At 38.0% G+C, this 63,838-nt stretch overlaps 3 protein-coding genes and 2 pseudogenes across 3 annotated transcripts; 3 read left to right on the forward strand and 2 right to left on the reverse strand.

Moving 5' to 3' along the window:
• Window positions 1-16,708: 16,708 nt before the first annotated feature.
• Window positions 16,709-17,771, reverse strand: LOC131791278 (uncharacterized). Its single transcript, XM_066160490.1, has 2 exons — window positions 17,067-17,771; window positions 16,709-16,924 (listed from the first exon to the last, which is right to left on the reverse strand). The coding sequence occupies exons 1-2, from the start codon at window positions 17,769-17,771 to the stop codon at window positions 16,709-16,711; spliced, it is 921 nt and encodes a 306-aa protein (XP_066016587.1).
• A 6,237-nt stretch (window positions 17,772-24,008) lies between these two features.
• LOC136277596 (uncharacterized) lies at window positions 24,009-28,493 on the forward strand. The gene is made up of 2 exons (XM_066159970.1): window positions 24,009-24,127; window positions 28,130-28,493. Exons 1-2 carry the CDS (start codon window positions 24,009-24,011, stop codon window positions 28,491-28,493), a joined length of 483 nt encoding a protein of 160 aa, XP_066016067.1.
• A 488-nt stretch (window positions 28,494-28,981) lies between these two features.
• Window positions 28,982-29,533, forward strand: LOC136277797 (uncharacterized; annotated as a pseudogene).
• A 5,942-nt stretch (window positions 29,534-35,475) lies between these two features.
• On the forward strand, window positions 35,476-38,500 carry LOC136277597 (uncharacterized; annotated as a pseudogene).
• Window positions 38,501-56,256: 17,756 nt separating this feature from the next.
• Window positions 56,257-63,656, reverse strand: LOC131784175 (TNF receptor-associated factor 3). The gene is made up of 5 exons (XM_059100977.2): window positions 63,359-63,656; window positions 61,747-61,894; window positions 61,223-61,387; window positions 59,902-60,057; window positions 56,257-58,337 (listed from the first exon to the last, which is right to left on the reverse strand). Exons 1-5 carry the CDS (start codon window positions 63,502-63,504, stop codon window positions 57,321-57,323), a joined length of 1,632 nt encoding a protein of 543 aa, XP_058956960.2. The 5' UTR covers window positions 63,505-63,656; the 3' UTR covers window positions 56,257-57,320.
• Window positions 63,657-63,838: the final 182 nt, after the last annotated feature.

Below are 63,838 nucleotides of genomic sequence, written 5' to 3' on the forward strand. Positions count from 1 at the left end.
TTAGACTACGATAGTGATTCTTTTTTACAAAATGGAGGGTCTGTAAAAGGGTTTGGGTTTTGTGTCTGGGCTAGAATAGAGTTTATATAATACAAAATACAACTGAACGTGGTCTTGAATATATGGTTGGGGGTTTAGAGTCCCAGCGGCAAATCCTACCAAAGTATTTACAAATGCAATCACCCGGGGTCCCGGCGCGACCTAAAATTCCTTTTTTTTGGTCTGATCCCCCCCATTATGCTTGTCAATTACGGCTGATCCCCCCTAAAGGTCTTCAAAAAAACCATGTGATCCCCCCCTAAATACTCCGACCCCCCCAGGCGATAAATAATGACCGGTCCCTAGCCCACAACAGCAGTTTGAAAATACTATTTCCATTAACTCAGAAATCGAACAGCTCTCAGAAATTGCAGAGTCAGCCTCTAACAGTGCACATTGCCTTCATAAAAGGGTACAAGTCAAAGTTCACCTACTTCATGCATACTATAGATTTCTTTGAGGATCATGTTGATCCAATCCAAAAGGCAATTGACAACCTACTTCTCCCAACTTTGGGAACTAACGAGGTGCATCTACTTGTCACCTTGATGACGTCTTAAGGGGGTCTGGGCATGCCAGATTTGAGAGCTGAGGCGCCACAACAGTTTGCTGCCTCGAAGTCAATATGCACTCGTAGATTCTATCACATCGCAGAGTATATTTATGGTGCCAGGCGAAAGCTCTACCGAGGAGGTTAAGAGACATCATCAGTCACTTAAGAGGGCACGTGACAAAGAGGAAATGGAAAGCATTGACTTAACTTTTTCCCCAGATCTGCTGTGACTAGTTAATCACTCGAGAGACAAGGGCACAAGTTCTTGGTTTAATGCGATGCCTCTCACAGATCAGGGCTTAGCCCTCAACAAGCATGAGTTCAGAGACTCGCTAAGCTTACAGTATAACTTGCCTCTAGTCGATCTACCAAGTCTATGTGTGTGTGGGGATAAGTTTACTGTAGGCCATGCCCTCTCATGTAAAAAGGGGGGCTTTGTAGCACAGAGACATGATGGTGTCTGTGATTTATTAATGGCATTCATCAATAAGGTCTGCAATAATGTGAAAATTGAACCATGCCTTCAACCCCTCAACAACGAATGGCTACATTTGAGAGGTACTGTCACAAGTTCTAAGGCAAGATTAGACATAAAGGTGGGAGGTTTCTGGTCAAGAGGAGTTATGGCATTTTTTGATGTAAGAGTTACACACGTTAACTCCAACAAAAGGACAGCACCTAAAGAAAGGGAAAATGGGACCCAACAGAAGAACGTAAAGAAAAAGAACATCAAAGAAGAAAACAGAGAGAACACGAAATTGAAGAGGTAAGAGGCTCCACGAGAAATGAAAGAGAAAATCTCAATAAAGAAACCTGATGAATTTATCAACAGGTCTGTCTCAATTCTTTGAAAGGTTGAAACAAATGACAGGCAAAGAGAAAGAAAATAAGTTAAATACCTTATTACATGAAATTTTCACGACATGTTAATTTCGCGATTTGGAGAGTCGCATATTTCGCGACACCTTATTTTCGCGATTTTGCGAAAATTTGCATTTTGACTCACTTTAATTTCGCGTTTTTGAGTGAGACACAATTTCTTTCTTTGTCAATGTTATTTTACATGTCCTTGAAAATTTGATCAAACAACTTAATCAAAAATGTCCAAATAAACAGAAACGCAGCTGATTATGTAAACAGTAACAAGAAAGATAATCTCAAAGCGTCTAGAAGGCACGGTATGTACCTGCCCATGCTTGAATGCAAGTCACGTTATTACTGGTCAATTGACCTTAATATCCATTACATTAAATATTCCTTTCTGCTAACTCCGAGGAAAAAAATGTTGCCGTTTAGTTGCACGACTGATGCCGTTTAATCGTTTGCATAAATGTCTTGATACGGATCAACAGGGGGTAGCACTTCTTTTCCATTTAAAACATCCTTTATTCCGGCTTTTTCCCATCCTTTCAAAACATAAACCTTTCCTTCAGTGCTGGTGAAAAAGTTATACAACTCTACCAACCAAGTGGCATGGATTGGTTTAAGGACCGATAGTTTGAGACCAACATCGACATCTTCAAAATTGATTCCACTATCCACTTGTTTCTGGACTTCTGCGGAATACCACGTCGCGAACTTGTTCTTGCAAAACTTCTTGGCCTGTCCATTGACCGTTAGATCCAAGGGTTGAAAAAAATGTGTCATGTTAGCTGGGACAGAAATGACTCCTATATTCAGCGAGGAGAGCTTCGAGCAAACCTTCTGCGTTTTCTGACCTCTGAAGACATCCCAGATAAGAAGCACTTTTTGAGATCGTGGAAGGCCAAGTTCCTTGCGTTTCTTTACCACGTAGGGATTGATTACAGAATCAATAAGGCCTATTGTTTCTGCCTCGTTTGAATAGTGCTTTGGGTTTTGGCTGACACAAAAGCTCTTGGGAAAACTAAAGTTCCAAGGAAGGCTAGCCTTAGTTTTTCCCTGGTATATAATTTGCAACGGGAGAAATTCGCCAGACAAAGAAATCACAAATGTTAGAGTGATGTTACGCTTATCTGTGAAACCCTTGATTGGTACAGACTGAGAGTTTGTTGCTGCCATGGTCATTCGACCCACTGATACGTAAGAACTCTGTGTTTGATCAGCATTAAGAATAAGTTCTGGTGGAATATTGTGTTGCTTGATGCAATTGTCAATGTCCGACAGGTAAGTGAGCTTGCATTCGTCGTAAACTCCTCTTGGAACTGGTGGCTTGGTTGTTGTGCCTGCACGCCGGGTAAAGTTGCAATGCTTGTAAATAGATTGAGTCCATCCTCGTGTGGGTGTAAATGAGAGGTACTTGTCACGCATTGACGGATTGCTGCTAATCAGTGCTTTCGCAGCAGCTGAAACGACGCTGCCATTCACTACACCACCTCTGGACCTGAGGTTTTTTTAAGAATGCGATCAGTTTGCTGTACAGCTCGAGAAGGAACGGTGGTCGCCCACGTTTCTGCGTTTCAAGGGACGTAACCAGTTGAATGTTTCCTTGTCTTGTTTGCGCAGAAAGTTCCTCTCGAAATGCCTTTCTAAAGGCATGCACTGTGCTTTCTTTTAAGCCTGGAAATTCTTCAATAAAGTGTTCTAGGGTTTTTTTGTTTCCATTTTCACTTGCGAACTTCCCAATTTTTACGCGATCCTCACTGCTGTATTGAAAATATTTTCCCCTTTTTCTCTTAGGATGTTGATTTGATTGCGAAATCTTGACGGGTCTTGAAAGGTTTACAACTGCGGCCACGGTTTCCCTGTGTTCAACCACTCCTAAATTTGTATCCTCCTGCCTCGGTATATGTGATTCAAGTATTTCTACCTCCACCGAATCTTCAGGCGAAGGTTCTTCTCTACTGAGAGAGAAGCCGAACTGAAACAAAGACATGTAATGGTAGTAGACGAACGCTCATGTGTAATTTCTACAGAAAACACGTGTAGTTGTAGAATACTGTAAATGCACAATGATTTCACGTGGTCGGCAGGGATATGTGATCGTCAGCTGTCAAAAAACCGGAAATACCTTAGATGTTTAAACCTTGAACCCTGCTAGAGTAAGACACTTTGATTTTGGTGATGGCTTCAGTTTCTTGTACTCTCCAATATTCCTTTCCCTGTGGCCTGAGAGGCTTTCACGTTTATAAAGAGATTTGGAAACCTAAGGTTGGAGACGTTCTTTCCTGCATCCATGAAAGAAACAACCAACACGATCGATACGCAATAGCTGCGACAAAATTGCTTCCTGGACGACTATCGAATGTAACACTCGGTCATTTACCACGTGAGATCAGTCGCTTTACAAGATTTCTTATTTCAAGAGGCGCAGATGTCTTCGTGACAGTAAAAGACGCATACTTTCGACGATCGCCACTCATACAAGGAGGCTTGGAGATTCCAGTAGAGGCGACAGTAAGAATGGAGGCATCTACGAAGAACGTTGAAGCAATTGAAAGGTTCAAACAACTGGTAGAACAGTATTACAAGGAGCCAGTGAATGGACAGTTTGAGGACTGTACAAGATGTGCTGCCTGATCATGAAGAGGAGACGGAAAGCAGTAGTGATGAAGAGGACCAGAACATTACTTCAGAATAGTTATTGTTATGAACGTTTATAGTGTAATAAAGTCACTTTTTAAATTGTCGACATATAGTGAGTCACTTAATTTTCGCGTCATGTTATTTTCGCGACATTTAATTTTCGCGTCACTTAATTTTCGCGATTTTTTTCAAATCGCGAAATTCGCGAAATTAACATGTCGCGAAAATTTCATGTAATAAGATAATATATTACTGGTGTAATGCAACAAACAGGTAGGAAGAGTGAAGAAAAATACACCCAGCAAACACACTGGATAATCCCCAAATGTACATTGACACACAAAGGTAACTCATTGCACATTCATCATATTTTCGGCTGCCACAGAAGACAACAAGAGCTGGGTTACATAGAGGAAAGCCAGAATTCCACTTTGAACTTTGAACTTAAATGTCAAACCATAAAATAAAGCACTACCACTAGCTTACAATGCCCTGTAAAATAAAATGTTGTGACTAGAGGAGATGCTTTTTGAGGGAAACCAAACACCATAACACTTCCCTTTTTCACACTTATTAAAGTAGTCACCTGAGACTATGTACTGTTCAATGCACTCAGTGTTTCCAACCAATGCAAGAACATTAAAGAAAACAGGAAGCCCTGGGTAGCTCAGACTCATGCACAGGAGGTTGCAAGTTGTACAAAATAGGTATGCAATATGTACATAGTTGGAAATGCAGTTTGAAAACTTTAGCCTTCCTACAACTTAAAATGATACAGGAGAAAAGCTAATCTGAAAATGTGCATCATAAATCTCTGGTATCGACAATGAAGATGCAAGAGAGAAGATAAGTATTGTAAACGTCATATGTTGTCTTCATTACAAGGATGTATGTCTTCCATTGAATAAGACAGCACGCAGAGTTAAAAAATAATTGAAGGAGGATAACAAAGGATCAGAATAGTTGCAAGTCTCTAGTTCCCTTAAGGGTGTGTTTAGCAAAGCACATTGCTTATCACTGGGAACTTTTTAAGATTCCCATTTGGGAATTAAATGAGGAATTTCCCCATGAAATTCCTTTTTTGGGATATTTTTGGGAAGTTGTCAACCCTCAAGACCTCATAAATGGGTTTTTCTGAGGGAAAAGGCTTTGCCGTTCTTGGTATCCCAACATTGAAAAAATGTTGTGACTTCTTCCACAATTAAATCCCAAAGTGGGGAATAATATGGGAATATTTTGCAATGTTTCTCCCAAAGTTGTGAATAAAATGGAAAAATTTCCTAAGGTAATTCCCAAAGTTGTGAATGCCATGGGAATATTACTCAAGTAAATTCCAAAATTGTAAATAACGTGGGAACATTTCCCCATGTAATTCCCAACTTTGTGAATATCATGGGAATTTCCCCCAAGTAAATCCCAAAGTTGTGAATAACATAAGAACATACCCCCATGTAATCCCCAAAGTACTCAAGTAAATCCCATAGTTGTGAATGACATAGGAAAATATCCCCATGTATCCTCAAAGTTGTGAATACCACGGGAATATGTACCCAAGTAAATCCCAAAGTTAGGAAGGACATAGGAACATATCCCCAAATTTGCACTTGCACTCAATATGGTAACCTCTAGGCCCTGTACATGTATGTAATTGCTTTTATGTACTGGCACATATTCAAATGCATGTGTATGCATCAAAAACATTGAGAACATGCACTTACTTAACTCTAAGCCTTTACCCAGGTTGAGGCACTGTCCCAATGGCCTTCAGCAATTGAAATCATTGATCTCCGAGCCACAGTATTTCTTGCACCTCTGCCACAAATTTCCCTTGCATAGACATTACCATTAGGAAATCTCAAACTTGGGACATATATGGGAAGCCGATTGTAGCAATATTCAATAATTTTATATATAGTCAGTTTAATATTTATATCTATGTAAATTATTTTTTATTTGTTCAATTTAATATTTATAGATATATGGAATAATTTTTAAATCCATTTTATTTAATATGTTTATATTTATTTAATTTAATCGCTCCAAATCCATTTAATTTAATCCGTATATATTCGTTCAATTCAATCTGGAAAAATATTTATTTCATCTCGGGGACTGGGTCAAGCCATCGGATCAGAAAGATATGGGCTTGGGAACGATAGCAAGGAATACTTGCAGTGCAAAAAGGCAATGAATGACAAAATTGCCGAAGCAGCAGGCCTTTTAAGGCGAGCCTCGGATATGTTGCTAACATTGGATTCCCCATCTACATCAGTATTGTAAGAAGGTTCGACGGAAAGTCAATCAATGCTCTACAGCGTCACGGAAAGCGTTAATTGAGCAAGAAACATGATGGACCAGAGTCAGCATGGAGGAACTTTTAGAAGACTTGGCTCTAACGAAAGACTACGCACTCAGATTCCTCGAGGAGGAACAAAAGGCAAACCCAAGCGAGCTGTGCAGAGGAAAGGTATCAAAGGAAAACCTTTTGAGTTTGGTCTTCTAAATTCCAAGGAAGATGATACAGAAGATGATACAGAAGATGATTTTTTAAGAAAGAAATGGTCGTAGAAAGGGGCATGTTTACACTCAGTAAACAAGACTGCGAGGCGCAGGTCAGAGAAAAGATTGCATCAACCTGAAAGAAAAATACAGTGTTATTGGACCCAACGATTTTGAATTCGTGAAAGTAACTCAAAAAAGAATCAATGTCTTGCATCTAAGCAAACAAACCGAGTATAATTACGATGTAGTGAAGAAATTGGTTGGCCAGGGTCTGTTGTATATCAGGATTAAGGTGGGCTTTGAATTCGTGGTAAACGAAAACCATGCATCCAATTCTGACTCTGAGCTGCTTCAAGTTGGAGCCCAGGAGACTAGCACCATCCCAGCAACTCTAATGGAACTTCTGGCATGGTCCCTAGCACCTCCAATGGAACTTCCGGCATTGTCCCTGGCACCTCCAATGGAACTTCTGGTATTGTCCTTGACACCTCTGATGGCAATTCTGGTATTGTCCCTGGCAACTCTAATGGCAGTTCAGGCATTGTTCCCAATGTCTCTAATGGAACCCCAGCACCTCCAATGGAACTTCTGGTATTTTCCTCAGCACCTCTAATGGTAATTCTGGTATTGTCCCTCACAGCTTAGCAGACAACCCTGGCATCTCTGCTCTCTATAACAACCATGTACAACAAGAGGAGGAGCAGAAAACAGAAAGTCCATATGATTTCTTTAGCCGAGTTGTAAATGAGCTCCCAGAAGACAAAATGGAACCAACTGAGATGCTTAGATATCTGCAGAAGAAAATTGTTTCTGGAAGACCGTTAAAGGTAACCAATTCATCACGAATCCTAGAAGGAGAGACCAATTTTATAACTGTAGATAGACATAATATTCTGGAAACTACATTTGAGGAACTAAAGCATGGAGCTGATCCAAGGGTCACCTTTGAAGTTCAGTTTTATGGTGAGCAAGCTGTTGATAGTGGTGGGCCTCGCAAGGAATGGATCCGACTATGCAATCACAAGATTAAAGACATTTAGTTTGATAATGGCTTCATAGAGCACATGTCTGAAGATTACTATTACATTGGTGAAATGGTCTGTATTGCCCTGCTTCAAAATGGCCGGTTGCCTGTGTACATACCTGAAGAAATACTGCAGGCAATTTTTGTTGAAGATCTGGAACTGCCTTCTTGTGTCAGGGAGCTCAAAGGTGGAATGGATACTTTAGGAATTCCCATGTTTGGAAGGAAATTTCCTATGCTTCTTTATCTTCTGAGGCCATCTAGCATTATCAGTTTATCAGTTCAACATCTTTTGTTCTTGTTGAAACCAGAATTCTCAGAGGAATGTTCATTAATGAAAAAGCTATTTATAGCAAATATGTTAAATATGTTAGAGATGTGTCAAGTGGCCGCAGAGTTGTCACCCTTGGAAACATCCTTGAATTTGTCACTGGAACAAGTGAAGAACCACCCCTTGGTTTTGCAAAGACACCACAAATTCACTTTCCAGTAGCTGAAGTGAAAGAGCCCATGACTACAGATGAGGTAATATATAAGCATTAGGTACAGGTTTGGGTAGTTTTTGAAAAGTTTTTTTATACAGGATTGCAAATATGGCAGGTAAAATGTGCAAAACCAGGTGTGGTGATGAAAGCATTTAACATAATTTAAGTTACACTGACTTGTAAAAGCCAATATTAGCAGTCATTTCCTTCCTGTTGAAAGAAACTTTTATACAGTGTATTTTATCTTATTATACATACAGAACATCTGTGTATGAGTTACTAATAATCATGATTGTTACTTTCCGATTGATCTCTTTGTACTACATACTTGTGCATGGTTACAGTTATCACAAACGATTTTCTTTTTTCACTAGGGAACTGGGGAATCAGAAAAACCACCTCAAAAGAAAAAACCCTTTTGGCATTTCATGCCAACTTGTCATACCTGTTCAAACACATTGGATTTGCCTAGAGGAAATGCAGTTTTACCCCTCCCATCAGATAATGAACTGTTCGAACTGTATGACCTAGCTTTCAAGAAATGTATTTTCTATAGGAGTTTATTACGGAACGTCAGTGCTCACACTTTGTTTTTCTATCTCACCTTCGTGTGCATTACTGTTACGAAATACCTGTCAAGTATGCATGATTTCTGTACCACATAAGTGTAAGGTGTCATAGCATGTACTGCTATATAGTCCAGTAGCCGTATGCTTATTTCACTTCTCGCGTCACCAATATAGCTTTGCTGTATTCTGCTTTCCCGCCCACCCACCCCTCCTTTTCTTTTGTGTTAATGACCAAGTTTTGCTCTTTGGTTGTTATTTGTCGTTACTTAACTATTCATATTTTCGTCCCATCTTGACACCCGCAGGCCATCCAAGCTCTTATGCACATGGGGACTGCTTCAGGTGCGGAAGGCCAGGTCACTGGGCCAAAGATTACAGGGCCTCCAGCTTCTATCCCCGCCCTTTCGGCCAGTACAAGCCAACCGCCTTTGCCCCAGCCTCCACCACCACAAACGCTTCAGGAACCGGACTTAAGGGAATCGGACATTCATGAGGAATTCGACAAGTTTATGGATGTACTTCAGGTACTGAATCGTTTCGAAATTGACGAAGATCTAGGACGGAATTACAATGTAAAGGGCAATTTAAAGAAAAATTTAGAATCTTGGGTATTTATAGGTGCTTCATCCTTCATATTAAACGTAATTAAATTTGGTTATCGTTTGCCTTTCTGGGATGTGCCGCCTGCATATTATTCAAAGAACAACGCTTCTGCCCTGAAAAATATTGATTTCGTAGAGAATTCTATCACTGAGCTACTGGAGTCCAAACGCATAAAGCAATTGTCTTACAAACCCCATGTCGTCAATCCATTGTCGGTTTCCGTTCAGCCTAACGGAAAGAAAAGGTTAATTCTTGATTTAAGATATGTTAATCATTTCATTAAGAAACTGAGGATTAAGTACGATGATTGGAAAATTGCTTCTCTTATGTTTCGCAAGAATGGTTATATGTTTTCTTTTGATCTTAAGAGTGGCTATCATCACGTCGAGATCTTCCAACCACATCAGACATTCTTAGGTTTTTCATGGGATTTTCAAGGGGAGACGCGGTTTTACATTTTCACAGTTCTTCCTCTTGGCCTTTCTGTAGCTCCTTATATCTTTACAAAGATACTCCGCCCTTTGGTTGGATGGTGGAGGGCTAACGGTATTTACATCGCGGTATTTTTAGATGATGGTTGGTCCATAGCTGACGACTATAATTCGGCAAATATTATAGCTAGTAGGGTTCGTTCCGACATACGTTTAGCCGGATTTATAACAAATAGCGAAAAGTCAATTTGGGAACCAACGCAAATTATTACTTGGTTAGGATTGGTCTGGAACTCCACTCTTGGTACTATTAGTATTACACCCAGGAGGGTCCAAGGTATCGTTGATTGTGTGGCTTTTATTGAAGCTCAAAAATGCACAATTGCGGCTAGACAATTGTCATCATTTGTCGGGAAAGTTATGTCTACATGTCCGGTTACTGGAAATTTACCCAGAATTACTACCAGACACTGTCAGATGACAATTGCTATTGCTGAGCATTGGGATACACCTATGATTTTAGACGAGTATTGTAAGGATAAAATCGTTTTCTAGAAGAACAATATCCATCTACGCAATTTTAAAAATTGCTTTGTTTTCCGCAAACCTCAGAAAGTAACTTTTTCAGATGCTAGTAATATTGCCTGCGGAGCTGTTTCTTATATCAATGACGGCGAGCATGTTTGCCACAAAATGTGGACGCAGGACGAAAGGAGTAGAAGTTCTACGTGGTGAGAATTAAGTGCAATTGAATTCTCACTTCTGTCTTGCCTTCCGATTTTAAGTTCATCACATATTAAGTGGTATACCGATAACCAGGCCACTGCCAAAATCGTTGAGGTCGGTAGCATGAAACTCGAGTTACACACGATTGCCTTAAGAATATTCAAGATATGTTACGAACACAGCATTCATTTGGATATTGAATGGGTTCCTAGAGATCGCAATACCAGGGCAGATTTTATTAGCAAACTGGTGGATTTTGACGATTGGCAGGTCACTGAGGACGTCTTCAAAGACTTGGATAGTCTTTGGGGTCCCCACACGGTGGATTGTTTTGCCACGTATTACAACAGAAAAATCACCAAATATTTTTTAGATTTTGGAACCCAGAAACGTCGGGCATTGACGCATTTATGCAGTCGTGGGAAGTTGATAACTGCTGGTTAGTTCCGCCAGTTTATCTTATTCCCAGAACGCTTGCCTATATATATAGTCAAGGAGCCAAGGGCACCCTTATTGTTCCACTGTGGAAGTCAGCCGTGTTTTGGCCCCTGTTAACCAATATTTATTGCAGTTTCATCCAGGATTTAAGAGTTTTGTCTATGCCTCAAGCTTTGACGCACGGGCGAAATCACAATTCTATTCTGGGTTCACCAACTACTCCGGGATATGTAGTGGCTTTAAGATTGAATTTCGTTCCTTCGGGGTAAGAATCTGAAAGGTTGGCCTTTCGGCCACAATCTAGCGAGTGGAATTTGTGCTGACTACGAATAGCACCTTGGCAGTGTTGCGTTATTTATTTCACTTTGATCATTTTATATGAGGTAGATGTGCTGACAACGAATAGCACCTTACCAGTGTTGAGGTATTTATTTCTTTTCGGCCAGTGTCAATGTGCAGAAGTTGTGTCGACAACGAATAGCACTCCAATAGTGCTGTGTTATTTATTGCCCTTTTTTGATCTTCATTTAATGAATGTAGTGGTGTTGAGAACTAATAGCACCCGGGTTGTAGTACTTATTCCCTTTTAGCCATGAATCAGTGAGTAAGATTGTTCCACCTCTACACCCCTTTGTTATGTGTTTTTTCCTTTTGTTTTCCTCAACAGGCCATCTCTGCTCAGTCCTGTTGGGCAAGTCTCTATGGATCTTTAGCTCCCTTCAAGCTGCGCCTCATTACTGATCAGTCTAAGGCCAGACAACCTTCGACGATGAATAGATATTTACTTGAGTGTCAAAAATTTATGCGTTGGTGCAATGATGTTAAGGCTCAATTCGTTTTGCCACAAGAGCCTGTTGTTGTAGCGGCCTATTTGTCTCAACTTCACAGGAAGACTGGTTCTCCCAGCACTGTTAGTATGGCTTATGCTGCATTAGTTTGACTACACGATGTAGTAGACGTAACTTGTAGTAATAATCCTTTGAAAACCGGAGTGTGTAGAAATGTTGTTGAAGCCGCGAAACGTAATGGCACACAACGGAAGAATAGGAAGCTCCCTCTCTCTATTGATATGGTCAAGAGAATAGTTGCTAAACATGGCAAGGTAGACGCTAATCTAAAAGATCTGCGAATTTCAGTCATAGTCCTCTTAGGTTTTGCAGGTTTCTTCAGATTCAATGAGTTAGCAAATATCAAAGCTTCGCATATAACTTTCGCAGATGACCATATGTCCATTGTTATACCAAGTAGTAAAACAGATGTCTACAGGGAAGGTAATAAAGCTATTATTGCTAGAACGGACAATGCCACTTGTCCAGTTCATATGGTCCTTAGGTATATGTCTGCTGCAAGAATGGACCATAATGCAGACGGTCTCCTCATCAGGCAGTTAGTATTTCAGAAAAATTATAATACTTATCTTTTAGGGAACAAAGGAATTTCGTATTCTAAGTGTCGAGAAATCTTTTTGGAAGCTCTCAAGGCTCTAGGTTACGACTCCAAACTTTTTGGGTTACACAGTCTTAGGTCTGGTGGGGCAACCGCTGCCGTAAATTCACCTAGCGGCCCTGTATCAGACAGGTTATTAAAATTACACGGGCGGTGGAAATCCGATTACGCCAAAGACTTGTATATTCAAGAAGATATATCTGCACGGCTTTCAGTTTCATCTAGCCTAGGTATTTAATTGCTATCATTAAGTTTCCACGCGTGATGGGACACACGAACGTTTTTGCTATCTTTTAGTTACAGCCTAGTTTTGTATGATTATAATCAGTGCTTTCACTATAATTTAACCGTATCATATGTATTGTGCAATGTACTAGCTTAATGAGGATATAGCTTCGCGTATCGTATTTCTGTGGGACAAAAAGCAATGTGACCGTTTATACACATAGTGCTCGAATACAGTAATAAAGCTTATATTGGCTCTCCGTGAGTTACCAACCCATTTGACTGTGGTTGTCGTGTTGTGCAAGTTCCTATAACGGTTTAGAAAATAATTTTCATGTGTGCGAACGCAGTGAGTTAAAATGAAATAGCTATTTCGGTGTTATGTAGGTTGTGGAGTCAACACTGAGTTTTGTAACTGATTTTTATTGATGAATAACTTGTTGTAAATAATGTAAATAATAACCCGATACTAACAAATAGAGATCACTGAACTTCTTTTTTGAGTTAAGGGGTGTTTTAACAGGTTATGCTGTTATATTCATTATGTTAACTAGTAGTGTTAAGGAAACAACCACACTTTGGTTCAGTACTGATTAGGATTTTGTTTGATGCCAGTATTGTAACAGTAACTGAGAAATGTTTAGTGCACCATACTATAGGAGCTGGAAACTGCTACTAGCCACCTTAAGATGAAGGTATAAGAAAGGGGAATACTAGTTTTTAAAACTGGCATGAAGTTAGAGAATGTTTAAATTTGATGATTAAGGATCATAACAGTACTCATAGTGCACAGTTCAAGACTATTGTTAGCTGCCTAACAAGCAAATGCTACATTATTCAAAAAGCTATTTGTACAATTTTTTTTCTGCAGCTACTGGTTTAAAAGTTCCATTTCCCAGTAAGGGTTACCTATTATCTATTAAACCTTTCACTCCCATCAGTGATCAAGGTAGAATTTCTCTTTACAGTAATGATACAATATTGAGCAGAAAAGTGATGAGAATAAAGAAAAATATCAATTGGGGGTAATTGGTTGATCCAATACCAAATTCTCCAAACTAACTTTATAAGAATTGTATGACAGACAGTGAGGAGAATTATTAATGAAATCTTGGGAGTGAAAGGATTAAGAGTTGAGTTCTTAAAATATTATTAAAGTCGAAGTTGATAAAGTTGAAGTTAATAAAGCAATGCTCCATTAATAATATTGTGGCATATATATTCCAGAATCAACAAGTTGTTCAAGTCTCTGAAATGCTAGTTCTAAAGCTTCTGTATAGATATCTGCACCCATTTCAGTTGAGGGTCTCAGTGGATCCAGATGTTCGAAAACAAATGACTTCAGTAAATCTCCATGGCTAAGATCCACAGGGTCAATGACAACATGATTATCTCTTTCAGTGGGAGATGGTCCCTAGGGGTCATTTCCATATATTTCTATCTCAGATGGCTCTTCGTCTAGTAACCCATGTGATAGTGGATTGTCAGCATGGAACATGCCATTTGTCCACATTTGGTATGATGACCAGTTTCCTTCTGTACCAACCTTGTGGTGATTAAAGGCTTTAAAAAACTCATCGAGGGCTTTGTTGATTCTTGGAATGAAGATTAAGTGAAGAGCAAACAAATTAATTTGATTATCTGTGTTGAGGATACCAGTGGACTCCATAGCATAGAATAGATAGTAATAAAGGTGGCATACACATCGAAAAACATCTTTTCACAGTCTTTCAATGCGTTGGTTGTGTGTAGAAGGACCAGCAATAAAACTCCCCCTTCCCTCCCCCCTAGCTTGAACCATGGCATCGCACACTAGGACATTTTCAACACCCTTATCAACTCTTATTCTTGATGGCCAAAGGTTTCCATCACGATTTATGGCATCTAAGAACAGGTTAAGTACAGTTTCTGCACGATTGTTTGAGTTACATCTCAGAAACATTAATGAGCTTAAGAACCGACAACGGCAGACATCTGGGACGGCAAGCGGAAGTGAAGTTACCGCCAGAAGTACTTCCGGCTGCCGTTGTTGTGAGGTTTCCCGCCGTAGCGGCCTTGTCTGTAACGTGAAGGAGGCCATTTTGCCGTCGCGGCTAAAACGTGAGTAAACTTTAGCAAAATAACGCCGTTTGAACTTACTTTGAGCGAAAATTGTTGGCAATTTTGACTGTTTATTGTTATGAGAGGATGTCTGTGAGATAGCCAAGCAAAAATAAACTATTTGTTCAAGGAAATTTTAACTTTATTCATTTGCCTTTCTCATAAACAGTTCGTTACTAGTACTGGCTCAATGTCAACAAAGAAAGCAACCCAGTAAGTTTAATAATTTCATTATTTCAATTAAAAATTCGAAGACTTCTTCGTGCATAAATTGATGGCCATGATATTGTTCAATCTGTCTTTTCTCGAGTTCAACAACAAGGATCATCTGAGAACATTTTTATAACCAAAAGTTTCAGTAATGTTTTTTCAGCCATAAAGAAACGTCCTAGATTAAGCGTGAAAATTTTGCTGCCGGAAATTGGTTAAACATTTATCATAATGATAAGTTTATACCTGTATTATGCTGCTTTGCATACATGTCCATGTTGTGATTCAAATTTTTCCAGTGTCAATTTGAAAAGTTTTAAACCAGTTTTCATTCTTTATTCTGTTTTTATTGTTATTATCTTTTTTATTGCATCTATTACCATAACCTGAGACAAAGAGAAACAAAAACTTAACATGGTTTGAGCATTTTTAAACCCGCAAACAAAAATTTTAACCACAACATACATAAACAAGACTGCTCTGATTTACTTTGGAGAGTTCTGGACTGAACTAAGTAGTTGGAATTGAAGCTTAGTTAGCAGACTCACCAGGATTTTTAAATATCCATATTATATTTTCTTAAAATGCAGATCTAACATGGAGTGGACAGATGATCATGACCACTCTCTCTGTCAAGAAATTCCGGCTCGAGCGCTCAGTGAGAGAGCATTACACACTACTCATTGAAAAATTAAACAAAAAGTTACAAGAGAAAAAGGCTAGTGGCATTGAGACTGACATGAATGATGTTGAGAAAGCTTTGGAGGAAATACTGGAAAAGGAGGCTGATGCTGAAAATAGTCTGGAAGTTGACAAGAAAAAAGAGAATATTGCCAAAGCTGTCGAGATGTGGAATAGAGCAAAGGAGAACATGCGTTCAACGCAGAAAAGGAAGGATGGTGATGAAGTCGAGGATGTAGAGAATGCACAACCTAAGCAAAAAGTCACAAGGAAGAGTGGTGGGGACACAGTGGCGTATCTGCGTGAGAAGAATGATATGGTTCAGAAATGGAAAGCTGAAAAGTTGGAATTGCACATGCAGCGCCTGGACATAGAGAGAAGAAAGCAAGATGAGTCTCAAAAGCAACATCAAGAAATGATGCAAATGATGGCCCAGCAAGTCCAGCAACAACAGAATCAAATGCAACAGTTTCAACAGATGTTTGTTGCCGTGCAACAACAGCAGTCGCAAATCATTTTGAGACTTTTAGAAAAACATTGAGTAACTGAATGCGTTAAATGCTGTTGTTTTGTTCAAATTTTAAGGCCTTTTGACTACGTTTTTGTATGATTAGAGAGGATTGATGGGGGGGGGGAAGGGTCTGTTGCAATTTTGGAACATTCTCTGTGCATTTTTTGGGAAGCTCCCCATTCTCCTTTGCTCTCACACTGGTGTTATTATACCTTGTACCCTCTGAAATGGATTCTGAACTCTTCTTACATTAATTATAGTTGTTGTTATACATCAGTTGACCTGACTACAAATACTAAAGAATAAATACCAAAACTTTAAACAGTAGTTTATTGGCAGGTTGCAGACATACATCTTATTGACTAATTGTGTATTTCACATGAATTTATCAATGAAATTCATTCCAGGGTACAATTAGTTTTAATTGTTAGGAAAAATAATCCTGAGGGGTTGGTGGGTCAATGTCAGAGAAATTTGATGTGAAATTGCCATACAAACAAGTCATGGCACTCCTTAAAATTGCACATACAATATACATCTTTCCCAACGCACTCAATGATATCTTTTGAGTTTTCTTAAAATCAACAAATTTAAAATAGTTAACAATATCCCCAAAAAGCCACTCTACTGAAATGCGGACACTGCTCATCGACTTGTTAAACTATTCCATCTGAGGAGTGATACCTGCCGTGCGATATGGCACAACAAGGTGAACTCTTAATGGGTAAGCAGGGTCACCATATAAGGCCATGGGGTTACCAGTTGGCAAAAAAGCATGTTGTTCAAGGACTTGCAGAAGGCCAGAATCAGCTGACATTCCAGCATCATGTTTGTGGCCCTCTGGAAGAAAATGCACATTTTGATTGAAAATTGTGTTCTGTAATTTTAAAAAAATGTATATTTTATTTATACTACTTGATATGTTTCACGCTAAAAACTGCTTTCACCTATTTATCATTCTGTTTGGATTTACCGTGTGATAGATGGTTCTAATGTGACTAGAACCAGGAGCCCATTACTTGGGCTCCTGCTAAAACTTGAAAGGAATAATTTCCATTACCTACTGGCCCATACATGTTGGCTATCATACCACAGGGCAATGCAACAGACTGGTATTTCAATCCGTGGACTCTTTTGTGTCCGTTGTACACAATTCCTTGGTTTTCTTGTGGTCGGCAAATGGGTGTTACTATACGATCTATGAAGTCAAAGCAATTTGGCAGGGCACTTCCTTTCCTTTGTATGGCATCAGCATATCTCTGAAGTAGAGGGGGGCTCATCAAGGTGTGGTTCCATGCTGTCAGATGGTGATGATGTAAGCTGTACACAGTTTCCATTACATAATTAGCGATCATACAAATTTCTGGTACTGGGCGGCCAAAACGATGGATTAGGTCACCGTACCTACAAGGGTACGCTAATCTTCTTAACAAAAGACAAAGGCCTTCAATTCCATCGCATACAGTCCCTTGTTCACATCGATACGAATCAAGCAGCCCCATTACGTCTGCGAGAATTGGTATGTCCCTTTTTTGGAAATGAAATTCTTCCAAGCACTCACTTTCGCCGAGTCCTTCCAGGTCAAAATCTTCATAATTCTGGCAAGGATAATCGAGATTTTTTGAAATGTTGGCATCATACAACAGTAAAAATTCATCTTCTGAAATGTCACCATCATTGAAACTTGTGATCAAAAATTCACGAGCCTTTCTAAAGGTAGCCATCGCTTTTCCTAAACTTCAAAGAGGAATGCCACTACAGCCGCCGTCGCGCGCGCTATCTTAAGGCTACTTTTCGCGCCATTGGAACGGCAACCTTTCCCCAAGCCCCCTTGACCGAGTCTGCCGTCCTAGGTGTCTGCCATCGTCGGATCTTACGCTCATTATTATTCTTCTTGAAAAGCAATCTATGCATCCGTGAACAACAATGTTCCAGCGTATCAAAGCATGATGTCCATATAAGTGCCACAGGGAGTTCGGCCACGGTACTTGATAAGTCCTACGTGAAACAACAACACCCCATCGAAGTGAAGTATTCTGTGGATCTACTCTTGCCATGCTTTCTCTTAACCTTTTTCTTTGAATTCTTAAGCCAATTGCTTTTATGTAACCTCCAACATAGCCCTGTCCAGTAGTTCGTCCATGGTCGGAAATGAAGCCTCTCACGATCTCGTCTAGTTCCTCATCAGGCAGATGATGAAATCCTGTCATATTTTAAAAACCATATTGTTCTACTCTCCTGTGAATCGTCCACCTTGAAACACCCAGCATTTCTCCAATCTTAATCCAACTGAATCCCAATTCACGCAATTCTTCCAACATCTCAGCAGGAATGTCAAAACGTGGTCTGAATCCAGCTCCTCTTTGTCACTAACTCCAATACCACGACAATCTCGTATCTATCTAAGCATTCTGATACTCTGATTAATAACTTCAGCATGCGCATCGGCAGCTCCTTCACCCACATCATTTTGGCAAATATGTTCCGCTTTGTCTAATACTGAGGCTAAAAACGCCGGTAGGTCTCTTCCAACGTCAAAATCTTCCTCGTCCGTCATTATGATCTCGCAATGATTCTTTCCCAGCCCCTTTTCTTTCTGATGTGATGGCTCGACCCAGTCCCCGAGATTAAATATATATTTTTCCAGATTGAATTGAATGAATATATATGGATTAAATTAAATGGATATAGAGCGATTAGATTAAATAAATATAAACATATTAAATTAAATGGATTTAAGAAAATTCCAAATTTTTAAATACTAAATTGAACAAATGAAAAAAATATTTCATAAATATAAATATTGAATTGAATATATATAAAATTATTGAATATTGCTACAATCGGCTTGCCATAGACATAGAAGTAAACATCCACTGTCTTGTTAATAAAGTCAACACTTTGAATGTGTCCATGCCAAATGTCTCCATTAGATTCACCTTGAATAAGTATCATATCCCCTACCTCAGGATATACAGATACAATTAAGGTAAATGGAAGTTGCTTGAACTGTTACGTGTAATCAACTTCTGTCAAGAAATTGTGATCACTTGGATAGAGAACTACTTTCCTGCAAATATCTTCAACTAAAAAGACCATGGAGTTGGCAAGAGGTTGGCATTTAGCCTTAACAAAACCACTCCAAAAGTTTCTGTCAGGTTCATGATTGTCTCTTAGTTGTAATGGATAACAAATTCCTTGGCCCAATAACCTACAAAAAACCTTCACTGTGGACAGACACAAATTCTTGCTGCTGGATGACAGTTCCCTGCCCATTGACTAATGCAATCACATAATCTCCACAAGCAAAGGCAGTTCCATCAAAACCAGTGACTTATTCAAAGCATCTCTTGGTTGAAAATGCAGCCACTGGAACTTCCAAAGGAGAAATTGACAACAGCTCAGCAATTATGTGATGGTCATCACCCACAATAGGTTTGATATTTGACATTGAAGGCTCTTCTTGGTGCAGGTTCCATTTGTGAAAGTACTTTGGCTGTATCATTAGAGCAAGCTATTCCCTTAAAAGAGACACAAGTAAAATAGCATTCAAAATGTGAAGACATAGAGCTAAGTGTGCCATTTTGGAAAGACATGAGAGTGATAAAATATTTTTAACAGTTAGACTACAATCTCAAATTTTCTTTGAGGGAATAGTCAACAAGGTGCTGCCAAGTTAATTATCAGTCCTAGAAAACAAAGGTGGGTACTGTAGTCCAATGGTTTTCATAGATGCTCTAAAGGAATTGAGGGTGATGTAAATCATATGCTAGGTATTGATAAGTGTGCGCGAGCTTCCTGTATACACAGGTGGTGAGGCGGCCATCAGGTTCTCACTCGCTCCAGTTTCCCCCACACTTGAGCATTTCAACAAAATGGTCGAAGCTGTCCCTAAAGACTTTCATGAAAAGTTTTCCAAGGTTGTTCGCAACTATGGAGTCTTATATGACAAGGGGTGTACAGATTTTAAAGACAAAAACAAGAAAACACAAGCCTGGTTTCAAGGTAGTAATACAATGGGCATGACGAAAGGTAATATGAATGATTTGCAATTCTTCCCTTGTGAAATGTAAAGACAAATGGTGGACGAGATTATTTCAATTCAGGATTCCTCACATCTTAAATTGTTTCATTCTCAAATGTTTTTTAAAGTGGCTAGTTAACTTCTAAAGTGAGAAGCGAAGAGAATCATTTAAACTAAAAAAAAAATTTAAAATAAAAAGTATAATAAAAAATAAATAAGTAAATTTTTATTTCTTAACTGGAGTAAAATTTCTCCTCAGACGAGGCACAAGCATATTTCTGAAACTTGGATAACAGGTACAGTAGAGAGAAGAAAAAATTAAAGAAAGTCAAGGTTTCTGGGACAGGTCGCGATAATGTTATGGAGGTGAAATCAAATTTATCAGAAATATATCCTTACTTACAATGGCTGGAGCTATTTATTGCTGAATGAAGAACGAAATCAAATTTTGAAACTGAGAGCAATGACATTTCTGATTCAAATGATGAAGGCAGTGACACAGCCAGAAGTCTAACCCCAGATATTGAGGCTGTCAGTGACACCTCTCAGCCACCAGTGAAACACACTCCAACTAAAGTGACTAAAACCAAGCAGCCTTCCTGGAAGTTCCACAAACAATCCAGCACTGAGTCAAAGAAAACACAAAATGTTGCAGAAAAAGCAGAAATGACATTAATTCAGTCACTTGAAGCAAGTACTGTCAAGGACTACAAAAGTCAGGAAAAGGAAAAGGATGATGATGAAATATTTGATAATTTAATCACACCCCAGCTAAAACAAAAGAATTCTGGTGAAAATGTAAATTTCCAATTTGATGTATGAAAAAACGATTAATTCAATCAGTTGAGGTTCACCATATCAAATGTGCTCTTCAAATTACAGAGCAGAACCACCATGGCAACCTTATTCATAATTTGACTAGAGTCGATTGAATTTTGTATTTATATTTATTTGGGATACTTCTATCATAACAGGTGTTAAAATTAATTTCTTTTAGTTGAAGTTTCAAATTAATGTAATTGAACACAAGATTGTTTATTTTCAACTTAGTGGGTGAACAAAATGCTTATAACTTTGATTTTGTAACTGTATACTAATATTATTACAAGTCATTTTTGAGTGAATATTTCAGCTAGTTGCTGTAATGTTACTTAAACGTAGCATGGACTTGAACGTAACATTGTTTATTTTGCAATTGGGCAAGTAAATAAAAAGTCTCATTATTGCTTCTGTGCTGGTGTATTTGTTGCAGGTATAGTTTTCAGTTTATATGGTGTGTCATGGATCAAATATACCAGGCGTTGAGGTGCTTGGCTGTTAGTCTGTTTTTTCATGGCTTTGGGTCAGCAAAATGTCAGAGATATTTTTTTGGATGTTATATTTAATGATGATACCAGTATGATAAAAGCATAAAGAGAATGCACAGTTTGATGGATGCCGTTGACACTTTTTAGATGTTGACGAGAGATTGTACAAATGCTTTTCACACACTGGACAGGAAGAAAATATCGTCAACTTGCTAAGAAATTTGAAGCTTGGAACAGTTTTTTCTTTTTCAGTACTTTTAAACACTTTTATTAATAAGTTGGTCTTAATGCCAGTCTTACAGGTAAGCAATGTTGTTGCCTCTGAAATTAATGTTGTGATTAACAGAAGTAAAGCATTAATTTATTCATCTACAAACTCAAGCAAATCTATGGAAAACATCAAGCATATATCATAACACAGACATATACAACTATGTAGCAACTGGGCAAGAACTTCTTACATATGCCCACTGTCAAGGCACTTCCCCTTGCTCAGAATTTAAGTAATCAGTCAATGATTCTTGAATCTGTATAACAAAAACCTCTCACTCTATTTAACCCAACCAGGGCACCTGTGTCTGAGTCAGACATCACACTTCTCCATTCCCCAGGCTTTATGTTTCCTGTTTGGTCCATACTGTCTACAAATCCAGATGGACAATACAAAGCTGTCTCAGTTTGCCTCAGGCAGTTGTGGAGACAAACATTTGCTTGAATTATAAGCTCTACAGTATCAAAAGATGCAGAAATTGGACCTTTAAACACCCTCCACCTTGCTCTTAAAATACCAAAGGTATTCTTTATTACCCTCCTTGCCCTAGATAACCTGTAATAAAATATCCACTTGCATTCGGTCAATGACTTCCCAGGATAGGGACGTTCAAGCCACGGCTTTAAGGAAAAGGCCTCATCTCCAACCAAAAAGTAAGGTAACAGGGAAACGTAACACCCTCTAAAGTGTTCAGGTTTGGGGAAATTTATTGAGTCATCTTCAATAGCTTTTCCCATATCTGAAATGTGATAAAACACCACTGTCATTACTGCTCCCATAGTCACCAATATCTACCAAAGTAAAATTGTAGTGAGAATCGCAAATTGCCATTAATACAAGGCTAAAAAAGCTTTTATAATTGTAATATAAAGATCCACTATTATTTGGACATTTCATATTAACATGTTTCCATTAGTTGCACCAAGACAGTGAGGTAAATTCCACAGTATTCAGTCGAGTCGCCGACGGTTCAACTCGCCAACACCAACTCACCGATGTATAAAATCGAGTAGAAACGTCGATGAGTTGGTTTTCAATCCAGTACCACTTATTAATAGTTAAACATATAGAAAAGTAAACGATCTTTGGTAAAAAAAAAAACAAAACAATTTTTTTTCTTCCAACAAAATTTAAGACTCGTCATGTCAATCGTCAGATTTTTTTTTTTCAGAAAATTTGGCTTTCTAGACAAGATCGTTCGTAAAAAACAATTCGCTAGTTGTCACACAATAATTCGTTTGCATCTAAAGCTTTTTTGGTCGTTGGCGATGTTCACCCTGCTTTATTTGCCTTGGCATTCTTAAAAATTTATTAGAAATAAATAGAATTGTTTTTTACCAAAGATCTTGTCTAGAAAGCCAAGTTTTTTTTTTGACCAATTGACATGATGAGTCTTTACAGTGTTGTTGTCTCACAATAACTCGCTCGCCTCTAAAGCTTTTTTGGTCATTGGCGATGTTCACCTTGCTTTATTCACCTTGACATCCTTATAAACTTTGTCAGAAAAAGAATTGTTTTTTAACTGAAGATCTTGTCCAGAAAGCCAAGTTTTCTTTAAAAAAATCTGACCAATTGACATGAGGAGTCTTTGCAGTGTTGTTGTCACACAATATCTTGGTCACGTCTGAGCTTTCTAAGTCATTGGCCTTGTTTCCCTGCTTTATTCACCATGATGTCTTTATAGACTTTGTTGGAAGAAGAAAAAAATTGCTTTCTTACAAAAGATCTTTTACTTTTCTACATGTTTAACTTCTAATAAGTTGTACTGGATTGAAGACCAACCTGCCAACATTTCCACTCGATTTTATGGGTTAGCAAGTTGGTGTTGGCGAGTTGAACCATCGGCAACTTGACCGTAATTCAATTCCACAGGTCTTCAAATTCCTTTGAAATTTCTCTCCAGTCGTCAGGTGAACTTTGTGGTCCTACATGAATGTCTCCCAAGGCCTTCCAAATTGCACTGCATGTCTCCCTCAGAATGTGGCTGACAGTGGTCCTACCAAGGCAATAACTGAAAGCTAATGATTGTTGATCATCCCCACTGGTCAACATGCGCAATGTGAGGGTTAAGTGTTCTGCAACAGAAATGGGCTCTCTCATTTTAGTAGTCTTCTTGGTAATTAAGGGGCCAACCAGGGTCAACAAATGTTTGAACCTTTCTGGGCTCATGCATAAATATCTAAAAATTTGAGGTGACAAAAGCCAAGACAATTTGGAAAATTTGTATAAAACTGAATTTAATTCTATCAGCTCACTTGGCATAATTACCTTCTGCTTGCATTTGCAATAATGCCTCACAGGGAATGCATGGTCTCGGAGTCACCGTCCATGAATACGAGGAGGCCAAAGAGATACTAAAATGAAGTATGGAGGTACACGCCAAGTGCCGTTAATAAGAAGTAACAACATTCACACATTGGAGAAGTTTGTTGACCTAGTTAGAATTAGTGGTAAAGTTACAGGCCAAAAGAAGAGATGGTGAGTTAGAAGATGGAACTCTTCACAGCTTGCTGTTGAAAAAGTTGCCTGATCGCCAGCTGGAAAATTACAGTTGCTAGTTGAATGAACGCACTAGACAAAAATCATAGTTTTCAGAGACTGGTTGAAAGACAAAGTCAGATTCCAAATAGAAGCAGCAGAAATGGCGAACGAAATTGAGCTGAAACCTGTCAAGCACCTTAGACCACCAAGAGTAGTGAGTACCGAGATACCAGGAACAAAGCAGGATGCGAAATTTTCATACTGCTGCAATAGGGAAAGAGTTAAATAGTATAAAGCCTCCATGTTCTCTCTGCCAGAGTTTCGATCATGGGGTGTGGTTTTGCAAGGAGTTTTATGACAGAAGAGTGCATGACTGCTGGAAGATCACTAAAGAAAAAAAAGTTGTGTTTTCGTTGCCTAGCCTCTGATCATAAGGGGAAAGATTGCCCAGATGGAATGGATGGTTGTTCTGGAAATCACCACTGCCTTCTTCATGGAAGCAAAGTTTTGTCAGAAACTGGGCCAATGACGATGTAATGCAGAAACGCCGACTGAGTCTTATTCATTACAAACTGTCCCTGTGTAGATGAAGGCTAATGGAAGATAAATATAAATGCCTTCCTAGATGATGCATCGTACGAAACTTTCCTAAATGAAGCAGTTGCTAGGATGCTGGGACTGCAAGAGCCATTAGCAAAAATTAAAGTTTATGTGCTCAATGATACCATCAAAACATTTCAGTCCATGCTAATAAAAATTGAAATCAAAAGTGTAGATGGCACGTTTTCAAAGGAAATAAGTGCAAGAACGTGTCTGCAGAAAGTCAATTACAGAGTTGTGAACTGGAACGACCATCAGAATAAATGGCTGCATCTGACCTAGTGCAATTTTCCCAAGCCAGCAAATGATGGACTTGTCGATCTTTTGATCTCCGTGGAAAAAATGGTGGACCTATCACCTGACTCAGACCACTTGGGTGGAGCTGTAATGGTGCACCTGACAAAAACGAGACCACGAGAACACGATCTCATGTTGTCTGTTCCTTGTTCATTAAAGAACCTATTTGAAGTGAGGGAAAAGAATCCTGCTGTGACTTGACAATAGTTTACAGAGATTCTGGGAAATCGAGTAGTCTGACACAAACCTAAACCTCATTATCTCTCACGAACCTGATTCAATTCATAACATCGAAACAATAGATGAAAGTGTTTTGCTATTCCCCAGAGACCATATCCCGGTAACATTCAATCTTACTCTCTGCATTCTTCAATTACCAAAACAATCCCGTTTTGTTTATAACTTCAACAAAACTGAGTTTGAAACCTTCAATAAAAAGTTACACAATGTCAACCTGACTGACCTGATCTCTACTAACTTAACGGTGACACAGGACTTTGAGAATTGGTATTCTCAACTTATGTCCCTGGTTGACAAACATGTAACAAAAGTTAAACTTACAGTTATCAACTCTCCACCATGGATCGATGGTCAAGTTATCCACTTACGACGAAAGAAAAAACAATGCTGGAAATAAAGCTAAAAAGACAAACAGTGAGTACCATCATTAAAAATTCTGTGCACTACATCGTGAATGCAAGTCACTAATCAACAATAACTACAACGATTATATAGACTCTCTTCAAGTGTCACTTCATGAGAATCCAAAACATAACTAACTTTCAACAGGATATTGATAAAGTGTTCGACTGGTCTACTAGATGGCGAATGAAGTTCAATCTCGACAAGTGCGAAGCTGTATGTGTAACCCAAAAGAAATCTCCAATTCAAGGCACCTTTAATATTAGAAATCACGTTTTTTTCTCAAACCAACACCCAAAAAGATCTCGGTGTTGTTGTTAACAACAATCTCAAATGGAGTTCCCACATCATTTCCTCATCATCCAAAACCAACCAAATACTGGGGTTACTTTACAGATCATCTGACCCTCATTTTGGAATGTCAGTTAAGCACTCTCTGTATCTGAGCCTGGTGCGATCTTACCTTGGCTATGCTGATGATGCGTGGACGCCTCTGCGCATAGGTGGTTTACGCACAATTGAGGGAGTTCAACGTCAAGCAACAAAGTATATCTTAGGGTATCCAGATGCCCTGATTCCTTACAAGGAAAGATTTATTAAACTGAACCTCTTACCAGTTCTTTCTGGCATGAAATCAGGGGTTTAGTATTTTTCTTTAAGGCCATTAATGGCATATATAACATTGACATTACAGAGTTTGTCCAACCTAAAGTCATAACCAGGTCCACTTGTCATAGCTAGTCTTTAGACTATCAGCCTTTAAAATGCAGAACATATTGTGGAATTCCTTGTCTTTGTCACTAAGAACCCTACCTAGCACTAATGCTTTCAAAGCAGCTGCAGTTAAATATTATAAAAAAGCACTTATTGAAACGTTTGATCAGGATAGTGTTTATAATTGGAAATCATTGTCTTAAGTGCTCTTCCATTAGGAATTTAACCAGTTTTCATAAGTGTTGTTTTTAGTAGATATTAATAATTAATAAGAAAAAGTCTCTGTAAGGATCAAACATCTTGAGAAATGAAAATTTTTAAAAAGTTTTAACCGACGACAAAAATGACCGAAACTGTACCGAGATTAATAATCTATTGGTTTGTTCACATTCACTCCCAGGGAAAATTAAATGTATCAAAGTAAAGACGAATGATGTCACTATGCATGGTAGAAGTGCCAATTTGTAATGTTGTATTTAGCTTTAGAGAGAGAAATAAACATTTCACTCTTTTTTTGCGACTTTTTTAATGAAAATGAGGCCTCAGGCCTCGCACAAGCAGCCGTTATTACCATGGCAACAAGAGTGCTGCAACCTTTAAAAAGGGCATTTTTGTGCATCCCCCTGAGTGCCTAACTGCATGCAAATTTTGAAGGGGGTTGAAAATTTTCATTTCACACGTGGTTTGATTCTTACAGACTTGTTCTTAATCTTTAAATAAGAATTGAGATATATTTTTTACACGTAAATTCTTATATTATTTACGCATATTTTGATATTTTAGTAGATTATCTATTTTATTTCTATTTTGCTTAAATTCTCCCCTACCATTATTTTTATTGGGCTTTCACCTAGTTGGAACTTGCTCTGTCATGACTGTCCCTCACTGAGTTTTTCTCCTCACTATTGTTATTTTCGTTTTTTTTTTCCTTTTTCTTCTTATACCAATTTACATTAACTGTCACCTATTATTTATCATATTTATATGTACTCAGTGAAAGTCGAATAAATAAATAAATAAGACCACGATGGTAGACTCGTACTCACCAAAGACGAAAGACTAGGCTTAGGCAAAGTGATTCCCTCAAGTACGAAAATGGAAGATACCATGTGGCCACCCCTTGGAAAGAAAACTAACCTGATCTCCCTGACACTAAACCCATGGCACTCTCTAGCCTCCGAAGCACCGAAAGAAATCTGGACAAAAACAGCCACGTCGTAGAAGAATATCAAGCAACTATTTAGGCCTATGTTGAAAAGGGATATTTACAAAAGATACCCTCAGAAGAACAGCCACCAGCTAACGCTATGGTATTTGCCCCATTTTGTGGTCATGAGGATGGATAAATCGACTAAGAAAGGTTGAATCGTATTTGACTGTGCCACTAAATGTGATGGTACTTCCTTAAATGACATGATCCATGTTGGGCCGAAATTACAGCAAGATCTTTTCATTGTCCTTATCCATTTCCGTCGAGATCCTGTTGGTGTCCCTTGCAACATAAAAGAAATGTATCTCCAGATAGAGATTGAGGAGCAGGACCGATCCCACCTCCGCCTGTTTTGGAGAGACCTTGACCCTAACTGAGAGCCAGACATATTTGAGTTTAGCCATGTAGTTCTTGGAAAGAATTCTGCCCTTATGAAGTCCCAGTTTGTTGTGCAGGAGAACCCTTGAAGAAACCAAGACCACTATCCCCTTGCCACTGAGATCGTCCTTTAGTTAACCTATATGGACTATTGACAGTGTTGAAAACGATGATGAAGGAGTGGAGCTGTACCATCAATTGAAAGCACTATGGGAGGTTGCCGGCATGCAAGCTAGGAAGTGGATCTTTAGTTCACCAAAAGTTATTGAAGTGATTCTGACAGAAGAGCAGGCCACAGAGATTGCGATTAACAGCAGTCAAGATCTGATCACAAAGACACTTGGAATTTCGTGGAACAGTACTGGAGATGTGTTTACCGCCACGGCTTCTGAAGTTTCCCTGGAATTTCCGACAAGGAAGCAAAACTTCCTGCGTAAAGTAGCAAAGATTTTTGTCCTGCTGGGATTTGTATGCCCATACGTTATTATGGCCAAAATCCTGCTCCAGGAGATGTGGATGTGAGGCTACGCCTGGGATAATGAAGTTCAAGATGAAATAGCAGACAAAATCGGGGATTGGTTGGAGCAATTGAAAAGTCTGCAAGAGGTGAAGATTACCCGGTGTCTATGACACCCAGAGCCTGTCAAGTCAAAGCGTATTGTGCATATGATGCTGCCTCTTAGTAAGCCTATGGTGCAGCTGTCTATATGTACTGTGAATACGATGATACTGTAACCAGTCGACTGATTGTAGCTAAGAGTAAAGTGGCATTGTTGACCCCGATGACAGTGCCCAGTCTGGAACTCATGGGTGCGATTTTAGGCCTGCATTTAACACAGTTATTGCTGACAGTCTTCGAAGCACTAATGCAGAGCATGACATTCTACTCTGACAGTAAAGATGTACTAAGGTGAATTTGAGGGCGCGGAAAAGACTTCCGACCATTCGTAGCCAACCGAATTGGTGAAATACAGATGTTCACTGAACTGTCGAGTGTTGAGTGGTCAAAGATGAAAGTCCCAGATAGACATGGTAAAATGCCAGAGATAAGAACCTCAAAGAGGAAAGAGGAAAGAGGACACAAATGCTTGTGCAACCCTTATGACATGTAACCTTCAGAAAGAAACTGCACTAAAACAGAACACACCAGGAGTGTGGAAGCTTGATCCAAAATAGTATTCCAGTTGGACACGTTTCGTTCGAGTACCCACGAGAGTAAGAAGAGTACTACACAACAAGTGCAACAGAGACAACAGGAATGCAAATATGGAACTGTTGCCCAAAGAAATAAGGGATGCTGAAGAGGAAATAGTGTGCTTAGCACAGCATGTAGCTTTCCATGATGAATATGCCACTTTGAGCTCAGGGAAACCGATACCAAAGAAAAGCCAGTTAATAAAGCTTAACCACTACATCCACAATGATGGAGTTACCAGAGTGATGGTCATTTAAGGTCGCAGATTTTCTTCCATGATACTAGATTTCCAATCATTCTGCCTTGTGGACACTGAGTGACGAAACTTATCGTGGAGAACTATCAAGACCTTTCTATCATGAACTAACTTTTTGCCATCGTTGAAACCGCTCCTTTGCATCCGCATCAACAATGGCAAAAGATCCAGGACATTATTTCATGAGTGTGGCGGAGATGGCTCAAGGAATGTATTCCTGCCCTTAACAGCTGACCATAGTGGACTTCAGAATTCCAAGACCTAAAAGCTGTAGTTCTTGTGATTCAGCCTGATACTCCAAGAGGACGTTTGCCGTTACAACGAATTGCTGAAGTGTATCCTGGATGATCCTAGAAATCTAATCATATCTAAATTTTAAAATTTTAACAATTATTTCATCTAGTTCTTAACTATATTTTTGTGTGGGATTTCCCACACTTAGTCAAGGCCCGCGAAATTTATTTCTTTATTTATTTGTCCACGAGAGAGAAGTGTTTGTCACGTGGTTTCTATTTGCGTTCAGTGAGCCGTGAAGACTGGATTCCAGTCAGCGTTTTTTCATAGTGTATTGTACGGCGGCCATTTCTCTTCTCAGTCGTTGGGTTTTGGAGAACTTATTCAGAATTTCATATTTGTTTCTTGGGTATTTTCGCTTCCAAGGTAAGGATAAGTCATTTCATATTTTCACGGGTTCTTTGCGTGCTTTAACTTTTCAATTTTGTTGTGGGAGCTTCACGATTAAGCTCTCACGAAAGGCGATTACGTTTGTACACCTGGTTTGTGTTCTTTCTTTCATAATCTGAGGCGTTTGTTTCGTTATTTCTTCAGGTGTCTATAACAGAAGATTTTTTCACGTAAGCCAACACGCTGAAACGCGGCTTGTGTTCAGTGCAGGTTGCACAGGAGCTTTTACGTTTTCACAAGCCAACATTTATCGGCTTGGACCTTCGGTGCGGGTTGTGCCAGATTGAAAGGAGTCATTGTACTCTCACAAGCCAACATTTGTCGGCTTGAATGTATTTGTGCGGGTTGCGCTTCAAAGAGTCTCAGGGTGTCTCAAAGTGTCTCACGAGTGTCTCAAAGTGTCACAAACTGAAAGAAACTATTGTTTGCCTTGAACTGTCAAGAGTGTTATCTATTTTAATAAACTGAGTTTCTAGTTAGTTGGATTGTTGTTGTTGCTCGCTCAAGCACACAAGTAAATATGGGGATCTCCATTGACCAATTCCGTTCAAGGATTGGATCTCATGAAGATTTACATCCTCATTTAAGTGAAAACTATGACCTCTCTGATGATCTCAACATTCCATCTACATCGCTGAATAATGAACCACTGATATTGAATGAATTACCTGATTTCGATTTTCGTCAAATGGTCCAGACACCCGATAAAGAGCAAAAATAATTTTTATCACATTTTACATCAGATTAAAACCTCAGAAACCCCTTTCTACTGCTTCCTCAGTGGAGGGACTGGTGTTGGCAAATCGCATTTAACAAAAGATTTGTATCAGGCAGTGCTTAAGTATTATAACACTAGAGCTGGTGATGATTTTCATCAGATCAAAGTTATACTATTAGCTCCAACTGGTAAAGCTTGTGGGTAACACTCTTCGTAGCACTCTGGCCATTCCTGCCAATCAATCACTGAGACATTACAAACAGCTTGATTCAAGTAGACTAAACACTTTGAGAAGTCAATTGATTTTTGTTGATGAAATCTCAATGGTAGGAAATGGTAATGGTAATTTGCAATACAGCTAAACAATAGGTTTAAAGATATAAAAGGCTGTAGAGAGGATTTTGGAGGTGTGAGCATAATTGCTATTGGTGACTTATTCCAATTAGAATCTGTTATGGATGCTTCTATTTTCAAAGACCTCAAAAATGTAGATTTATGCTGTTCTTTCTCCCAGTTTATGGCATAAACACTTTAAAATGTTTGAACTTAATGAAATCATGGGTCAAAGAGACAGCAAATTGTTTGTGGAATTACTTAATAGGTTGCGTAAAGGTAAACACACAGTAGCTGACATTGCAAAACTTAAAGAGAGCTATACAAGAAGACATCAACAACCCAATAGATGCACCTCACTTATTTATACAGAATGCTAAAGTAGATGAATTTAATCAAAGGGCCCATAATGCAGCCACAGGAAACAAATTCACAATAAATGCTCTAGATAGTGTTATTGGAGCTATCTCCCCAGAGCTAAGAAACAAAATACTAAGACAAATACCCAATGATCCAAGAAAAACAAAACAGTTAGCCTCAACCCTTTGTCTTGCTGAGGGTGAAAGAACACACCTTGTCATGAATGTACGAACCGAAGATGGCATGACAAATGGTGCTGGAAATTTTGTTAAACTAGTTCAGTTACATCAACAAACCAAACCATCTGGTATTGTATGGGTACAATTTGACCACTCAGATGTAGGTCAGAAAACAAGGAATGAAAAAAGACATTTGTATGTACAAGGAATTGAACACACATGGACCCCAGTAAACCCTGTGACTACACAGTTTGCGGTAGGTAGAAACAGAACAGCACAAGTTGTTAGAAAACAATTTCCACTGCGTCCCGCAGCAGCAAAAACAATTCACAGGTCACAAGGTGATACTGACAGTAGAATTGTTGTGGATTTTAGTACCAGAAATACTATTCCACACATACATTATGTGGGACTCAGTAGAGTGACTGCTATAGAAGGCCTATATATTTCTGATTTGTGTGAAAGCAAGATTGCTGTTAATCCAGATGGAGAGATTAAGAACAACTGCAAAACTTAAGCTTTGCATCTCCCCTCTCCATGACATAACATTTTCTCTTCTTAAACTGTGTTATCTTAATGTAAGGTCTCTTCACAAACACATAGAAGATATACGTAAAGACTTAATTTATCTAAGTGCTGATATCAATATTTTCACAGAAACAAGATTTAATTCTCAAGATAATAATGACATGTATGACATTGCTGGTCATGTTCTCTTCCGTAATGATAACCTTAATTCCAGCGATGGATCAAGGTCTTATGGTGGTACAGCTGTGTACAGTAAAATCCCATACTTACCTGGATACCCCTATTGTCACGATATACATGGTGTTGAATCTAAAAATTTGCAATTCATGTCCAGTCACCCAAGAGAATGTTACATTCATGCTAATACTTTTGTATTCGCACAATAGATTGTCAATATTTATGATAATTGCGCAAATGAATTTTCTATTCTTTATGAATGCTTGTCAATAAATGCAATTGTTTGTTGGTTGGTGTTATTGAAGTATATTTTGATGTAAATGACTATAAAGTTCCCGCTCAAAATGTCTGAGCGTGCATTTGTTTGTCAGTTAACATTATTGAATATCGATACATATTCGATCAACACAAATGAAATGTATTCTAGAGTTAATGAAAAACTTATTTACGTTATTGATATAACTTTTGGCATAAATGAAAGTATATTTTCTAGTAATGAACAGCAAAAGGTGTATTGAAAATTTTCAAGTTCATGAACAAGTTTAATACCATACTAACCACCACTACAATTCCACTAGGGCTAATATAACTAATACTTAAAGTTCTCAGTCTTTTTTTGGACTCAACAGTGAAACATCATGCCTTCCAGGACCAGTTTCCTTTTTAACCTCAACTGATTTCAAGTATTCTCTCATTGCCTCATCATGGGCAAATGTATTTTCAATGCCTTTCCATAGTGTGATTTCTTTACATACTCTTTCACAGCCCTTTCAAATACTGCACAGCAAATGTTATCTGGAGCTGAAAAGTTTAAAATGTCTTCATGAATATGAGGTAAGTTGTGCACTGAAATGGTACACATTGCCAAACCTTCTTCTATGTGTATATTTAGTCGCCATGCCAAGTTTTGGTGCAACTTAATCATATCCTGAGTCCATCCATTTCTTCCAACATGAAAGTGCAGCTCTGTTAACCTTGACACAAGGGACACAACTTCATATTCCCCGTGATTGTTAACCTGACTTTCCATGATACATTCGGCCATTGGAAAGGAGTATTTATGGAAACTTTCAGCTTTCCAGTAACCAATACCTTTGGAATCTTTTCCGAGTTGTCTTAGGAGCCTCCATCCTTGAATTCACCAGTCCAAGGAAAGTTTTCAATCTGTTTATCAAGCTTGGCTTTGTCCAGCATTTCTAGATCCAAAGCTTTACTAACCTGATTCTTGCCAACATCAAGGGGAACAGTGTGATACACATCGTAAACAAGATGATTAAAAATGTTAAATCCATAGGGAGGATAAAGTTATTTATGAAAAATGGACAGGCCAGTAAAACCCTTCTCTGAAGACATTTTTTTTCTAACACTTGACCTGCTTTCATGTTCAATGTCAAAAATATTTCCAAGTTCTGATTCAATGGTCCTCTATCCCCTTGGATGTCTATGATGAAAGTGATTCTCGAGATGCTGGCTTACCATCTTGCACTTACGACATCCACATTTCCTTTGGTCCAAAAGCTTCCCTGTTTTGCATTATCCATGGTGGTCAGCTGCCCAGCACAGTAATAGCAATCGCACAGTTTCTTCACTAGAAGGTTCATAGCCCGCAATTGTGATTCCTGTGGGGTAGTCCTCTTCAAATCCTTGAATGAACCTATTGCACAAATCATTCATGAAAGGCTGCAAGAAAGGATCCAGTGACTCAGGTAGATTTGGCACCTGACAGCATGGCACAAATCCGACAACATACACTTCATCCACAGGATTTATTTTGCTCTTTTTCATAATGGCAATGGTAACTTCAAAAGACCCTGATCCTCTATAGCTTGTGCCAAATGGCTGCCAGTTGTCAAAGTGCCCTATGAGTACTAAATTTAAGGGAGAACCTTTGGGCATCTTATCAAAATGTTCAAAGTTTTCAAAGCAAACAGGATATTCAACAATTTTAAAGACCCCTTCTCCATTGCCATCTGGTGAGTTTATCAAGTGGTCTGCAGATATGGGAAAGTCACAGTGTAAACAGTGAGTTGGCAAAGCCCAAACACTGTCTGGGTTCCAAAACCTCTGAAGCTCTGACCACCGATTTCCATGCCATATTTCTTTCTTTGAATGCCACCCTTCCATATTCTCTAGCCAGTGTTCTTTTACATACCAGAGTGGCAACATTTTCGTACACATTGTTTTACTTCTAAACAAGTTATTTACTTTATTTTCCAGACCTAAGTACATGTATTTTATGTAGCCTTCCTTACCACAGTGAAGACACCCGTCATGTTTGTTTTCCATGACACCGTACTTCCCATCGTAAACAAACTTCTTGGTAGTCTTCCATCCCCTGTGAATTCTTTTTCCTCATGACAGAAACAAATGAACTACTGTTTAGCATCTTCATAGCCCTCTTCGTTCAAAAGCAATTGCACATCATTCCAACTCTTCAGCAATGAAGTAGTCAAAATATCCCCATCTACATCATCACCTAGAGATGTAAATAACAATGTCTTTCCATACTCCAAGACATCTTCAAACATACTTACTGACACTCTACTTTTATGCTTTATTCTCAGTGCGTCAAGAACCACCTTAACTACTAACTTCTTCATAGGACTCTGGATGTAGTTTACTTCATCGTCGTCGATCCCATCACTTTGTTGCAGGTCACGCCTCAGTTCAGGATTACAACCTGTTCCATACGTGTTTTCTGCTGGTTGGTCACATTCTCCAACATCTTCAAAGAATATATCATCTGAAATGTGTGACTCATTGTCTGAGTCATTGCTAACCACACTAGCAGAATTGGTGGCTGTAAACTGACAAGTTTCATTCCAATGTCGAAGTTCCGTTTTTCTGACAGTTTTCCCTTCCTTTGCATGCAAAGCAAGGACAGTGAACATGTCTGTACATTTTTTCATTGCAGTCGCAGCCAGAAATTTCATCTCTGGACCAAGGTACATTCACTCCTTCTGGAATAATTGCTCATAAGGCCAAGGAAACAAGGAATATAGTTCGGAAGTTTTGTTTACATGAGCCGCCATGTTTTTTTTTAAGGAGGTACACCAGCAATTCAGTGGCCCAGCATGCTTCCCTTGCCAAATCCAATTTTAATCAATAAAGTTGAAGTACAGAAAGAGGATGGCGATGTAACAAAAAGAGCGGGAAAACAATTCAATAAGAAATGCCGTAATATCATTCGATGTAAGCTAAGTTTTGGTGTGTTTCATTTTGGCTTTTTTCACTGCCATTTTGTCTTTGTTGTACATTTTTTTGCATTGCGAGATGGCAGCTGAAGATAGCAATCAACGTCTCTGACCAGGAGAAGTCCTCATTGACCTTCATACAGAAGATAGAAACCAAATTTGATGAGGATATCAAAACAGCATTTGAAAGTAAGTGTTCCACGTAACGTGCACCTGCATTAACATTTGCGAAGCTTTTAGTACCTGAGCTGACAATTATTTAACAACCTATCCCAAACTTTTAACTTTTGCTTCTTTGAGGAGGAAATCATCAACGATTCAGCAATTGAAGACCTAGCTCACCGAGAACCAGATGCACCAATATTTACGAGATTAGGTTTAATGTATGGTAAAGCAGTGAAATTTAGAAAAGAATTTGGGCGACCTTTGCAGTCAGTACAGTCAAAATCATCGTCTCCACCTGTCAAACCAACAATGGCAGCTATTGCCAACTTTACAACAGAAATGAGACGACTGTATTTATCAAAGTAAGACACGTTTCCAATGAGTTTATTGTTGGCCACAACTTGTACCGGTATCATAACGTTTTCAACATACATTATTTAATATGGACAACTGAAAATCGCACAGCTGTATTCCCTTCCCCTCTTCACAGTGGCATTTTACTTGGCACTCATGTAACTAAGTACAATCTCAATAACACTTCACTTTACCTCCCCACCCAATACCTTGCTTGTGCAAATGCCGTAATTTAAAAAGAAATCTAACAAATCCCTCTATTCCACTTTACTTAGATAAACAGTGACTTGTAAGTTCAACATTTGTTATTGATCTAAAAATGTCTTGCAGAAGGGGGTTAGGGTTCTGGCAACTGAAAAGTGGGGTCCAGAATTTCCCAAGTTTAACTCTCCACAAATGAAGGCAAAACTAAATGAGTTCTCTGCAGAAATAGCACCAGTTTGCAGTATCCCAGAGGTTGGTTTCAATGAAGAGGGCATAGCAAAGCACATCCAGGATTTCCGTAATGAGCAGAGACGTTATCTCAAGTTGAAACGACACTCTAAGGTACATGTATTGCCTTTATTTTTATTGGTATTTGACTACACTGATTAGTACGTGGGAGTGTCACACATTTTTTAAGACTTTATTGTTTTGTTGTGACTAAATTCATGTTTTCTTGTATGAGATATATAGCAGCTTCAAAGCTTTCCTAAGAAGGACTTCCTTAATGTGAAACTCTAGTATGCTAGTTCTGAAGACACTGAAGTAGATGACCACCTAAAAAGAAAAAGATTCAACAAAAGGTATGTCTTCATTAATTTTTTTGTAGTAAAATTCTAATCACATATCTGTAACCTTATTTACATGAAGAGGAGGCTGTAAGGTCGTTAACTAACTTGTGAGCCAACTCTTGCCTGGAAAAATAGAGTAACCAATAATTGATTACACTATTGGTAAAACTACCGTCTAAACTTTGCAATTTGTGACATTTTTTTAATTTTCAAAAATAATTATATTATGGCAGTCATTTATTTTATTTTAATGATGAAATTTTTTTCAGTCTGCCAACCATGAAGGCTGTGAATCAGAAGGCCAGCTCACAAAGAATAAGACTAAACCAAAGATAACACTAATGCAAAATTAAGTTTGGTGGAAATCATTGTTTAATTTGTCTGTGGGTGGAAATTTTTTTCAGCCAACATTGAGATCCTTTTCTATTAGGTGGTTTAACTTGTCTGATGTGGAAAAAGCAGTGGCTAATGGGCACTGGGCTGGTCTCTAAATCAACTAGCCTGGGTCACTGCTTTGTTTTCTTGAGGAAGGCACCTTGCTCCCATGCAGTCTCTCTCCACCTTCAAAGGTGACAATAAATTTACTGCTGGGGGCAACCCTGTGATGGACTTGCACCCCATCTGGAATGGAGTAGAAATAGTGCTAGTTGCTTAATGCTACAGAAACATGGATAAGCTTTGGTGGTATGGGAAATGGCATAATGCAGATTGTATCTTACCTTAACATAATAATGTATCTGATACATGTAAACTTACATGTGGAAGCCACAAGCTTGGCCTGAAATGAGTTATGAGTGACTGTGAGTCAGGACATTAAAGGAAGAGTAGCATGAGCTGCGTATGCACCCCCCGAGGCTCAGGCTTGAGAAAGATAAAGCCAATATTTTTCAAGTTGAATCACAAAAATCAAAATGGCATTCCAAAGCAAGGGATTGGAACTGGTATCAAGCAATCTTGAACACAGCTAAATGTTAGCCATGACTTAATATGACCAACTCACATATGCACAGCTTGATATTTCCACTACTAACAAGGACCTTAGAAAAATCCATTTTAATTGGGGTCTTTGTATGTCCAAAGTCTGTCATCTGTTTATTTTGAAGTAATTCTTTTCGGCTCATTAATTTTATGTTCATTTGAGTTTATTACAGGTTGTTTGCTTTACAACTTTCTTGCGATCATTTTTTGCACCAAGATCACCTGCCTTAGTTTGCAGTTTCAGAAAATTATTAATTTTTTAGAACAGCTAGAGTGTACAATTAATACTCATTTTTTTTGTTTCTGCAGGTGGATGGGAATAAAGAAAATGAGAGAGATGATTTTGAAGATATACAATCAACATTTTCACTAGACACTGAAAGTAATAAGGAATCCTCAGGTGATGATAACTTGTGTAGCTCCCAGCTGTCAAAAGATATTTCTCCTGGTCAGAGACTTCCTGCTGTATGTACATATAATCTAAAGGCTTGTTAGGTGATCTTCAAAGCAGTTTTTGGCAAAGTGCAAGTTGACAGGGAGCATGTGGTGAAAGTCCTCAAAAACAAAAATTTACTGTAAAGCCAGATATAATTACATGGTTAACAGTGACCCAGCTGATGGAAGTATTCGATTAACCACTTTTAACCCAGAAGTACTGTTCCATTAAGGATGGACCAGAGACAAACATTACAAACCTGAGAATGGAAGAAATCACAGTACACAGAGAAATTGCTCTTTAGAGTATTTCTTGTGAGAAAAAATAACACAAGTGTTAAGAATAACGTTGTGCCACAAAGAGCATCGTTCTGTTGAGTTACTTAGTTCATAAACAAAATATCTGTTAATTATATCCATACATCTGTACCATTGTGTATGCAAGTTGTATTGTGTGAACATGATTTTACTGAAAATTGAAGACATCACAGCACACAAAGAAATTGCCCTTTAGAGTATTTCTTATAAGAAAAAATATCATAAGTGTTAAGAATTATGTTGTTTTGTTAATTTACTTAGTTTCTTAACAAAATATCCGTTCATTGTATCCTTACAACTGTAAGGCTGTTCTATATTATTGGATATGCAAGTTATTGTGTGAACATGATTTTACTTAACCTGTGAAACAAAATACGGTACAATAAGTCAGTGACTATTAGACAGAAGTAAACAATTTAGGTAGTAATACATGCACTATCTGCTGTACAATCTTATTCGTGGGTTAAGCAAAATCACTCTAATATTATCAAATTGGCCATTGGGTTTAAACTGGGTCTATTTAATCCTATTACTAGGTTTAAACTGGATCAAGTTTATCCCATAAGTGGGTTTAAATTGGATCAATTTAATTTCATGACTGGGTTTAAACTGGGTTGGTATAATCCCATTACTGGGTTTAAACTGAGTCAATTAAATCCCATCTTTGGGGATATAATGGGGTTTTTTTTTAACCCAAGATTGGATTTGGTAGCATTTTCCCAGTTAGGGAAATACCAATCAAAACCCATAAATTCACCATTTTTTTCACTATTTGGGAATTGTAAAAAGTTCCCTGTGTTATCAAGAATTAAAAGACTTCACTAAAGACAGGCTTGAAGACATATAGAGACTTAAAACCATTCTGTTAATCTCTTTACATAAACCAATTTCCAAAATTCTCTTTGAAATTGCTGATGCTCAGATCAGAGTAGAGTGTGTCAATAAGGCATGGCATCTAAGTTTGCCTGTGACACTATCACATTTAACAGGATCAGTCTTCCCAAACAAACTTGTGACCTGAAATCTCCAGGAGTGAAACTACTCAAAAGAGACTACTTGTACAGACATGAAGATACCCAGACTTGCTTGACATGGCGTGACAGAAAGGTCTGTGAAAATGTGTGGCCACTGGGAGAAACTACTATAAATTTACAGTTAGTTTGATGTCAGCCATCAGATATAGAAATGCCACTTTGCAACATTCAAGAACTCTTCCAAAATATTTCTGAGATTCATCTTCTTGCAGTGTATGTATTGTTTCAAAGATCCGGATTGTCAACACCCTTGACATCTACAGGAAGCAACAAAAGGCCTCAACTTAATTGACACTGATGAGCATTTCAAAGACATTTTTACATGTATTTTAACTTTGAGAGACCATTATTTATGACCAATAATAGTCTCATGAAAAGATCATTTTCTCAAGGTTGCTCTGAAAATTTTCTCTTTTTATTTCCCAGTGAGAGTTAATTTACCAAGAAAATAAGCAGACCAGATCAAGATGAAGGTGAACAAATGAATGAGTTGTCTGTAATCCCTCTACAATGTGCAAAGGGTTTTGGGATCGCCACAGGGCAAACAATGCAAATTGCTACAAACAAATACATGGTGAAAAGTTGTTTCAGTGTCCATCAAAATGATTTTTGAGAGAATTAAGCACTTTTTTGCAGCTGTTTTATCAGAATAGGGTTAAAGTGATGCGATGCTAACAATTAAAGGCTGATTACTCTACTGCCTTACTCTAGATATATCCAAATGCAATTTTGTTAACTTTGGAAGTCCTCAGAAACTGAATCACATTCAAGATATTTTGGTTGAAGTAGAGGGCACTTGTATTGAGAGAACACAATCATTCAAGTGCCTAGGCATGACATTCAACCAATCTATGTCATGGGCAGATCATATTGATGCTATCAGCATGAAGACTAATCAAAGGATAGGCCTAATCAGGAGAATCAGGAATGTGTTGCCACTACAAAACTAGAGTTACCTTATACATTAACCTAATCCTTCCTCTTTTTGATTACAGAGATGTTATATGGGGGGACAAGAACAATGACACCATAATGTCAAAATTACAGATCCAACAGAATAAAGCTGCTAAAGTTATGCTGGGGGCACCCACCCCAAAGCTCGTCAACCGAAGCACTGAGGATTTTAGATCTCAAGTCACTCTCCACAAGGTTTTTTGATCATTGCATTGAAATCCACAAGTGCCTGATTAAAGAAACTGATTTTAACTTTAACTTTATCAAAAATCAAGCTGTCCATTCATATAACACAAGTCATTCTAATGATCTTCATTTACCCCTTCCTCCAACTAACTGGGGTAAACATTTATCTATCAAGCTGCGAAAGACTGGAACAGTCTTCCAACTGATCTGAAAGATACACATCTCTTATCTATTCTTAAATCCAAGCTGAAAACTTTTTTAATTAGATTTTGATTAATTTTAAACTTTGATATTTCGATTAGTTATTGATTTTAAGCTTTTGACTCTTTAAATGTATTTATAAACTCCTTTTATTTTATTTTATTTATTTATTTTTATTATCATCATTATCATTATTATTATTTTATCAATTAAGGTAACTAATTGAATTAATTAGTTAATGAGGGCCCCACTGTTTGGCTCCCTCGTTAAATATTATTATTATTATTATTATTATTGTAAAGCAATGTTGATACGTGGGCAGTGTAAGTTTTTTGTTTAAATAACCATCAAATATGTAATAAAATCTACTGATAAAGTTGTCTCCTTGCGTAAGATTTATTATGAAATCAACATCTAATGGTCTTGAAATATCAAAGTTACATATAAAAAAAAGAAATTACACAATAAAGTATTTTCAGTTAAATTTACAAGTGTACAGCCATTTTTACAACTAGCAACCATCTTTTAATCACAAATTATTGCTGATGGAAATTTACCTCCTCAAAGGAGAAAAGATCTTTGCGCTTTGATTCACTTGAATTTTACGCAAAACAATTATCAATCTTCACCACTATTCACTTGAATTGTATTAATTTATGCAAAGTATAGGCATTGTTTGCTTTGAGTATCTTGAATTTTATTCAGTTACACAAACTAAAAAAGTTTTTCGCTTTGAGTCGCTTTAGCTTTATTCACTTACACAAAGCAATCTTGCTCTTCGCTTCAAGTTGCTTAAATTTTATCAATTCTGACTTGGCTACAAACTGAGCACAGAGTTTGCGTGACATTTTCGTTTGTAATTGTCATAATTGAGAGGAAAAAACTATCACAGTCTTGGCTATAAGCTGAACCCCTTTAATTGAAATTTTTTTGGGAAGATGTGTCTACACTTTTACAAAAATAGGCCAGCTTATAGATAAAAAATACTGTACATTTTTTCGACCAATTTTTTCTACTGAATAGTATACTTGGATCTGAACACAATTACAGCAGAAAAATAGCTAATGGAGAAGTAAAAGGACACCTAGATTACCACCTTCAACATTCAGAGTCATTTTATGCCAACGAGCAACCAGTAGTTATGTTAGTGACACAAATACTGGTAGCACCCAGAGAAATTTACAAGAGCCCTTGAAACATGACATTAACTCTTTCATTACCAAAACCTGCCGAGCAGAAATACATTTAGTTCCTCAAGCAACCAAAAGCAGCCAACAGAATAAGAATATTTTTTTATTTCTGTCCCATCCCAGGAGGATGATTTTACTTTCCTTCATCATTGTTCTCCTTTAGTAAAAAGATTTTGACCCAAAAAAATCCATCCGACTTAGCCTATGATTGTTAATCCTGAGTGGATTACAGAGAAGCTTTAGTATGACCATTGCCTCCCTATTGCCTAGACATGGCAGATTCTACTCTTATTGCAGATTTGAAAAGTTCAGACAAGGAAAGCAATAATGAAAGTTCTCATGGTTCTGATATTGACATTCAAGAAGAATGTCAAGGTAAGAATTAGAGGGACCATGACTTGAATGCAGGTGACCGGCTCAAGAAGGTTGATGAATTTAGGGACTAAAAAGAATAAAACTTGATGTTTCTAAAAGCCCCTTACCAGCCAACTTCTTTAAAAGACGTTTGGGGTTTCTGTTTTTGACAACATTGTGACCCAAAAAAAATCAATATAAATTCACCGGAAGCTGCCCAAAATGCTGTATCCTGAAATGTGGAAGGACAGAATAAATTGCAAGGTGGAAACCTATTTTGGCATTTTCATGGGCATAACAAACCTTCCACAAATTGCTATTTGCTGGTCCAGGACCCCATCATTCAAAATGCAGGCATTCACAACATATTGATGACACACCACCTTAGAGAACTGACCTGGTATTTAGACATTTCAAACACTTAAATGGAGCCACCACACGTGCAAAGAACAAGTTTCACTAGTAGTCAGTCAACTGAAGCTTAAATACTTGGAACACATTAGACTTCTCTTCAAGTACTACTTCATTTGCATTAAGTAGTAATTGGATAAAATATGTAAGAAAAGCCTTGCAGCACTATAAAAACTTTCTTAACCACAATATCCATCCTGTCGAGACCTTGGCCAGGTGGGAGGAAAATTGGCTCCTTAGTTTGAAACAGTTTACAATCTATCTTAACAAATAGTTGTGTTTTATCATCTCAAAAAGAAAACACCATCAGTCGGTTTTTGGTATATTCGTGTGACACTTTGGCACCTTGAGCCAGAGACTACAATGGAGCTGTTAGAAAAGGTGTATTTAAGGCAGCCATCTCCAAGACAAACAAAGTTGTGGTAGACAATAACAAAAATAAAGACAAAGATTCTCCATGTGTTTCTTAAGTTGAAGAAATGCTGGTACAATTTAACAATGATATGGTGTAACAGATCAAATTATGTTAACTAATGGCAATTATTCATCTCCATATATTTTAAAATTGAAGGAGATCAAGTGCAATAACTTTGCCAGGCCCATAAAAACACTGTGGACAGCCAGAGGTCCATCAAGGGAAATAAGATTACTCACTGACAGCATCTGTGACAACTTCACTATGAGGTGATAAATTAATTCAATTGAAAGTGTAATGCTGTCTGTTGTCTACAGGGCAAAAGTTGTCTGTAATCTTAATTGCTGGATTGCTAGGGATGATCACTAGCAAACTGGTACTGGAAGTATTCTTATCAAGAACCGTACCATGGACAGGTAACTTTAGAAAGGGCAGGAGAAACAATTTTGCAGCCATCTCTGTTCACGTCTGCAGCACTCTAGCTCAAGAACACGTTTGCATGCATATTGCAATGGAGTTGATAACGACTATCATTACTTTTTTACCATGCTACATGACTCTTTTATGTACACATATGAGGCTTGAAGTTATAATTTTTGTCATTTTCATGCTGTTGGAGGAAAGTCAGTCTTTTCAATCTCCTGTTTATGCAACACCTTTTGTCTACCTCATTGCCACTGATAAAGTCATTACTTTTGCAGACGATCTGATATGGCCACTCTCCCAAGAATATTATTTCTATAGGCTCCTGACCTTCTTTTTGGTTTTCATTTGCCTTATTTAGGTGTTAGAATATAGCATCTCCATTCCCTTACCCGGTTTCTACATGATAATCTCTTTTAGGAAACATCACCTATTACTGGGTGATGTGCTTCTAAATAAGAAACATAGAACATCAGTCGAGAAAAAGTCTTGCATAATCATCGTGATCAAGCTAGACTACTTAGTACAAGTCATTTAATATTAGGAGAATTGTTTCACATGGCTAAAGTTGGAACTATTTAAGAATTTAGAACATCCCCATCAGCTTGCGCTACATCAAGCTGCACATGGTCATGATAGATAAGTAAGTTGGATCTTGTGTGCTATAATGTAAAATGCAACCCTATTTAAACTGTACAAATACTCATTAAAAAAAACCCGTAAGCTTGCGCAAATTACACGTTATACACCTAGACACAAGCTCATCCAAAATCGGGTTTGCTTTCGACAAACCTAATGACAAGATTGCAATTTTCAACTGTCTCGTTACAGAATGTCTGGACAGACATGCACTGCTGAAGAGAATAAAGATGACCCAACCCCCTGTGCCCTGGCTAAATGATCAGAGCATTGGCTCCCTGCAAGTAAACCTTGCAAATCAACCCCAGGAAGCCCATGGAATGGATAGAACCTTTATAATCAGTTATAAACTTCTTCAACATCACTGTAAGTTGTTCTTATTTGTGCTCTCACATTTCACCCATTTAAGGCTTTGCACAACCTTTACTTCTTATTGTATGGGCATGTCCTTACTCAGCATTTTATACCTAATATGCAAATACAAACAAAAAAATAACATAGGAAAAAAAATACAGGTATGCAATGTTGCAATATTTCTGTTTTGAATTTTTTTTGTCTTTTCTCAAATGTTGTTCTTCAACTACAATGAACACAACAGTGAAAATTTATAGCCATTATATTTCATTAAGGATCAATTTCACTTGTATGCAGGTCAATCCACCTCTAAAATAGAGTTCACTTTGAGATGTTTTATTCATAATATCTCTCCCTTAAAAACGAGTGTCTTCTTCAACACTCTAAAGACAGTTACCATTAGCACAGAACCATGAACTGCATTTGAAAGAACACTGACTGACTTAGATGTTATCATGGCTTCAACGATATTAACAGTTCAATGTAAAGTCAAGGGCATACAGCAAGCCACCAACAAAATTTCATGCGTTTCATGCTTTAAAAAAGTTATCCCTAGTACAGATAATAATATAATTTATTGACTTCTAAGACGCAAATTCTATGAATATATTCAAATGCGCTGTAAAATAATAATTACAATAAACTAATGACAAAATAAAAATAATAATAATAATTGGAATACAAAATAACAATTAAAAACGATTCATAATAAATAAGATATATAACACATAACTAACAACTAATTATTACTTGAAATGTTGTATTTAAACGTTATCAATGAATAAATAACTACAAAAACTTTATCAAGTATAAAATGCTTTCTTGAAAAGAAACGTCTTAAGCTTCGATCTAAAATTATTAATAGAACTAGATTCTCGTATATCCCTTGGTAAATTATTTCATAGCCTAGGTGCCACAAACATAAATGCCTGGTCACCAAGTGTTGCCTTAAACTTAAAACTAGGATAACTGAGTAAGGTCTTATCCCTGGAATTCCTTAAATTATATCTTGACTCGGGCTTGCGTGTAATTAGAGAACTCAAGTAAGACAGTGCAAAACCCTTAAAAATCTTGAAAACAATTAATACAATCTTAGATTCAATTCTTAAATTAATAGGTAACCAGTGCAACTCCATCAATAAAGGAGTAATGTGACAATATTTACTTTCATTGCATATTAGTCTAGCACACGTGTTGAACACATTGCAATTTGTTGATTTGATATTCTGGGGCACCATACAATAAACTATTGCAATAGTCAATTCTGCTTGAGATAAAGGCATGGACCAGAGTTTTTGTGTTCTCTTTAGACAGGTATTTTCTTATCCTCCTCAGATTGTACAAGTAGTAAGAGGCACAGATGCATGTTCTTGTAATATGAGTTGCCATTGTGAGTTTTGCATCGAACCATGAGCCCAAGTTCCTCGCAGATGATGTGGGAGTAATTGCTGAGTTGCCAACACAGAGACTGGAATTAGTTACTTTAGCGAGTTGCTGGGATGTACCAATGATCAGAAACTCAGTCTTGTCGTCATTCAGCTTTCCATTCTAGCCAAAGCAACATCTTGGTTAACACTGGCATTGGGGCAGAAGGACAAATAAAGTTGGCTGTCATTTGCATAACAATGAATGCCTGGCAGATGTTTGTCCACGATTTTAAAAATCTTGCTTGCATACAATACAAACAATAATGGACCGAGGCATGAGCCCTGAGAGACACCACAAGACAGTTCAAAGTTCATAGAGAGGGAACCATTAATAAGTATTTGCTGGGATCTGTTACTTAGATAAGATGCAAACCATGACAGTGCTGTACCACGAATCCCAAACCCAGATTTAAGTCTCTCCAGTAAAATACAATGGTCAATGGTGTCAAATGCTGCACACAAGTCTAACAAAACAAACAAACTTCTTGAGACAGAGAACTAAACTTGAAGAGTAGAGAATGAATTTTGATGTCATTAGAATCGCGGCCTATGGAAGCTTGTTGTTTATCATGATTATCAAGGTCTAGACAAATATCGGCAATTTTCTTAATGAAAAACATACCCATCTCATTAGCTAATTTCCGTTTGTCTTCATGTGGTGGCAAAAATGGGGTACCTGTGATGTTCAAGAGTTTCTTGCTTACTTTAAACAGATGTTTTTTATTGTAACTATTTCCTGCTATGAGAGTACTATAATAGACCCCCCTAGCCTCATTCATAAGAAAAGTCATATGGTTCCTTTTTCTCTTAAAAACAGCTAGATCAGACTGGCATTTGGAAGATCTCCATTTTCTCTCTGCTTTTTGACGTTGACCCTTAGCTTCTATGACATTACTACTCATCCAAGGAGCACTTGGACGAGTGAACACTCTTTTTGATGTCATCAGTGCACGACGATCCAAAATGGAGTGCATACAGTTGTTATACAGCAACTTCATTACAATCGTTTGAAGCGATGTTGCACAAATCACTACTAGCAATATCATTTTTAAAAGCAACTAGATCCAGGGACTTGAGCTTCCTGAAACTGATGTGTTTAACAGTAGCCAGTACTTTTGTAACATTAAGACAGCACAAAACAGAGCAGTGATTGGAAAGAAAGCTATCTGGGGAAGGTGTACCTTTAATGATATTGTCAGAGCTGTGAGTAATTATCAGATCCAAAATATGTCCCATTACGTGTGTAGGTGATTTTACATGTTGAATAAGACAACGATTCCAATAGATCTGCAAATGCAACGGTATCCGCAACATCACTAACATCAAGATGAACATTGAAGTCACCAGATATGCAAATTAGCACTTTAGATGGCACCAATGATTCCAGGTATTCACTAAATTCAGGAAAAAAAAGTACTCGAAGTAACGGGGTGAGCAGCAGAATACAGTGGTCTGTACACAATCACAAGTCTAAGCTGTAAAGATAAACCATCAATCATATATTCAGAAACTCAAAAGATGTCTTTTCACCAGTGGACAGTCGACGTACGTTGAGACTCTCTCTACATAAAAGTGTAGTACCACCCCCTCTACGATCAGTATGAGGACAATGAAACAATCTGTACCTATTAGGAGTGATCTCTTTGCAGACTGCAGCATCATTCTGGGTTAACCATGTTTCAGTAATAGCAAAAATATCAGCTTTGCAATCTTGAACATAATCACAAAAGGATGCAGATATATTTCTCAGAGAACAAGCGTTCAACAAACAAAAGGTCAGATTAGAATAACAATGATTAACTTGATTAGTGTCAGGACCAGGATTCAACTTGAAAAGAATGTCTCCAATAAATGGGTGGAATGTTGCATATGCATTAGAATAATACAAACAAGGTCTTTTAGATCTTCTGTTTACCAGAACTGGATGGACAATACGCTGGTACTTCACTAACAAAGACAACAATACGTTTCCAAATTCCCCATGGTGAATCAGTGGACCACATCTCCACAGTATGCTAATTTCAGAAGTTTCATTGAAGCACAGACATGATGAGGAGAAAAAAGTCGTCTCAAGAGCCAGAGAATGACTTTCCTTCAGATACAGATGCCAGAAATGTTTGGGCTGGATGTTAGCAGGACTCCTCCACTTACATTTATAAGTAAACGAACTCCCTGAAGTCAGAAAGCACATGAACATTATGGAGAGCAAAAAAAAGCGTCTGACCTCCATAGGTCTCATGGGCTTCTAACATAATGGGAGACTGTGAGTCCTGTGGTGTTACAAACTACCTTATAGTGTGAAACCTCTGCATATTGGTCACAACTGAAACAAAAAGCTTTGTTTCACTTTGCCACACCAACAGCTTCAATGCATTCTTCCTGCACTGGATCCAACTTTTGAAATTATAAGTGGCAACAATACCCAGTAATATCAAGCTCCTGATTTTCAAAGCAAACAGAAAGATGTTATCTAATATGATGACATTGCATATAAAATATTGTCAGTAGAGTAATGAAATTACCAACATCATGAATTTTGATTCTTGTCAAAAAAGAAAAGGAGCAGAACATTTAAGTTAGATGTTAACTTGTTTACATTTTGCAATGTTACTGCTATTCCCCTAAAATGATTGTTTACATCATATTAATTTTTCTAAAAATTTTTGCACTATTAGTTTAAATTGGTACAATAGATGTGCATGATGACATAAGAGTTTAGGAGCTCACTAGGCTTTCTGGGAGAGAGCCTGGAAAAAAAAATGTGTTGTGTTCTTGTAGCCATCTTGATGATCTGTGAACCTTTAGTGAATCTATGGAATCTTGTGCAATCCGGTAGAAGTTTTGACCCCTTAGAATGCTGTAACCTTTAGGAATCAAACCCAACAATCCTTGGAATAAAATACAGTTCAAATTCTTCTAGATAAATAGATAAATATGTACAAATTTGGTGCATGTTCATGACAAAAAAATAATTTGATTTTCATACCAAACAGAGAAATTGTAATCCAATATGATGACACCGTATAAAGTCTGGTCAGTAGAGTGATGAAATTACCAACATCATGACTTTGATTTCCAATCAAAAACTAGTTATTATTGAGAAAAGGACCAGGATATTCAATAGAGTAGTTACCTTTGATTACATTTTGAAATGTTACTGTCACTTCTAATTCATGCACTGTCACCTTTATAAGTTTGTATACCTACATCCAAATCTATCATTGCCATTTGCCAACACAGCTCAAGCCAGCCATGTGAATATAAGCCAAGTTTGAAGTCCCTTGGTAATCCAATCCATGTTTGCTAACTCTACCATACCAATGCACAAGAGAGCTGTTTCCTGTAATCTGTTGGATGTTACTAAGGCATGCAAACTTCATTACCCAGCAGATAACAGCCTGCCACAAAGGACAATGCTGAAACCATGACATTAATGAATCAGAACTATGCATTATTTTACACTTTGTAACCATACATTATATCACACTTACCGTTTCAGATCTAATAGCATGGGTATAAATAAACCCAAAAATTTTAGTAATCCATTCCAGCTTTATAGCAACCACCATCATCGCTATCTGCTACAACAAACATTTACACACATTTTCCCTAATCATCATGGAACTTTGTACTGTATTTACTGCACTTTTCCCCTTTGCAATTATTGGAATGTGAGCCACGTGGCCATGTTTCTAATGGCTCTGATAAACCTTCCATTTTTTCTTGTCTTTTTTGTTATATTGAAAGATGATAGAGTGGTTGATATACAAAACAAGTCCACAAATTTCTAGTGAAATTTCTGCCAAACTTGCAATTAGTTGCGAATTATCAAGGCCTTCAGTTCCACTTGGTTGGAGTAAACAGTCCACCATTGTTCAACAACATGCTAGACTAAAGCAAATGCATCTCTCTGACTGACAAAGTGGTTTCTAATTGCTCAACTTCTACTTCTCTGTACTGGGGATGTATCTTTAAACTGCAGACCATCTGGCCTAAAGTTTTGCCATTGGAACGTCCAAAGATTAACTGACTCAAAGCTTGAGGAATTGAAACTCTTTGTCACTAATTTGCATTCTGATGTGGATGCCTTGATCATTACTGAAAGATTTTGGCAACCTAAAATACCAGACTCGTATCATTCTATTCCTGGCTTTAATTTACACCACAAGGACAGAGTTGAAAAGAGCAGAGGCAGCATCATGGCATGGATCAGTTCTTTAAAACAAAAACAACGCATGGACTTGGAAAACAATAATGTCTATCGCCCTCCATCTAACAACACAGAGCAAGACAAAATACTGGGAAGTAATATTGAGAATGCCTATTTACTCAACTAGGAGATTATCTTACTGGAAGATTTAAATGTGACTTTTTCATTTTCCCCTGATTTTAAAAAATACCACCTTGTGAAAATTTTACACAGCTTCAATCTGACCCAAGTTGTAAACAGCATCACAAGGCCATTGTCAAAGACTTGCCTAAACCATATTTGGTGCAGTCATCCTGAACACCTAAACAATAATAGTGTAATCCCTTCTGGGATGTCTGATCACCTTCCTATTGTTGCTAAAAGGAAATATAATCACACAAGATCTAACAATAGCAGGTTCAATACCATAAGCTACAGGAACATCAAAAACCTAGACAAAGCCGCATTTTTCAAGTCCTTGAAAAGGCACCTTGGGATTGCACTTTTCTTTTTGACGACATAAATGACATTGTTGACACTTGGTACAAGATTTTTAAAGCAGTAGTTAATGAACATCTCCCACTCAAACAAAATAGAGTAAAATGCAGAAATCAACCCAAGTGGTTCAATGTCAATATTTTGAAAGAAATTAGAAAACGAGATAATTCACTAAAGAAAGCAAGAAAAAGTAATATGGAAAGAGACTGGGACCTGTACAAACAAGAAAAAAACAGTGTCTCCAGTTTGATCAGGAGGAGAAAGCAGGCTTATTATAAGAATAAAATAAGTGAAAACAAAATCAACACCAGGAAACTATGGAATCTCATAAAGAGTTTGTCATGTGACGATGATGAATCTCAGTCTAGTATTGAAAAGTTGATTGATAGCGGCAATGTCATCATGGACAAAACCAGTACAGCTGAACTATGATATACCTTCTTTATTGATTATCCAAAGAATTTGATTTCTATCCAAAGCACACATTTGGCTCAGAGCCCAAGTGCCATTAATCAAGTTGAACATGCATTTGTGATCCTGAGTATAACTAAAACGAGTCTCTGAACTGCTTTTGTTCATTCCAAGTCACAAAGCAACAGGTGACGGTGGCATCAGCACCAAGATTTTTAAGATTGCTGCTTCTGCCGTACTACCATCTCTGACTCAGTGATCCATCTACCTGCGTGTCCCGCATCTCAGACTCATAATTTTCTTAAAAGATGCACAAATTTAGTACCAGATGTGTCCCATTGGATGCAAAAAAATTACCTTCTCTCAATTACAATCTTGACTTCATGACTTTTCTTCTCTAATTATCAAAAATTTCAAAATACATATCAAAGTAAGCAGCACATGATTCTAAAGCAAACATCATCACATTCTGGACACTACAGGCTCAATTTTCATGATCAGCGGTATTTTACAGAAGTGTCTGTTTATCAATTCCATACACGTGCTTTCTGTCTCTTCCTGCTTGCTTTTGTAAGGTGGACATAGTTATTCTTGAAAATTAAATGCCACCGAAGAAAAAACTTAAGCCCCTGGGGGGGCAAACAAAACGCTCATTTGGAAAACGGCCTGAAGCGAGTAAACATCAAGAACAAGCAGCAGCAACTGCAATAGAGAAGGATGAGGCAAAGGCAAATGAAGACAATGAAGAATCAGCACAAGCGAAATCTGCGAAATGTAAGGAACAAAGATTTTTTGAGCCATGGCTCAAAACATAATCATGGTTGGTCTACGAAAAAAATGGAGATTATATGTATTGTAAAGTCTGCTCAGAGGCTAGCAAATCGAACAGAATGAGTAAGGAAGCCCAGTGCCGAAATTTTCAAAACACCACACTAAATTGGCATGCTGGTCTCCTTGAACACAAGATGGCTCTTCAAGGCCCTGAGATAAGAAAGTCATTGGAGGAAGCCTGAGAAAAGGTGAAACAAAGCAGAATAAAGCCGTCCTGGTGCTTTTTAAATGTGTGTTAAAAAATTTTAAATTTTTAAAGGCTGTATATAGAGAGCATCCCACTAGTAAAATTCAAATCGCTACTTGAACTTCTTCACGATTTGGGGCTTGAGGACATAGCAATTTTGAAACAAACCAACATCAGTTACGATTCTTACACAACTTCAGATGATATCTTACAGTGCCTTTCAGATGAAATTGATGATGAACTCAAAGAAAAGTTGGAAAAATCTCCTGAAAGTAACTAGTAAAATATAGACCTCTTTTAATTGTATGTGTTATTCATAAGTACAACTCATATAACGATGAGTGTGGGACTCACAATCCTGCCTGTGGGACTCACTGGATTTTGGCTGTGTGAGTCCCTGGACTCACTACTGCCTTTTTCTAGATGGATCACTGCTGACTAGACTGTTAAATCTGTGCATATAAAATATGGTCTTTCCATCTGCTTAGAAAGTAGCTAAAGTAACGCCTGTGTATAAAGGAAATGGAAGCAGATCAGACCGTAACAACTACAGGCCAATCTCAGTCCTGCCAGTCCTGTTTATGCTACTTGAAAGACACATTTGCGATCATCTGTGTGACTTCTTGACATCAAACGGGATATTGTACAAACTCCAATCTGGGTTTAGAAAGTTGTTCTCCACTTAGACAGCTTTGATATGACTTATTGATGAGCTTTTACTCAATCTGGACAAGGACAATGTTACTTGCCTGGTAATGATTGACTACAAAAATGCTCTCAACCTTATCGATCATACACTTCTTATACAAAAGCTCTGGGCTACTAGCATCAATAATGATTATGTTTCACTCTTTGAAAGTTATCTCAGTGATCGTACACAAAATGTTAACATCAATGGGTGTCATTCAACTCTCAGAGGTGCAAACCTTGGAGTGCCTCAAGGGAGTATCCTAGGACCAGTCTTGTTTCTTATATATATAAATGATCTACCAGAGACACTGGAACATTCAGCAGCAGACATATATGCAGATGATACTAGCATCAGTGCTAATGTTAATGTTGATTAAATTTCTTCAAGCTGATGTTGGTAACGTGGCACAATGGACCACAGAAAATAAAATGGTACTTAATGAGTCCAAAACTAAAACTATGTTAGTAGCTGGCAAACGTCTACAGAAGAAGATGAGCAGCACCTCACTCACTGGCCTTGTCAACTCAGTTGAACTCAAACAAGTCCAGTCTCATAAACTGTTGGGTGTAATTATTGACACTCAGCTTAATTTTAATGACCATATTGATAATCTATGTAAGGGGCTAACACAGTGCATTGCTGTTTTGAAAAAAATCAGGTGTAATTTACCTTTAGATCAACTAATTCTTTATTACAATGCCATGATAAAACAAATAATGATGTATGGCTCTACTGCGTGGGTTTCTACACCTGTTGATAATTTAAATAAGGTCTTCAGGCTACAGAAGTGTGCTGCATGCGTTATTCTCAATGCTGATACTAGAGCAAATAGTGTAGATCTGTTTAGAGAACTCGATTGGCTACCTTTTATTCATGAAGCTAAGATTAATCAATGGGCATTAGTTTATAATCATTTGAATGGGGTGTATCCTGGTTATATGTTAGAATTACTCAAACGAAACATCAACATACATTCTACTGAAAGACAAAGTAGATATGGGTCTTCAAATTTAATCTGTCCAAAGTATAAAGGAGAATCAGAAGGTGCTTAGGACCTTTCAAGTATAAGCCACTAGGTTTTGGAATTCACTTCCCAATGAAATTAAGAGTAGCTCTAGTTAAGACATTTTAAAGAAATCTTATATAAGTATTTTTTTGAGTCCTATAAAGATGTTCATCACTTTACTATGGCTTAGGCTATTCTATTTTATTCTAATATATTTTATATTAATCCTTAGAACATTCATATTTTAATTGTTTCATCACCTAGTCTTGATTACTTCATTATTTTCAAGTATTTGTGTTTATTTTCAAATTGTTTTTGAGAGCCACAAGTTTATGAGTATTTTTTACTGTCAAGTGCCACCCTCGAAAAACAAAGTTAAATATTATTAATGATCCAACTATGAAACAAAATGATTGTAAACCCACCAGATCAACCACAACTTGTCAACTACAACAAACAACAATGGATCAAAATTATGGTTTTCCCACCAAAAAACTGGGGCATCTACAAGCAGGCCATCAGAACCAACAACAACATTGTGGGGTGCCACAATGCTTGGAATTGATGTGTGAGTAGACAGTGTGGATTGTCTCTAAACTGCTTAATCAAGCTCCTGGATAGAGAGGCAAGACTTACAACCATCCTCATAAGAGTTATCTCAAACAGGAAACTGAAGCAGGTCCAGTAGAAGCAGGTCAAGCAGAAGCAGTATGGAAACCTGCAGGCAATGCCATTTGACAGCTGGGAGAAGTACACAATGACAGAAGAGACACCGCACAGATGCTGAGAACCTGTTCTCATCTCAAAGACCCGACACATGGGAACTAAAGAACTCAACAAAAACCACAACAAAAGAAAGCTCCTTAAGATGCCTCCAAGTTTGCAAAAGAAAACGAGCAACAATAATGTAACCTTAAAACATTTGAGAAGAGATTGGGGCTTCAGGGTTGGTTTGTGGCAATCATGCAACTGTCAACCTTATATTAAACATATAAGCCGAGATCAGAAAGATTATCAAAACATCTTAAAGGACAGGAAGCTTAGTCTGAATAATGCAGTAGAATAACTGTAGGCTTTGAAACTTAAATACCACTGACATAATGAAAATGGTTCGCAAACCTTTGAGACGCACTGATCCTGAAATACGGTGACGTACCTCTGGTGAGATCAGGTTCCCTCTGCGCGCATTCGATAGAATCACTTCTATAACTTCATGGAATTAAACCTACATTTAGGATATACAAGTTGAGAAAAAATTAGAATTAATCGTTACAAAGATATTCCAAATAACTAAAAAGTAGATTTCGAAAGCTACCGAGGATCATGTTTGAGTCCAACGCAATATTCTTTCCCACCTAAGTGTTCCCGCCGCATGATCGTGCAAAAAGAGCTATGAATTGAGTAACGGAATTTCCTTTACAAAATCCATCTTACCGTAACGTCTTAAAGTTGAAAACTACTAATAGATTGTGAAACCATAGCCACGACAAGGTCAACCTGTACTTACCTAAGCGGTTTTACGATCTGTGTCATCTTGTGTCAAACGAACATGCTCACGTGCTCTCCCAGGTGCCCTCCGGTTTGGGACGCGACACTACAGTATAAGGTCAGCGGTCTTACCGAAGATAAAGGGGTAAGTTTCTAAAGAAACTGTGGTGCTGCATCTGTGGGAGAGTATAGCAGGTGATTTAGTGTTAACAACTGGGTTGAAAACGTAAATTAGCCACCGTAAAGAGTAAAAAAGCTGACGTTTTGAGCGTTAGCCCTTCGTCAGAGCGATATCCTTACCGAAGGGCACCCCTCAGGTGACACCTGACGGGTGGCTGAGTATTTGTCTGGTAAATCAAACCCTGGGGGTGCTCTTTGAGCGAAACTTGACTCGTGTCGAGGCCGGCCGTGTCGTAACGGTCTCCGAATTGCACAGGAAGTTCTTACAGGAAGTGGCTTTTCATTTGAAACTCTCGCTGAATTGATTCCTCGACGGCGGAACTTTTGTAAAATATTTTTCGATAAGCTTAAATGACAACCATCTGGCTTTCGTAATGCTGAGTCTCGAGGGAAGGAGACGTGGTTTCGTCTAAGAATCGAGCGATTTTCAAGAGCGGGTCAGTCCATTGGTCTGACGAAGCCTTCTTCCATTTCCTTCTTCTTAGTGGGGTGGTAGTATGATGAGAGCTCAGCTAAAACTTACCGAAATCGCCCGAAATTGCTACCAGAGAACAAACAATCACACAACACTTTATGCAGGTTAGATTTTATTTGCGTTATTATTTACAAAGTCACAGAGCGGATATACAAAGCTATATAGTATTAAGTAACCTCTCATAGATAGCTCGGGCTCCATGTGTTCAAACACATCTTTGAAAGTCGTTGGTGATAGTTGTTCTTTCCCGTCAAATGCTTTTATATACGACCAGACTTCAAGCCTTAGAGAGAAGGGGTCCAATCAGCGCTGTTTGGGGAGGAAGAGGCCGAATCGCTCGAACAAAGAAAGTACACAAGCGACTTCAAACATGGTCCCACGACTTATGCTTAATGATTCAGTCCAAAGTAAAAAAAGGAAAACAATGCGAACTAAAATTAAGGGTGTGAATAAATTCCAAACGAAATCGAGAAAATAGCGAACAAATACTATTTATATGCATCGAAACTCGCATAAAAAAATGAAAACTCAAATTTATGACATAACGTAACGATAAACGACGATTTCGTGTACTTCGATTTCTACAAAACTTACTCTCAAGATTCACAACGTGTAAGTGATGAAAACTGAAATCACATAAATGCTACTACGCGCATGATAAAATAGGTCGATCCGCTGCAAAAATTATTCATTATCAAGAAATTCTCGCCTTTCATGTTAAGCTAGTGGTGACAAAACTTTACCAGTGACCCCCTCGACTAGTTTCCTTTCAGAAATTTGCCAAATTCTGGGAGATTCTGCATGATGACGTAACCAGCCGCAACCAGGGTACATTCTCGATGGAGGAAGAGAGAGAAATCTTATTCTTTGATCAATCATCGATTATTCATGAGAAACATGTACGTTTCATTTTACCTCCTATCTTTAAAACGTCTTCGCCACAGTGCGACGAAAGTGCGACTACAATGTAGAGTATGTTACATGTCGAGTTATTATAATGTTCTCTAGAAACACGTTTTCCATTCCATGTTTTCCGTTTTCCATTGTTTCTCTTTTCAGAGGTTCACTGGAAATTGCAGCCATTTAATTACCGATAGCCCTTTCGTATCACGCGTCGATCACGATGATATGAACATCTATTTATAGACGACATACGCTTCAGTAAACTTGACCTCCCGTGTCTACTGTTACCTTAATAAATAACGTATCATCCCGAGCATATCCCCGGGTCCGTAAGGTGCGATGTGATATAAAGGTCGGGCAGCCTGACGCAATGTTCATATCTGATGTAGGTTTCTTGAAACTGGAACTGTTAGGATCAGGACGGAATGAATCTGTAACATCCGCTGAACCCCCCTGATCCAACAGCCTGAAGGTCACCTTATGGTGAAATGGCCAAGGTAATAAGGCGTCGTATTCACCTTTCATAACTACAAAAAACAGAGACATGTACTCGTCTTTACCAATGCCATCACCATTCGGATAAGCTCTCGCACAAACTTTGTATCCAAACCGACCTACATAAAACGGAGGACTGTATATGGAAGGCGTCCTGCCGCTCTTCGCCTCTTGAAGTCTTTTCGGCCAAACATCAATTTTCCAAATATACATTCCTTCATAGGATGTGGCCTCAAGCATTTGAATTTTAATATCTTGTTCGGCGAGATTGATATCATGCAATGCTAGCTGATGCTCGTGTCTATCGAGCCGCGATGAACTGGACCCTGCAGCACCGTGCTCAGCCCCTGCTTCCACCCTAGTGTTATTCACAACCCTTGTCGCTTCCCGTTTTAAGCTTGTAATTAAAACTTCATGTTCTCGGATTGCCTGTCTAAATTCCTCCAGCTGCGCCGACACCTGTTCTATGGACGGTAAATTGGATAAACTGACGAGCTTCTGCTGAATTCCACTCAAGTTGTTCTTGTGATCGGATAAGGTCCGATCAATATGATCAACTTTAGTAGTAATAACACGCATGTCGCGCATAGCATTAGCAAGAGCTTCCCTTTGATCGTCAAGCTGTGTCTGTAGACTAAGCTTCTCCGTTGTTAAAGTCCTAGTTGTTTTTTCCATCTCTGAAAGTTTTTCATTATATCTAGTAAAACTTCTAGCCGTAAAGTCCAGGTGTTCTTTGGTCTGCTGTGAACAATGCTCTTCCACGGCGTTTCTGGGGCCCTTAGATGCAATCAAGAAAAAAAAAAAAAAATAATAATAATAATAATAAGAATAGTAATTTTCATATTCAACAGAATTCTTTCATTCCAAGATCATCAAACAAAAAATACCTCGTTCTAGCCTACAGTGCAGGCGTCTTATAAGTGCGAGCTAACGTTATACGCTCGCGATCGTTTATCCGCTTGGCCATGTTTGATTTGGAGTTAGAGTGGACGGTGGGGGTAGGGGGAGGGGGAAGGCGAAAAGACACCTGCCCAAAGAGGCTGCTATATTGCCAAACAACCCTTGATTAGTTGCGCTTCACTGCATTTCCGTAAAAAGGGCGGGTAACCTCATGAAAATGAGTTAAATTAAAAACCAGAGGCACTGTCTTTTTCATTTCACTTCCCCACCCCTACCTTTCTCGTGATTTTTGACCGACGACCGCTCTCTTGGTACAAATTTCTTTCTCTCCCTAGCCTTCCGCTGCCATTAAAACCAAAGATGGCGGCCATAATTTTCGTTAGAAAATACTGAGCACTCGCTCGCTAAAATTACGCCTGCGCAGGCAAACCTCGATCATAATTGGGCGACGATGCATGCATAAGTCAAGTGCCGCTCGCGTGTACTACAAACCCCCACGCGCGCGTCAAGTGCGTGTAATGCGCGTGAGTTAAACACACTTTCGGTGCGTGTAGTTACGCGCGTGCAGTATAAATATTTCACTACCTTACAGCTGAACTGGGCCAGCCCAATTAAGTATTACCAAAAAATAAATAAATAAGATCTCCCTCATGCACTACACGCAAATGCGTGCACTCTTCACGTGAATGTGATGAGAATTTGTATTTCATCAAATTAGAGGATTTTTAGTTGATACAATACCAAATTCTCTGAAATAAAATCGTTAGAATTTCATGACAGTCAGTAAGGAGAATTACTAATGAGATTTTGGGAGTGAAAGGGTTAATAACATAACCCTTCAAAATCCTTAGTGCCCGGAAATCACGGAATGCATAAGCATTCAAGAGATTTCCTACGTTTATGGCTGATGTGCTCTTGATGAGGTGTTGATCTGTCACATCTCTGTACAAGAGAGACTGCATAGCCTTTAGACTAAATGATAAAAAAGACAGGGGGTTCTAATCAGCAGAATGGAATTGAAGTTTCACAAAATTTTCCTTTTCATTGAAATCCTTTTAAGGTCTTGTTTTTCTTTTCAACACTTAATGAGCTTTTCAAACGCTCTGGGCCGGTCCATTACACGAGGTCTGACCCAAACCGCAGTTTTACGCAAGCAATGGGCCTTACTTTCCACTATTAGAGAGCTGTTTTCATTAAATAAATTTCCTTTCACTGCTTCAAACTCTTCACAAGATTCATTTAAATTAAAGATAGATTAGAACACGGTTTGGTTAAATAACGTCTAAACTTTGTTTAAATAACTGGCCCTGTAGGTTCACGTTTGTGGTGAAACTAAACCTGACTTAATAAGTACCAGCAAAAGTACTACCTATTCCCCACATAATAGTTTTATTATGCAGTTTAAAGGCATGAAGTTCCTTTACGCGTCTCCGTGACTCACCTTAAAAGAGCATCCAGACATACTGTATGGACAAACTATCTGGGCTAAAGGACAGTGATTCTGGATATGATCATCCAATAACTCACGGGGTATATTCACTTCATCACACCTTTCGGGACATGACAGTGGGAACCTTGTGCAGGTCTCCTCATGATCCTGACAAAATGTGGACAAGAATACCATCAGATATTGGTCACAACCTTACAGTGATTTCCTTAAAAAAAGAAGGTGTAATGGCATTTCTTTTTAACTTTGCACAATTGTTAACTACACTAAGCTAATCCAAAATATAAAATAAAAAGTTGGGGTCACCATGCTACTTTTTGAGTTTTTGGGCTATGATAAAAAACAACTCTGTTAGCTTGTGATACCAGAATTGAAAATCCTTCCTAGAGTGTAAAGTACCCACTACTTCTAGAAAGTAGCCAGTGAATTCGAAAAGAATGTTCTGCTCCTATGATCCCACAACAGTGTTGTGGTAAACTACTAAAACATTTTCAAAAACATCAAAGTGGTGAAGTAATAGGCCCACCTGCCGACCAGTACTACTCCCTCGGGCAAAACACCTAACATCGCATTGCAACAATTATTCGAAAAGAATATTTGAACATCTACAATGAAAAAATCTTCAAAGTTGGATATATTATGGAGGATGGCATTTTCTTTCAATACGTGGAATAAAACTGGGGGGTCACCATGCCTGTTTTTCTGCAATTGTTTGGTGAAGGTGACAAATTCACTTCTGCTGTGCATTTTTCTGAGAGGGCACTGGAACGAGTTTCTCCCCATAATCCAGTCTCGCCTACTGAAGTTTCAAAATTTTGATTTTTATAAGCAGGACACCTATTTTTCGTTTTATCTGATACATATTTTCTGTGCTTTAGTGGTTTGTTGTTGCAAAACCGGCCTCTGTTGTCTTTTTTTATGATACCAGCTTTAAAAGCGGCCCCCATCTTGGATGTCGCAATGTTATGCGCAGTAGAGGTGCGCAATGCAAAACCAGGGAATCACCTTAATCAAAAATACCATACATGATAACAGCATGGTTTCTCTCAAACTATTCTCAAAGGAGCCTAAGATTAAGTTGGCTTTAAAAAATAAGTGAAAAAAATGTACTTAAATCTCAGAGGAAATTAGGATGGATGAGAAATGGGAAAAATGGAAGAAGAATTGAAAATGGAGAGGATGAAGAATTAATAGTAAATTAAATAAATTTCACAAGTTGAATGCACAAGCTAGAAGGGATTTGCAATGATGGCTATGCCCTGGTACCATTAGTTAATTCTGCATGAAGCATAAGATTCATTTCTGTAAAGCACACCTTTTGTTCAGCTTCAGTTATTAGCATTTCACACCACTGACAAGGTATCTTCTTGTATAAACAGTTCCTTTCTATGTGCTCCTGCAGATCTTGTGCCAGTAACTGGATGTTACAGCCTGAGTTTGGACAAGGAAGTTTCCTATAATCACACTGGGTTAGGTGTTCCTGTAAAGTAATAAAGGAAGAGAAAATATACTCAACTGAAATGTCAATTAACATCAACATGTATGTAAGAGGTGACAAGGAAGTATAGATGTGTGTGTCATTAAAATAATACCATTAATGCAAAGGTAAGGTTACTGAATCTGAACTATCTCATACTGTCAACTTTACATCCAGAAATCATCTTGTGCCCAACCTAACTGTCAACAAAGTGTGCAGAAAATATGGGAACTAAATGGGTGGTCAGAAGCTGATTAAGAAGGACAGCTGCAGATAGTTCTTTCACTTCCACAAAACATGACTAATTCCAAAATGAAAGAGTGGTAGAGGTTTGACTTAATCTATTTAAAAAAGAAACTTACCTCAAGATTCTGTAGCTTTTCCTTCCATGTGCAGCCAACATCATGATTGTTGCAGAAACAAATTAGCTGATATATTTCTCTCTGACAAGAGATATCTTGAAAGAATGGATTCACATTCTCTCCATCTACTGGACACAGACCTTCCAGACTTAAGGTTTCATTTAAGAGAAACATAAATTGTCATTTATTAACATTTTAAACTACATAACAGGCTAAGAGTTTGTGTATCTGGTAGTATAACATATTAGATAATAAGCAATATATGTAATGTATTGGTTATTGTCATGAAAAGAATTGGTTTGAACATGGAAGAAATATTTAATTGTGATATACAACAAAAGCAGAAGAAGAAAGTCCTGACATGGACTGCTGATTGAGTAAAACCTAGGCACAAATCTTCAAGTACAAACAAGTGTGACACTTGAATGTTGCAAGTCTTTCCTAAATTTTCAAGGTATTGCCATCAGACAGTTTTCAACACTAGTCACTAAAAGTGGCCTTGTCATTATGCTTTGAAGAAAGATGAATCACACAATGGCTGTCTTTTCACAAATGCTTTTTTTCAAGTCATGTAACAGGTGACAACCAAAAATCATGAGTATGGTTTACAATGGTTTTCCCAACTCCCCTGGGTTAAGCAAGTTGGCAAACTTTAATGAATTTGTCATTAAAATTACACTGCCCAACAAGGTAGCTAGAGCCAGTCTTCAAATAATGTCTGCTAATGAGAGGTCATCCATCCATTACTTAAGGGTTTTAAATTGGAAACAGAACACACCTTCTAATTTATGTCTCCAACAAAACAAGATGAATATTTCTGTAGTTCATGATCTCAGAACCTTCCCTTCTTCAGATGATACATTTCTATATGTCCTTCCTTTCATCTTTGGTTATGAAAAGCACTAAGCAACATGCTATGACTGTGCATCTCCCATTATATTACACACTTATTTAATTGCACACACCCTCGTTAATTAATCATAACAATAGCAAAATTCTAAAACATGATTGGTTTTCAGCCTGATTTAAGGGCTAATAGGACAGTCTAGACATCAAACATAGTATGCATCACATGGGCATGTTACTATTGTACATTATACCAGATTAACTGTTTTTTGTTTTTCTGTTGAAAAGTATAACTTAAGGTTAACTGGTATATTTTTCCGTTTTTTCATCATTTTGATTAATCAACTCGTGATTAACAAATGTCATTTCCACTTTGCAATCATCCAATTTGGATAATATGACACGACTTGGGCTTCACTCAGTCTTACTACAGTTATTTACTACGACGATCTACAATTTCACAACTGTCAATTTAAAATCGTTTAACGATGTCTGTAAACAAATTCAGAAATGTTAAGGGAGACATCCATTTTGCGAAAACACTGCAACTCACAAGTGTAAATGTGAATCAGCGGATTGAAAAATAATATATACGTAGCTTTGACTTCTCATGTTTTACCAATCATTGGAAAACACGATTACAAAAACTGACAGTCGATGGGACATTAATTAGCCGCCAAGCTGACCGCTTGTAGCACGCTACAAAATAAACAACAAAAACATAACTTAAGGTAAAGCTCACACGACAGTAAACGTTCTGACTTACCTTACGGAAGCTTTCAAGCATCTCGAACAAAATCTGTGGCCACAATAAGTTTGTAGTGGATCTTTCAGAACCTTTTTACACAGAGGACAGACATAACGATCTGGTAGCTTGTCTTCAAATTGAACGTTATCAATAGCGTTATCCATTGCTATCGTATGTTTTTATAAACCCCTCCGTTTAGTGCGAAACAAAGCAGCTAAGTTTTAAGTTCAAAAGAAAGGAAACCAAAGGTATAGCATAAAACTTGCCTACGTTAGCACAATGCACGCCTTGCTCGAGCAGTTCCTGCCTACGTTAGAAGTTTCAGTTTCGGTAGGCCCAGGGTCTTCTCGGCCAGTTTTCGTTAAGCGGCCAATCTCGAGATCAGGTCCATTTTGTTTCCCTTGTTCCATCTTGCTATTTGGGGTAGGTACGTCATGTATGGGTAATTATTATGTCCTCAATACATATTGTGTCCTGTACCTTACATACCAAATCCTA

The sequence above is a fragment of the Pocillopora verrucosa genome, chromosome 13 (genome assembly GCF_036669915.1).
Source record: "Pocillopora verrucosa isolate sample1 chromosome 13, ASM3666991v2, whole genome shotgun sequence".
NCBI lineage: Eukaryota > Metazoa > Cnidaria > Anthozoa > Scleractinia > Pocilloporidae > Pocillopora > Pocillopora verrucosa.

Coding starts and splice junctions, on each gene's coding strand:
- LOC131791278 (XM_066160490.1), bottom strand. CDS start 17,771: ATGGCTACCTTTAGAAAGGCTCGTGAATTTTTGATCACAAGTTTCAAT. Junction 16,925..17,066: donor AAGTTTTAGCAGGAGCCCAA/GTAATGGGCTCC, acceptor TTAAAATTACAG/AACACAATTTTCAATCAAAA.
- LOC136277596 (XM_066159970.1), top strand. CDS start 24,009: ATGAAGTATGGAGGTACACGCCAAGTGCCGTTAATAAGAAGTAACAAC. Junction 24,128..28,129: donor ACAGGCCAAAAGAAGAGATG/GTGAGTTAGAAG, acceptor GACTATTGACAG/TGTTGAAAACGATGATGAAG.
- LOC131784175 (XM_059100977.2), bottom strand. CDS start 63,504: ATGGATAACGCTATTGATAACGTTCAATTTGAAGACAAGCTACCAGAT. Junction 60,058..61,222: donor TAACTGAAGCTGAACAAAAG/GTGTGCTTTACA, acceptor ACATTTTGTCAG/GATCATGAGGAGACCTGCAC. Junction 58,338..59,901: donor TGTCTGGATGCTCTTTTAAG/GTGAGTCACGGA, acceptor ATTGCATCTAAG/GGCCCCAGAAACGCCGTGGA.